This window comes from Ciconia boyciana, chromosome 7, assembly GCF_034638445.1.
Source record: "Ciconia boyciana chromosome 7, ASM3463844v1, whole genome shotgun sequence".
Classification (NCBI taxonomy): Eukaryota; Metazoa; Chordata; class Aves; order Ciconiiformes; family Ciconiidae; genus Ciconia; species Ciconia boyciana.
This window is the reverse complement of record NC_132940.1, coordinates 55,226,052-55,295,750: the sequence shown is the minus strand read 5'-3', so window position 1 is coordinate 55,295,750 and position 69,699 is coordinate 55,226,052. Positions and strand designations below refer to the sequence as shown.

Below are 69,699 nucleotides of genomic sequence, written 5' to 3'. Positions count from 1 at the left end.
GCAGCTCTGGAAGGAGCTGTGACTTACGCACGCAGAAATACGAGTGTAGGCATGCACACATACACACAGAGTCCCACATACACTCTCCCCATGTGATATTCATTTCCCACACAGAAATCTTTCCACACTTCCAAAATGATTTTTTTACCCATGCTTTTTTCTTCTTGTCCCTTTCCTTGCAGCCTTTAAGCAAATCCAGCTGAGACGTGGAGCATCCTAATGCTGTGAGCAGGCCCAGCACCGCACTGCCACCAGCATGAGCTGTGGGACAGATGTGTCAGGGGCGTTGCTGGAAACTCAGCCTTGAGCTCAGGAACTTTTGGGGCTGTTTCTGCCCTGCTGTGACTCTCCCTGTGCAGAGCGTGACAAGGGGACAGAGCAAAGGCAGGGGCAGAGCAGTGCTGAGCATGCTGGCTGGCAGGCAGGAGAAGCTGCAGACCAGGAGAGCTTTTGCAGCCAGTGGAGAATTACCTCTCCTTGGCTGCTGGTTCAAACCCACCTCAGGACAGCCTGTGTCTTCAACAGTTTTACTTGCCATGTGTCTGTAAATCTGCTCACTTCCATCACTGCATTGAGCACTTGTCAGCATCTTGGCTGGTAGACACTGGGCTCTTCTGTAGGAAAGATGCTTTTACAGGACAGGTGTAGATACATATGTTGGAGAAAGATCATGACAGTTGCCCAGGGCAAATAAGACCCATCACTTTGCTAAGTCAGAACCATGCCAGGTGCAGAGAGCTTTCAGGTCTTTGATATGCCTGTGCCTGCATCGAGCCCATTCTAACCACGGGGGCTTCACATGGCAAGCTGAGCGTTGCCTTCAGCCGCACCATGTCTGTTCGAATGCCCAGCCTGGCTGGGACCTGCCAAGCCAAGGCAAGACTGGCCCCACAGCTCTGCAGACCGGGCTAGCTGGCGAAGAGTAGGTACTAAACCTGTGATCTCTGGATCAGCACTGACCCGAATTAACACGAGCTACTTCCAAGACCATTTGTGCTGGGCAGAGGCAGATTTAGAAATTTTCTACCCTCCTCTCAATCGACCCAGTGAAGAAGAAAAGAGCCCCAGAGGATCACAAGTCTACCATTTGATTTCCCCACCAAGCCTGCTCAGCATCTTGCAGGATTGGCCCTCCTGCATCCTGCCTTTTAATTGCTGACTGATTGTAATATAGGATTTTATTTTCCCTATAATGACTCTTGGGGCCCCCAGATGTTCTCCTCAAGTGTGGTTGCGTCAGCACTAGAGACTGAATGACTGATACCAGCAATTTTTACAGCTTGAAAGAAGAGAAATATGTGAAGGGGATTTAATTTAGCTCCAATATTGTGTCTTCATCTTCAAGACTCTACATGAAAACGACACCAAAAGGTTATTTTACAACGAGAGGAGGGAGAATTAGCCCGAGAGAGGGAGAGATCACCAAGCTGGCTTTCTAATATCAGTTCATTACAGAGAACACGTTTGCACAGCCGCTTCGTTGCTGCTGTTAATTTAAACCTGGATGATTAAAAGCTGTAATTGCACCATTTTAAATAAATGTCCGCTATCTGGATTATTATATTTTTAATTAGTGTGGCTCTGTTGAATGTTTTTATCCCTCTGATTGATTTGTTTATACTGTATTTATTTATAATTCATTGATCTCCTTGACCCTGCTATCTCTTGAGCGTGCAGTTTGGTTATGATTCCAGCAAATGAAAGAGGACTAAACTGGGAAAGAGCAAAAGGTACCAGGTCAGCTCTCCCTTACGAGCTCTTTGCTGCTCTCCTTCTTCGCCTCCTGACCCAGGTGCTCTTCTGCTCTTTGCTCTTCCCCAGGGCTGTGGGGGAGGATGAAGAGCCCGGAGGACTGGCTGTCTGGGAGGCTGGATGGGGGAAAATTGAATTGCCATCCAGCAAGTGGTGCTGGCAGGAGAATCCCAGGACTCCAAGGTTTCATCCTGTGTGTTAGGACCCATTCCTTAACCATTGCTTCACAGGCAGGAACCTGCTCCTCTGTCTCTGGGGGAATCTCTTAAAATGTAAAATTTCCTTGGCAGAAGGCATGATTTCCTGGCAGGCTGGGTTACATGTGCTGGAAATAGCTCTTCCAGAGCACAGGCCTCCACTATCCAGATCTGAGTGCAAAGCATATTTCTAAGCCTTGCTCTCTTTCTTAACACCACCCAAACGTAACTGTTGGGTAAAATCCAGAAAAAGCACCTAGACCCATGCTGGACCATGCTACCCCATTGCATGCTGTTCTCTGCTAAGGGCAAGGAGGTTCAAGCAAGAATAACTTGTAGATCATCATCTTGATGTTCAGGGCACTCCTGGTTGCTGCTCGGGACTGTGCTGAGGGGCACACGTGAGAACACGCTTGAGAATATTCAGGAGGCCACTTGCTCCTGTAGGACTCCAGGGCATCTCTGCTGATGCACTTATCTCCTATCACATGTAGTATCTGCAGGACAAGGACTGTCACTTGCTCTGACTTTGTGCTGCACCAACTACAGGAGGTTTCTGACTGCTGACAAGGGCCCTGAGGAACTCTGGTAACATGATGCATCATGATGAATAGTCTGCCTGCCTGGCAAATACTGCAAGGCTTTCAAACACTTGACTTTCCTCCATTTTCTGCAGTCTCTGGAACCCTTAAGGAATGGATCAGGCCTTTGGCATTACAGAAGAGGAGTCTGCCTGTCCCCTCTGGCTACAACAGAGTGTGTGGCCTCAGCATATCAGTGCTCTCTGCTGGTTAAGAGCTTTTCCACTAGCAGCGTGCCAGATGCAGCACTGCAGCTGCAGCGTGGGTCAAGAGGACAGCCTGGTGACAGCACATTGCCAGAGAGGCTTTTGCAAGGGGAACGCTATTACTAGGCAAGTTTCAGTGTGGACTGAGTGACAGGGCAGTAGATAGAGAGGCCTCCCAGGTAACTGCGCTGGAATGATGTTTGTGCATCTGTACAGAGCATTTCCAGGACTTGGTGGAGAGGAAGCTATAAAAGCAGCTGCTTGTGGGGCACTGGCTACCAGCAGAAAGGGAGCACAGCATTGAAGGAAACCTCCTGGAACAGCATGCCGAGTCGCCTGACCTCACAGCTCAACATGGACATGAATTTACTTTTGGAAGGCCACATAAGGGGCACCCAATTGTGTTGCATGTAAGCTACACAGCTCCACTCCAGCCTCAAAGCTTATGTCCTTTAGCACAAAAAGGGAGGGCATCCCAAGGACAGAGCAGGAAGGAGTCAAAGAATAGAAACTGTAGAGCCTTCAGCCATGTTCTCGTTGTGAATGCTCCAGCTACCCAGCCAGAAAATAAGGCAGAAACTAGATATGGATGTACCACAGCCTGATTTCATGCGCACTGGAGCAGCCCCTGGGCAGGTACAGCAGTGGATGAAGGGGGTAGGTGAGGGGGTGGCCATGACTTTGTAGCAGCATTAGAGAGAATTGTAGTCTGCAGCAAACAAGTCATTTTGGCCATTCAGAAAGGGTAATTACACTTTGAGATCTCTGGGGTGTATTTTTCTTGTTGGCCAGTAATCAGACTGTGTATTCCTTTTTTCTTATTTTAATTTAAAAGATTGGTTTGCCATGTTCACCAGGTGGCTAGCACGTTCTGCCTGAGTACAAACGCTTAATAGCATTTTGTGACTGGCTGAATTGTCTATTAGTAAATAAGACCTGTAATTTAGTGAGCATCCTTGAGGTGCTTGCTGTTATACCTGACACAAAGCTGAGGACTCCTGCCTTCAGGAACTTACAGGCAAGAGGGGTGTTAAATACAAATCAAGGTGATTTTACATGATAATAGCAGTGTGCTCCTCCGAAACCTGGAAGGGATGGTCTGGGATGAGGCACTGGCATTCTGCAGTTGTCCATAGCAACTCTGCTCTCTTGAACTCTTTCAGTTTGGCAAGTGGAAGTGGGTTTGAAAGTCCATGTCTTATTGATTTTACCTAAGAGAAAAATAGAAACTTGTACAAATCACTTTCCCTAATGAATTTCCTGTTGCAACTTTTGCCTTTGATAGGCTCATTGTGCAGCTGGTGGTCATTGTGCAGAAAGGCAGAGATGTTGTTTGAAAGCCCCGATCTCTTCAGGCAGCTCCCAGCTGGGAACCAGGGCACTGTTGGTCTGATACTTTACTAACCATGAATGTTTTGACTGCTAGAAAATCCTGTGTCAGAAGGATCCCTGTGGAGGTTGTCCAGGCATGGTCAGCACCCTGACTGGTTTTCTGCCCTATGCCCTGGCCAGATTTGTGTGCTCTGGGTTCAGTTTTGCCCCAAGGCATCGGTCTCACCCACCTTATTTTTTAAAGGCTAAAAAGTTGAGCTGTGACACGGAAATATGAAGACTTTGAGCTCTGGAAGCAAGGAAACTCTATAGCTGTTCCCTGCAGCACACAGGGAACCTGGGAGACCCTCTTCCCTTTGCCTCAGTTGCACATCTCCTGGTCTTAAGACCTATCTCCTCTTTGGCTTTGGAAAGAGCAGCAATTCGCTCTTCTTTCTATTTACCTGCACCCCTTGGGGAAGGGATCAGCCTCGGCATGCTCACCCAAGGAGCCCAGCCTGAGATGGAGTGACACCTCCCTAGGTATGCGCATGCTTTTAATGCTCCCCAGCTGAGTACCTGTGCCCCAGCGCTACCTGCCTCACTCTTTGCTCTTCTGAACAACAGCAACAGAGACATCAACCAGAAACTGGGACCGGCTGCTGGGGGCTGCAGCCCCGGGGTGCCAGCACACAGATAACTCAGCTGGTATTGATGCTGGAGTTTTTTCTTTATTGGTTTGTGGTTCACACCATCTACCCATTGACGTGTGTGTGGAGGAGGGTTGCGTAGTTCTGAGGTCCTGGTGCTATTTCTGCTGGTGGTTCTTCATGCCCCCAGGGACATCACTGTTGTGCAGCTCCGGAAAGGAGGGAGAAGCATGACATTGGCATCCTTCGAGGGGAGCTGACTGGCAGGAAGCCTGCTGTGGGCTGTCGTGCTCTTAAGGCTGTGTTGCTGCTGCAGGTGAATGGCAGGTTTTCCAGGTGGCAGGATGGCATCACGTCCTTCCCCTTTATGGTCCCTCCTGGGATCCCCGTTGATCTAAGGAGAGATGCTTCCACCTCAGGGTACATCCCCAAGGGAGGAGGACGAAGATGCTCTCTGATGTCCTGTTCTGTCCGGATGATGTCCAGCCTTTGCTTCACATAGCTCTGCAAGAAGAGGGAGAGGTTTTCTAGGAAAGACTCCAGCTTTCCCTCGGGCCATTTTTTCTTACTTTTGTATAACTCCTCTAGACCCTCCCTCAAACTCTCCTTGGAGCAAATTTTCTAGAAGATGCTCTCTAAAATATCACCTGCTTTGTCCTTTACAACCCTGTGAGCTGTCCAGGGGACCTCCTCCCCTGCTCCTACGGCTGTCTTGCTTGCCCCCTGCTTGGGAGTAGGTAGGACTGACTGTCTTTCAGAGATAAGCTTCCACCTCAGATCCAGCTGCATCCTCAATCACAGTGAGGTGGTCTAGGATCCTCACTCCTTTCAGCTTGCAGAAGTTGTGCAGCAGAGTTTTCAGGGTGCACAGTGGGAGTTTGTCTGTACACTGCCTCAGTTTTTCCTTTGAGAGAGCCTTCATGAGCATGTGGGCATCCAGCAGGATTTCATCCAGCTTGATGGTGCTGATGGTGCCTGGGAGAAGCCATGTGGTCCTCCACAGATGCTTGGCCAGCAAGTCAGAAAACTCATCTGGGCTGCCCTCAGCAGTCAGGCTGCCTTGGAGCAGTTTCAGCAAGGCACAAAAAAGCCCCATCTGGTCAGATTTTTCCAAGACCCTCTTCATGAGGACATTAATAGACTGTATGAGCTTCTGATCTTCCTCTAGGTCTCCGTCCAGGAAGTCTAGCATCAGGGTAAAAAGACTATTCATTACATCCTTAAGCACTTCCACTGAGGCCACCTGAACCAGTTTCTTCTCCTGGAAGACACAGTTACAGGCCTGGATGACACAGTTACATTGCAGAATGATTTTCTCCTTCCCCCATTTCTTATCTGCTTCCTTTTGTTCGTTGATAAACTTGAGTGATTGAAAGCTGGCTACAAGGAACTCATTAATGTGCCCAGACATGGCTTCTACTTTGTTCGTCTGTCTCAGGACCTCCTCAATTTCTTTCATTGCCTGGATGCTGGTGTCAGTATCACCACTGCTAATGAGACAAGTAAGGGAATTAATGGTTGAGGTGATGTTATGACATCTGTCATCAGTGTCTGAGGAGATAGGCAGGGTTTGGAATTCAGGGATTGTTTCTAACTGAATGGTATCTTTCAGTCTAAAGAGACTGTATTTTCTGGAGGCCAGCCTGCTCACTTGCTCACCTACACATGGAGGCAGTGTCTGGGGAGCCACATACACCATATTGAAATTTCCCCCTTGAGAGTAGGTGGGCTCTAGCTTTGGGGGTGCATCTCCTGCATGCTGGTAGGTGACTTCAGATCTTGTGTTTGAATTATGCTGAGGTTTCTCACTGAAATGCTTTGCTGAAGAAACTCTTGACCTGCCAGGTTCCTGTTTTGCAATTTGTCCCAGCATCATCATATGTTCTTCAGGAAGATCCCCAACCATTTTGAACAGGGCTTCCTCATGGGTTTTGAAAGCTGTGACTATAATGTTCAGAGCCGCACCATGAACAGCACTGTCTTAGTCTCCAAGGAAGGCAGCTATCCTCTTCAATGCTTTGCTCACATACATCCAGGCTGTACGTTTCAAGGAGATAACCCAACTCCACCAGGCAGCCTTCTGACTGCTTAGCATTACTGGACTTGATGCCTTCCATGAGGAAGCCAAACACCTTCTTAGCTGGATACACCAGGCACATCCTCTTCAGGATGGCACACACCGATTTAAGAACAGTTTGCCTTGGCTCCCCCATCTTCAGCACCAGGTATGGGAGGAAGGAAAAGGCCTCATTGTCCATCAGCTGGTACTTTTCTTGGATCAGCAAGGTTAGCAGCAGATTGAGGTAATCTAGGCTCTTGATAAGCACTCATGTGTTGGTGTCAAAGAAACACAGGGTGAGCCCTTTCAGGATCAGGTTCAGGCAGCTGATAACTCCTTCCTTCTCTGTCTCTGAGTGCCTGGCCATGATGGCCAAGGCTTTGATGTGGTGCAGGAAGCTGGAGTGGAACATTTACAGCTGGAAGCTGCTGGACACACAGCTGCTCATCTGAGCTTTCAGCTGCTTGACGTACCTGTTGCTGGGAGCAGTGAAGTTCCACTGCAGGACTTTGCTGCCTTTCTTATCCTTCATTCTCTGCTCTTTCCCCTTGGGGAAAATGGTGAAGATAGGTCCCAGTTTGCTGACCCCATCCTTCAGAGTGGAATTCATTTGTGTTTTTCCCTTGGCTGCACCTGTGTCTTTCAGGACTGCTTCTCCTGACTTGGGTTCCTTGTGACCCTGCTTCTCCTCTCCGCTGGTTTTGGGTGCTGGCTCTTTAGCTCATGCTTGTGAAGACAAGGCTGTTGCTGCAGGTGGTGTGGTTAGAACAGAGGGGAAAGTGGTCATGGTGGTGACTCTAGGGTGTCTGGAAAGTGACTTAGAAGCAGCGAACTGGGCTGTCAGACTGTGATTGGCATTCTCTAGTATCGCAAGTACTTGGTCCTTTGCAGCTGCCTTCAGATCACTGGTGGCTTCAGCCATCTTCTCAAAGCCAAGGTGCATTATGAAGAAAGGCAGGGCTGCCTGTGAGGCTGTCTGCACGTCCCTGTTGCTGTCCTGCAGGAAAGGGTAGAGGTGAGGCACACACCAAAGCAGGTCCGAGGGAGCTGACTTGAGGACTGGCAGCTGTTCAGCCAGCCACTGCACCAGCTCTTGCTTCTGTAGCGGCATTTCTTCACCTAGATCTTCTGAAATGTCCTGCCCATACAGCCACTCCAATATGTTGATCTGTGCAGCCTAGGCATTCATGGCAGCCAGGGTGGCAGCTCTTATGCTGCTCTTGCTTTCCCTGAACAGAGCAATGAAGGGAAAGCCCAAGTCCTTCATGTGCTGTTTGATGTTTGAACCCATGGCTGTGGACAGTTGCTGGAGGACCCTCAGGGCCATCTGTACCAGGGTGGGATTTGCGTTGCAGAGACAAGTCCTCAGGGCTCTTTGGAGCTCTCCTATGTTTGGCTGGATGAATCTGGCATCCTGAAGGATGCCTGCAACCTCTTCCAGACCCTCCCTCTGAATGGTCTAGTTCTTCTCCTGCAGCTTTGACACCAGCTCTGGCGTGATCCTGTCACCAATGTCTATGGCTTCAGTCCTTCTGTGATCCCCTGGGTCCTCCTGGGCCCTATCACCTAGGCATGGCTTGGGGTTGGCATCACTGCGAATTGGTGGGACCTGTCCATGCAGCTTCTCCAGCATAGCATCTATCTGGGGAAGTAGGGTCAGCTCTTCGCTCTCAATTAGTGCTCTCAGTGAGTCTCCCATGTACAGGTAAATAACCCCCAGCAAGGTGATGGCTGATCTCTGCACACCTGAGTGAACAGCAGCAAGACTGATCTTCAGGGTATTGGCCAGTGCCTTGGCCTCCATCCCTGCAAAGCCAAACTCCAGAATTGCATTTGACAGCCAGTCCAAGATCTTGGAATGGATCCTGGAGTTATACAGTGAGAAGGCCAACAACATAGCTGTCTTTGCAGTCCAAGGCAATGAACATGCCTCTGCTATAGCTGTCAGGGCTCCTTGAGCATTGTTGCTGCATAACACATCTCCCACCATTTCCACCATGCTTTCCAGGACAATTTGAGCAGATGTTCTGGAGAAGTCCCCTTTCTGGGCTAGCAAGGTGATGGTGTGAACTTTCGCATCACCTGGAGCTTTGTTTCCTTGCATCGTCATGACAGCAGTCTCCCCAGGGCTTGGCATGGTATCTTGCTTTTCTTCATCTCCCCGACAGTCTTCTGAAGGGTATCCATACTGGAAATCCTCTCTTTCCAATCACTGCTTTCCAAATGCTGTATGCAGGTTTCAGGGAGAACAGCTGCCACCTTTTCCCCACACTCTTCTGCTGAGAGCTCCAGTTCAAACATGTTGCTTGAGCCCAATTTTCCTCTTTGTTGTTGGCCTCTGTCCTTCCAGGGATGGCGGGGTTTCCTTCCAAGGACCCTAAACCAGGAGCAAGAGAGTATTACTGGGCATCGCTGCTGCTAGACCATGCCAAGGGGATGTTAGGGCAGCAGCTTTGGGCCCCTCCTGGCAGGGTGCATGGAGCCCATAGACAGCCCCAGAGAGCACCAGCCGTTGGTGTGACCCTGGCTGTGCTGGAGGGACAGCCCGCGGGAAGCCACGCCGGTGTGGTAGTGTCCCATTGCCACAAGCAGCTACCGCTATTCCCACAAGGGGGTCTGAGACTCCAAGTTCCAGGACCACTTCTTGCAGCTGGGAGGAGAAGACATCTGCACAGGTAACATCACCTCCAGCCCCCATTGCCTCCAGGGTCTGTTTATTCAAGCTGTGGAAGATGCAGTGTCCTGCAGCCTGGAGCTCTCACGTCTGGGAAACAGTGACTGCCACACAGTGTGCCAAAGTGCCACCACCACTGGCCATCTGGTCCCCTGCATATAGCCCTTCCTCCCTCTGCCCCTGCCATGGCTGCTTAGACTGTGAAGTTTCAGAGGAGCTGAGTGAATAAGGAGGTGTTTTGGATGCTGAACAACAACAAAAAATGCCGGGGGAAGAAGATTTGCGTGGAAGCAATTTCTTACAGGTTGCCATTAGAACAAACCCCACTGCATTTAACCCTAGATAGAACTGTTCACTTACTTTCATGTTATTTAAATTTCTTTTAACCCGTTAAAAACTGGCAACTCTGACATGAGAAATGCCCTTTAGAAATGAAAAGCAGGCACTTTGGGGGAAATATCTTTGTCAGTGCAGTAGCACTGCCTGCATCCTCACACGGCTCTGGCTCCCAAAAGTGCTGCTCCGGGGAAAGCCCCTCTTTGTAGGACCCTTATGTCCAGCCTGCCTCTCTGCAGCGGGGCTGTATCCCGAGCTTGGACAGCCCCCGGCACAGAGGACATCCGTCCTGAGCTTCTGCTCTTACAGATACAGATCATAAATAGGACAATCTGTGCTCTTTGGCTCTCTCTGCTGGCTGCAGTGCACCCCATTCCTGGGCTTGTGCTCAGCAATGTCCCCCCACATTGCACCCTTTGGGGAACAGGCTGGCATGGGGAGCAGAGCAGCAAGGAAAGAAATACTGTGTATGAGCCTCTGGGAAGAATCACAGACCCTGAGGAGCACAAGAAGTAAAATAGGGAAGAAAAGAGGTGGCAGTGAAGTTTTACAAAAGAGCCTTGCAAATGCGACGGCCAATTTCCAGGGGGGATCCTTTTCTTCCTTAAACCTCAGTCCTGAGGAAAGGGAGAGATTTTCCTTGAAGGCAAAACACGGAGCTGTGTAAGGGAGCAAACGCTGTACCTTGGGGCACAGCAGCACCAGGCTTATTGCCGGGCTGGGAGGGATTCACCGAGTTCTGCTCTGTGCCTGGGGGAATCTCCTAACAAGGATTGAGGGATGAGCAAGGGAGGGCCCAGGAGCATCTCTTGGCTCACCTCCCGGGAATGCTTTAGCAGGGCTAGAGGCAAGGAGTGTTTCCTCCCTTTGCACCGCGGAGCACGGCAGGCTGCCGGCAGCAAGAGCCAGCTGCACGGAGGGGGAGGCAGGCAGCGGAGAGCGTCAGGAGGGACGCTGTGCCATTGTGTGCAGGACCAAGCCCCTTTCTCTCTGGTCCAGCAGCCAGCTCAGGTGATGAGCAAAGTGTGAATTTCAATGCATCATTTTATGCTTTCTCAGGGAATCTCTCCATAGGAAATACTGGGGGCCTTCATTAAATTAATTTTGTTAATTGAATGACCAGGTGGGTTTCTTTGTCAGATGATGTTGGAAATATTAGTTCATGGCACAAACTGGCATTTGTACTATACATATGAGAAAAACTGAACCTGGTGATTTTTTTGTGCGCTTGTTAATTTTTTTTTGTGTGTTCTACAAGTTGTTTATGGGGTAAGTCTCCTCAGACTGGGATCCAAAAAGTATTCTGAGGTACCCACAGCATCTGGCCAAACAGCTATTCTCAGAAGTGCGATTAGGTGTTGACAAAAAGTAAAAATTAATTCCCTAATAAAACAAAGACAAAGGAGAAGAAAATGCTCACTGTAAGTGAGTTTTATTGCATTATTCTGGTGAGAAGCTGTCAAAGAGTCAGAAGGTGTTCAGAGAGCAGAGAGTACAGTCTGTTCCTTTATCATAATAACTTTTATTGCCTAGGCGTAGCTTTTCTCACCCTGGTCAATAAACACCCTGCTGCTTTGCTTTCAGAGAATTAGGACTCAGTTGCAGCAGCGAGTGCTTCTTTCCAAATGCCTGGTGATGACCCATACCGGGGCTGGGGGTTGCTCTGGTGGTCCCCAGAGGTGCTGGGAGTTGGGCAGGATGAAAGGGAAGAAGATTCCTGTGGTGAGAGCAGAGACCTGGGAATCCGAGATGCTCCCGATGGCTGCAGATCAGAGTGATTGCTAGGAGCCACAGAGGCAGAGTAAATGCAAAGGCAGTGCAGACATCTTACAGGCTGTTCTGGGTGAAGGGTAGTTGTGCCCATGGGTCCAGGCTCTTGGTCTTTTCTACGGAGCCAAAAGGAGTTAGCTGGTGCCAGAGTGGACCCGGGCTATGGAATCTGGGTCCTACAAGTATTTCCTCTGCACCACAGCTAGGATTGCTTCAAGCTATCTGTCACCAACAAGCCTTACAGGTCAAGGAAAATTTGCCTTTTTTACCAATTTGGGCTACACATAAAAAAAATCCTGGCCTGCTTGCTACAATGAATGACCCTCCCTGGCATCGTTAGTGGAGCGTTTACTGCTGGGCACGGCTGAGAAGTTCATCACCGACTTCCCATCGGGGGAATGTGTGTTTCCAGGCCTTATACAACCTCTTCTGGTTTTCATTAAAAGCAACTCTTCTGATAGCAGTTTCAAGCCCTTTTATGTGGTTCCTCACGGACATTTCCCTGCACTGCCTCAGATGAATCACCGGGTTGAAGGTACCTGCTGGAAAGGGGATTGCTCTGGGTCTGCCTGTGACACTGAGTGCAAGAGGGGAGATGAATCAGCTGTGTGTGGATCATCACAGCCCCTCACCTCCCCCAGGCCCATGCTGAGGCTGTTCCTCCATGGAGCCTTGGCTCTGAGCTGCAGAGAACATGGCTTGAAAACCTCTCTCAAAAACTGCTCCCTCCTTCAGCAGTTCTGTCCCGTGGGAGCTGACCATATCTATGTGCTCATCCCAGATTCAGCCTTGCCCAGCAAGAGGCATCCCAGCCCAGGACACTGTTCCGTGGCCGTGTGGCCAGGGATCGAATATAGCCATTTAATCTCTTTACCCCATAATTCCCACCTATCAAAGAGAAGCAATAAATCTTTCTTTGTCTTTCTAGTCTTTTTAGCTCAGCAGGGAAAGACCATGTCTTGCGTTGTGTTTGTATGGCTCCCAGCACCTGGGATTGCTGGCACTGCCGCAGTGCAATTACATGTGGTGATACTGTATTTAATGCCCTGGGAGCCCTCTCCCCAAACTCCAGGAGCTCCTGAGTCGACAGAAGGAGCAGGTTTGTCTTTCTGCCTCTGAACTGAGGACATTCGCACGTGCCTCCACCAGTATATCTTCATTAAGCTTCGCAGAAGCTGCCATGACGTGACGCCAGCTGTATTGCTGAAACAGGCTGGTGTAGCGTGTGAATCACTGTCTTTAATTCCTGCCTGTGCTTGAGGGTCATCCGCATCCCTATTTGTGATGGGTTTCACTCCAGCAATTGGCAGGATTAAACTCCCTTCAGAAGCACTGGCTGAACATAGTGACCAAGAGGAAAAACCTCAGGCGAGTAGTCTATTTATATCCCATGAAAGATGGACTCGGTGCATAAAAATATTCAAGCCCCTGGCACCTCCACTCCCTTTCTGTTCCTGTAGCCACTGTCTTGAGGCTGTCTCAGCACTGAAGAATTAGCTGCTTTTTGAAAGGTAAGTAGAATCTCAGTCAAGACAGGAGCAAGCAGCCAGGGATGGGGGGGGTTCTGCTTTACTGAATCCCCTAAAATCTGATCCCTTGACAATACACAGCAGCAAAGGAATCAGACGTGAGCTAGGACCGTTGCTCTCTCCTCAGAGAGTCTGTCTCCACACTTTCAAACGGGGTCCTATTCTCACCCTCTTTGCTTTTAGGGATGAGAAATGATCTATGTTACCTGCGCTTCTCAAATGTCTTTTTGGAGGCTTCCCCCCCAGCAGTGCCAGCCCTGCCCCTCTCCCAGGGGTGAGTCAATCCTGCACCCTCCACAGCTGTACCAGCCACAGAAATCCAGGGGATGAAAAAGGGTGCCCTGTGTGCCAGGGCTCTCCCCCTGTGCCCCCAAAGCACCGGGAGGATCACCGTTCCCTGCCCAGTCTGCAATGTGCCCAGCTCTGGTAAAGAGGGTAAAGCCATTAACCCCACTGCACTGTGTGCGGGGCAGTAGAGGCTGAGGACCATGCATTTCCCCAGGTCACACGACAAAACCTATCCCTCTTACAAGGGAGGAGGAGAGGAAGCTCCCAGGAGCTGGGGAGATGCAGGATCATGTCACGGCAAGGCTTCTCCAGAGGGTGCAGGATTCGGCTTCCCCGGCAGCAGCCAGGCAAGGAGCAGGCAGCCCTTAACCCTGCCTGCAGCACAGGCGGCAGCCGCGGGTGCCCTGCTCCAGGGAGGGAGGGCAGCATCCGATCCTGCCTCTGGGCTCGGAGGGGCTGATGCCATCAGCCCCCCTCCCCACACACGTCCCCCGCTGCCCTCGCCTGTTGCCAGTCTGCTGTGGAGCAGCCCAGCCGAGCCCGGCGGGGAGTGAGCGTGTCAGGGCTGGGATTTCACATTGGCACTGCTGTAGTTCCCAATGACAAGGGATTCACCTGCCCCCAACTCGAATCTAACAAACCCTGCCCACAGGGAAAGGAGGCACAGACCAAGAATAAAGGCAATGGCCCACAAGCCATCAAGAACGATGCCCCACAGAGAGCTACGCTCAGCACAGACCAGAGGTGACTTAACAAGCCCTGAGCTGGGGAATCCACCTCCACCAGGGTCATGCTCAGCCCTCCCCATGAACATCTCTAAGATCCCCCATTTCCTTCACATATGAAGGCTACAAAATATTTGTTACTTTTAGTCCTGAATTATGAATTTCTCCTCAAAGTGACACCTGTCCCCCACGTAGGGTGCATGCTCTATGGCTCCAACTCACCCATGATTGCATGTCGCAAACCAGTACAGCCAGAAAGGGAAGAGACTCTGCAAAAGCACAAAGAATTTCTCTTCCATTGAGAGAAGCATGTCTTTTTCCCCGATGCTATCTCCTACCCTACTGAACCTTTTAATATTGCCTTTAATGATGATGTAGTGGGTAGAAAAACTGCTGTAACCAGTTTATTAGATGGAGAGGGGCTGACGGCATGGGGTTAACATCTCTGCTTCACAGGGATGCGAAACATTGCCCTGTGCAGCAGAACAAAGGAAAACTTTCCAAAGGAATCCCAGCAGCAGTGTTTGTCGGGGATGTTGCAAGGAGTAAAACATGGCAGGCAAGAAAACCTTTTAGGGTTTGTGGCTGAGGAGGGAATGAGATACGTGTGGGGTAAACTCGTACTGTGAACCACTTCTATGATGCCCGTTGCTTGGAATACACAGCTGTGATTTATAGTGATGTCTTTGGTGATGGGTGTAAATCCTCTAGCCTGATTGAAGTGCCAGTGCTGTGGATTTGACTCAGCCACAATTACAGGGATTTGATATCTAAAATACCACTGTGTTTCTAGGTCCCTTAGAAAGACCAGAGCAAAAAAATTCACTTTAAGAGATACTGTGTGCGTGTGTATATGCATGTACACGGATGCTGTTTGCTGTTGCCACCCTGAGACGGGCAGCATTTTGAAGACAAGCAGTCTGAGAGAGGTGACTTAGGTTTTCTCATTGACCACCAAGTCTCAGCATCACCATTTGAAACATAAACTTTATTGCAACAAAGAATTAAAAATAGTACATCTGAAAGAGTTGCAGAGTGCATGTCATTAAAGAACTAGTCAGAAATCACAACTCAAGCAAATCGTGTACAATTGGAACAGAAAGTTTTATTAAAACAACTGGAAATCAAACTCAAATTTTCCTTGTTTGTTTAATTTCACCATAACCGTGGATTGTGTATTTACAGTCTTCGCCTCTTGTGGTGAAGGTTCTGCTCAGGGCGGGGGGCTAGGAAGAAGGCAGGGATGGATGGGGAGGAGAGGTGGGTTTCAAAAGCTAACAGGATGTGAAAGTTTTCCAGAAGAAGTTCTTGCAGCCCGCTTTGCGTTCCCGGGGCGCCAGCGCGGGGTTTGAGTTAGCCGAGCGCTCCAGCTCCAGTCTCACTTCATCCTGCTCAGCCCCTCGGGACAAGTCCTCAGACTCCAGGGCTTCATTTTCTGTCTGGCTTGGCTCTGAGAGCAGTTCTGCCAAAAAGTACTTGGCCAGTTCCTTGGGGGAGAAAGAGAGAGGGAGAGAGACCACAGTTACTCTTTGGCTTTTGGGGGCTCACCACTCTGTCCCTCTAAGACACCTTTCTGCCCAGATTAGAGACATGCTCGACTCTGGAGGAGAAGGGGAGCCCCAGCTTTCCAAAGAGCCCAGCCCCACAGCTGCTACGCAGCAGCTGCGCCTACGAAATAAAGCGGAGCAGAGGAGTGCCGACATCTACCTGGAGTGGGGAAGAGACTGCTGTCCTGGCCGTGGCAGGGAATGAGCTCATCCGAGCACCACCCCACCTTCCCTTCCTTCCCTTCCCTTCCCACTGCTCCAGCACGCTGTGCTGGACTCAGCGAAGATACCACAAGGATGCTGCTAAAGTGACACGGGGAAAGGTCTTTGGGGGAGCTTGCAGGGGAAGCTGAGTTGGGGAACCTTCTAACTGGGGGTTATTTTTCCTCTTGCCCCTCCAAGCCCTGTCTGCCCCTTTGCATGGTTAAAGACATCCCCCTGCTGCACTGAGGCAGCTGCCTTGGTTCAGTGCCCCAGAGAAGCCCTGGAGAGCTTCGCCAGGGGCTCTGCCCTCTGCCCTGGCAGCGGCTGCCCCTCATTCCCCGCCGGCACCCAGCTGGGCTGGGCTGGGCTGGGCTGGGGGGTTCTCCCTTTTCTTCCCCCAGCTGCCCAGCCTGTCGCTGGCTCAGCCCCGGCAGAGAACCAGGGGATCTGCCGGGGAACTGGGATCTGCAGCAAGCAACTGGGGTTCTGAAACGGGGTCACTGGGGACGTCTAGTGAGGAACTGGAGGTCTGCACTGACGCTACTGGGGTGTCCAGTGGGGAACTGGAGGGGTCTGCAGCAGGGAAGCCGGGGGTCTGTAATGGGGGTGCCAGAGGCTCCGGTGGGGAAATGGAAGGTCTGCAGCAGAGAACTGGGGGGGTCTCCAGAGGAGAAGCGGGGGTCTGAAGCAGGGGCGTCGGGGTGCCCAGTGGGGTGCCCGAGGGGTGCCCGCAGTGGCCGCCCCGTCGCGGGGCTCTCACCTGCTTCCCGGCGGCGGCAGCCAGGGACTTCTGCAGGAACTGCCGGAGCCGCGGGTCCGAGGGGGCGGCCGAGACAGTGCCGAGGGCCAGGGCGATGGAGAGCAGGGCCAGGGCGCACTGGAGGCGGCACGACAGCATCTCGCCGGCGGGTCGGGCGCGGAGAGGCGGCGGCGGGGCGGCGCTGGCGGCTCCGCTGCGGCTCGGCTCCGGCGTTGGGGATCTCCTCGCCGCCCGCCGCCTTTATAAACCCTTCTCCTGACGTCAGGGCGGGGGCGCCCCCCTCGCCCCACGCCGCCGGGGGTGGGTCCCTGCCCGGGACCGGGGGGGGGGCCGGGGCCGGGGATGCTCCGCTCTGCCCGGGGCTGGCCAAGCGCCCACGGTGCCCCCCCGAGTACTCCCCTCCGGCCGCCCCCCGGCCGCCCCCCGGCCCCCGGTGCGTTTTCTGCCCAAACCACCGCCCCTCCGGAGCCCCCGACCCTGCTCGCCCGCTCCCTCCTCCCCAGCCACAAGCCCCCTGGAGCGGCGGTGGGGGGGTCCCGGCTGTGCACCGCCCACCCCGCGGGTCTGACGTCTATGCCGGAGGGCTAAGCCCCCCAGCAGTCCCGGTGCCAAAGCCCCTGGCCCTAGCGCGGCTTCCCGCCCCGTCGGTTAAGAAGTGGCTGCGGAGTCCGGGGAGCTGGAAAAGGTCACCTTAAGGGCGGATTTGCCCCCGGCTCCAGCAGGGAATGAGGGATGCTGAGCTGCCCCCGGGGGTCCTTTCTGCCTTCCATGGCCCCTGTGGGCTCTCCGGCACCGGTCCTTGCCCAGACCCTCCCCCGTCCCCGGCCAGCTGCCCCGGCCGTCGGGATAGCTCCGCTGGCAGCCGGCAGCCTGCCGGGAGAGTGCCCCGGCTCTGCCGTAGCTCTGCAGCTCGGGGAAGCAGTGACAAACTGGTCGAGGCGTGCAGATCCCTGGCTGAGCCTGCAGGGACCCCTGTCCCCGTCCCGGAGTCATTGGACCTGCTGGCCCATGGGGGATGTGCCTGTCCTGCTGGGATGGTCGGTCTCCCCCACTCTTCCAGCCTGTCCCCCTGAGATGGCTGATGCCCACACCAGGCAAAGCTGCTGCGAGGCCCTGCCGCCCCAGAGGACAGGCCTCTTCAGCTGTCTCCCAGCTGGCAGGAACAGAGGAGGATGTGCAAGGAAGGGGCTCTGCTACCTCCCAGGAAAGGGGTATCAGGAGCTCTCTCCTTGCTCAATTTCCAGCTGGGGAAAGTCAAAGGCTTGTGGGGACAAGGACCCAAGTACTGCACAAAGGTCTCCAGAAATCTCCAAAAGGACATTTCATTTCATGTTTAATCAATGTGCCTCCCCCCCTGCACCCCTTCAACCCTGGTGCTGCTGGCTGGGTTTGCTGAGGCTGGTCTGGGAGCATGGAGCATGAACCAAGGTGTTCCTGCTCTGCTTTACAGTCCAGCCAGAGGAATTGCTGGTCACTGGTTCAGCCTCTGGGCTGAACAGGGACTGCCTTCCCTGGATGGTGCCTCCCTTCCTCTGTGTGTATATCTGCAGCCATACATGGCCTTCGTCCTTTGCATCCTCCCCAAATCATGGTGCAAATGAATGACACCCATGAGAGAAGAAGCCTTCATTTGTAGCCCAGAAGGCCTTGTGGGGAAGGTTGACTTGTGCTGCTTTTACAGCCAGCTTTTCCCCAGCTGTCTGACTTGAAAGAGGCCAAGCTCTGTGCTCCTGGGACCCTGCCTGTCTTCTAGCACTGGTATTGCTCTGGGAGAGCTGGTAGAGAGGAGTCAGTCTCTGCTGTGGGTTCAGACACATTCCCTTGTTTTGAGCATAGGACATAGCCTCCTGCCAAGGCCAACAGGAGTGATATGGACCCAAAAAGAGCAGGCTGGCTCCAAGGGCCATGACTCCTAGAACTTCTCTCTCCACTGTGTCCCTGTGCTAGCAGCTGACCAGCATCTCTCTCGTCCTGCAGCCAAAGAAGCAAAGCCAGTCCTGGGCATGGCAAATGGCCAAGGCAGCAGATGCCAGGTCATCAAACCTATCCTGGCCCTCTTGCTGCCTTCAAGACAGATTTCCTAGGGATGGTTTCCCCCAGCAGCAGTGATTACCCCACTCCTCCCAGCTGTGCCGGTATCCCTGTTTACTTGCACTGGGAATAGGCTGCTTTTGTAACCCCTAGGCTCTCATCCTTAGCACAGCACAACCCAGCTGTGCCACGCTGCAGTGCCAGCCTGGGCCAGCTTTGCAAAGGGCCCCAACTCCCCAGCAGCTCGCCCCAGCTCCCACAGCCCAGGGCAGAGCAGCTTGCTTGAGTGCTGTATTGGGGAGGAACAGAGAATGGGGAGCAGCACTGCCTTATTTCAGACTCCCCTGTGGCTGCTGGAAGCTGTTACCTAATGTACCCTGCCACTTCACAGGCGACTGTCCAGCCTGGCATCTTTTTGCCATTCAGCTTGTCACCCCAAAGGGAAGGGGACACTGGGAGCCTCATCACTCCTGAACATGGAGGAACGGCTACCAGCTCCTTGAGCTGCCACAGCTATGGATCCGCACTGATGTGCCGCAGGGATCAGTTCAGTGTCTGATTTCTCAGGGTATAGCAATGGGCTGGAGCACAGATGTGGACTGCTGCATGGGATGGAAAGCCATGCTACATTTCGGTACCGTTAGGACCCATCTGCAAACCAGCATGGAGCTGGGAGCTGTAGGAGTTGGTACAGAGCAGGAACAACCTCCTTGATGAGTTCCCCATAGTTCTTGTTTCCTGCCAGCTTTGTGCAGGGCCAGCAGGACTCAGACACCTTTAACAGGATTTTGCAGAGGTGCAGAGCTCAGTCTGAGATGGGTGGCCTCTGGGCAGGCCAGCAGGGCTGATTTTAGGAAGCCGGTATGGTCATGCTGGTGTAAAATGGGGGAAGATATCAGACTTGAGCCCTTAAGGGGTTTTGAGAGGCCATTCTTGATGTCCTGCCCAAATCCAGACTGCTCAGTGCCCCATTCTTCTCCAGATACCTGTAGCACCTCTGTGTGCTTGAGTCCAGCCCTACAAAAGACTTTCAGCCCAGGGCTGTTCCTTTCTGGCCCCTGTCCTCACCTACCCTTTGTTTTTCATTTTAACATCTATCCACCCCAACCCTGCCCTGCCAACCCTCCCTGGCCATCTGGCAGCGCAGGCCTGCTGCAGAGCACCCTGCTGCAGAGCAATAATGCCCAACAGGGCTTTGGGCTAGGAGCAATGTCGCTGCAGTTGGAGAGATGTGCTCCCTACAGTGTAGTCCCTGGCAAGCACAGACCCTCAGTCACATTGCAGATCCCTGGTTTTGATGGTTACTCTGGCTACTGTGGCTCTTCCAGCCACATGGGGACAAGGTTTGGAAGACCAGGTTGGCTCTGACTCCACCTCTCCGTGCAGCACTGGAGCTGAGCAGCTGTGTCCCTGCTCCTGCCTCTGCCTGGGAGGCAAATGGGGAGGCTGGAGGAATTACAGCAGTGTCCTCTAGCAACAGGAAAGATATTACTGCAGGGAAATGTCTTGGATTTGTCCCACTGAACTTCAGACACTTACCTGAGGAAAGCAAAGGTGTGCTTATTTTCTGCCCTCTGGTCCTGCACCTCAACAGGAGACGACTTGGCTCCTGAGCCAGAGCAGCCTCAGGAAGGCTCTGATGCCCACCTTGGCTGGTTTTCCCTTCCTAGGATTCAGCTGAGGTTGTGAGGCTGGTGGAGGCAGAACCAGAGCTGGGCCTTTGGTAGGAAAGTTCCCCTAGAGATATCTCAGCCTGTTTAAAGGAGAGAAACTGAGTTCCCACTAGGTCTGAGCCTTGTTGCTGGATAAAATGTTGAATGAACCAAAATTCTTGGTGCCCTCAGGTAGAATTTGGGACAATTGCTCTGATCTCCAGCTGAAAAGTTTTGATATTTTATTTCAAAGGAAATCTAAAGGAAAAATACAACTTAAATGAAGATGAAAACCTGCACTTTGATTCAGAAAAAACATCCTGTGCTGACCTGAAGGAACCAGCAATGAGGAAGTGGAGAAAGGGAGTCCACCTGCTCCATATGTCCTCAGACTGTCTCCTAGGTAAGGGCAGACCTCCAGACGTCCTTACGACTCTGGTGCACGCACGGAGGAGTGAATTCAGTTGCAGATTGATTTACCAGTTCCCTCTCCACCAGCTCCTCCATGGGTTCACTGTGCTCTGAATTTTTTTACACTCATTCCCCAGCCAGATAAATCCATCATCCGCTTGGCTGCAGCAAAGGCGATTCTGTTCCTTTCTTTCTGCCGCAGCGCTGCAGGGCATGTAGCTTTTGCAGACAATTGAATTGCATTGAATTCCTGTGACTGCTTCCTTACCCCACATTTCCAGCTTGCTCCACAGATCCAGAGCAGTCCAGCAGTGCCCGGGACTGTGTGCACAGGCTGCACGCTCAGCTCCGTACCGGCAAAGCGTGCCCTCTGCCGTCACTGCAGCCGCAAGACCGGCTCCCATCGCACCTCATCTCCCTGGCTATCACCTACAAAATGCTCTCCAGACTCTCACAGCTCTGCTTTCATGAGCAGGATGTTTTGCCATGTATCACTACCTTGCCAGCAGGGAAAAACTGCTTTTTCTTATATTCTAGCACTCAACCCGGTAGGGCTGAGCTGTGATCTGGGAGGTGAGGCCATGAAATTCCTCATCCTGGCTCTGGACATGCATCCTGTGCTGTGGGGCAGTGAGGAAGCCGCCACAGCCCTGCAGCTCTTGCAGCTTGCCGAAAACCTAATGGAGCAGCTTCCTTGTGGAGGGCTGATGCTACCCCAGGAGATACAGAAGGGCAGAGGAAGAGCAGTCAGTCATGCCTGAATGATAATGAGAAACAAGAGCTCAACAAGGGAGAGAAACTCCCACTGACTGGTACCGTGTGTCTCTGGGGCGGGCCATGCAGAGAGTGGCAGAGTTGGGATCGTACATGGACTTGCAACAGCCCTGAGAGGTTTCTGGGTAAAATGCTGTTTCTATAGTAAAACTTGGGCACAAATCCAAAAGAATTGGACTTTCCATTAATTACAGTCCTCTGGCATTTCTGCTCCAAGTAGCAAAGTGGGAGAGGAGCCAGGCTGTGGAGGTTCACAGAGGAAGGATCCTGCTACCTAATTTTTCTGATGACTGTCTAAGAGCCCAAGCTGCGTTCAGGATTTCTGTTGCTGCTACCTGAGTTTCATTCCCAGTCTCAGCCTCCTAGGATGGTGCCATGGCATTTGTAGGGTTGAAAACAGCCCCCTTGAAGTCAGACAAGAGAAAGGTCAGCACAAACATGTGCAGAAGGACAGGTGAACAGGATGAGCTAAGTGCAGTATCAGGGTATTTACCTGTACCACTGTGGTGACTGCTGGGAGCCATGGATGGGGCTGTGTTACGGTCTGTACAAACAGACGCTAGCCTGTGCTGTAAGGAGTTATCAACATAAGACAAGAGATGGTGGATACAGATGGGCGAGTACATGAAATCATGAAATAATACAGGGCTCTGCTTTCTCTCTCTGTATAACTCTCCCCTATAAACACCAGCTCCACAACAAGAGCTTGGGCCTCCCTTCCCTCCAGCTGTGACACTGATCCCCTCTCAGAGAGGCCAGGCCAGGAGGCTCCAGGTGGCCATGGGCACTTGGGTCCAACCCCACAAACAGGCAGCGTGCATCCCAGTGACACAGGATCCTGCCCGTGGGATCGCAAGGGCTCTCAGGCTGCTCTGGGCTGCCTCGGGCTGCAGCTGGTCATTTCCCACAGCAGATCCACACTGGGGGGGACTGGCTGGCCCTGGGGACAAGCTGCAGGCAAGCACCTGCCTTCTGCCTGCAAACTTTCCCCCAGGTTGTAAGATTTTTACTCGCCAGCAAGAGATGTCATAGGTCGAGCTGCAATTTTTTTTTTTTTTTTTTTGGGACCGATGTCTTTATTCCAGGGACTCCTTGCTTAAAACTCCGTCTTGCCCTGCCCTCTCGTGGAGGCCCGGCAGAATACAGCGGAGCGCCCCGAACGCTCCCGCCGGGCCCGCCCGGGCGGTCGGAGCTCAGCCCCGCCGCGCCCGGGGCCGGGGCCGGGGCTGCTGCGGGCGGGGGCCGCGGGCTGTGCGGGGCAGGGGCTGCCAGGAGAAAGCGAGCGCCGGCGGTGTCCTTGCGTCCAGCTGTACGCCGATTTATCCAAACATCCACTTTTTGGAAAGTCCCAGCCTTGGTGCCTTCATTTAAGCCTTACACATTTTAGTGTCTTTTTTTTTTTTTTTATACTCAGAACAGGTTTTTCAGCACCAAAACCGGGCCCAAGGACTAGAGAATAAATTGGTGAGCGCAGCAAGTTCAGCACAGCGGTTCACAGCATCGCTGTGGGCACCCCTAGGCTCCTGCTCAGCCCCAGGAAACTTGAATCCCCATTCCCTCCTGGGCCTTCCTGAAGCCTGCGCTGAGAAGTAAAATGGGGAAGGAGCTGGCAGTGTCACAAGGTGGTTTTTTTCAGTGCAGAAGAAATCTGAAGAAAAGGAAAACTCAACCACATCCTCATCTATTGGGCAGGTCTTTATGTGGGAGGAGTGGGAGATAGATAGGTACCAAAGGAGCTGCTCAAACACATTCTGGGAAGCTTCCTGGAAACCAGCCAGTTTATCAGTTTGGTCTTGTTCTTTCTTCTGAGGCTTGGCAAGACTCAGACCCTGTATTTGCAGCTGGGTTTTCAAAGGGCAAATAACCCAGTGGTACTGACACGGGCTAGCCTGACCAGTTCAATGTCTGTGGGCTCCGCAGCCACGTTGTGCAGTCCTGTGTGTGACTGCTCCCTCCCCTCTGCAAACATTGTCCGTGCTGAGCAAAGCTCGCTGGCACGGGCTGGCTGTGCCAGATGCCTGCAGACCTCTGCCCTGCGGATAGTAAAGGAGCGATTGCTATCGCTTCAGCTGAACTGCCTGGAAAAGCCATGACATCATTGTTTTTAAAAAAAAGTCTGTCAGGAGGAGGAAACGCAGTCACGATCCAGGAAAATACAGTATTTATTTTGCAAATGCAGCTGAGCAGTCAATGGGAAACAGAGGTCGTGGCTACGCAGCCTGCTTGTGTGGGGCAAGCGGGGTTGTCAGCCTAGCCCAGCTACTTCCAAAAGTGACAACTGCAGTAACCAGAGAGGTAGTGAGCTCAAAGACAGGCAGCTCCTGACAGGGAGGGGAGAAACCTAAGTATGTGTGTCAAATGAGGACAGTATGTGTGCCAAAACCCTGTCATGAGGACAGCCAGCTTTACTAAACATTAAAAACCTACTGGGAAGAGGTGGAGAGAGGAAGTAAGTAAGGGAGCAAGGTGCGAAAGCAGGTTTTTGCTATTCCCAATGCTCAGGCAATGCCCCATTTGTTGTCATTTTTCCCCCACCCTGTGCCTAACACGAGTAAGCTGGTGAGGACTTGTGCTGGGCTCAGCCCTTCCGAGCAGTCAGTGGGGTGTGCCCAGCCTGCGGGGTGAGAAATAGGCTCCTGCCCCGGGAGGATGCATGCGAAGAGAGGTTTTTGCGGCCAAGGGGCCCTCACCCCACAGAAAGCCTGCCCTGCAGCAGGCGGGCGCTTGCTGCAGACTACCAGGCACCCGTCCTGCCCGGCCAAATCAAAGAGCAGGAGGAGGGAGAGGCTGGCTGCAGCTCAGTGCTCAGCCTTCGCTTTTTTGGGGGCTTCTTCATGTGCCAGCAGATCAGGTCCACTGGGAGACAAGCCAGAGGAGCTGGGGGTCCTGCAAAGCAGTGCTGCAAATTGGCTCCCCCTGCTTTTTGGCATTTCCCTCCCATGCAGGGGTGCTTTGGTTGTCTCCTATCCACCTCTGTCCCATGGTGTGTTACAAAGCCCATCCTCTTCTTCACTTCCAGCTCCTCCTTACTACATCCCCTCCTGTCCCTGTAAACAGTGAGGCCCTCCCCTTTCAGCTGGTGTTTCCAAGTCCCCTCACTGTGAATTACCCGCAAGCCCTGCACCAAAATTATCCATGAATTAACTAAACTAAAAATGAAACAAGCCCTGTGTGGCTTAGACCCCACCCTGGGCCATGTTGAGCAGTGGCCCTGCTCCACACCAGCGCTGGTTGCAGCCGGTCCTGCCTGTGTAATTCAGAGCAGCTTTTTGCATGAGGCTCTTTGGTTTTCTGCAACTAGTGAGCCCTCACCAGCAAAGAGCTGCTGAGTTGCTTGCAGAGAGCACAAGGCACTTACATGCACCCCTGGCATCCCCACTTCCCAAGGGCTTGGTCACCCCGTGGCTTCACCCCCCAGCTCTGCACAGCCACCCAAATGGACCAAAGCATCTCTTCTCCCTGCTGGGGGAGAGCAGGGGGACTCCCTCAAGCTGGGCTTTCTCAGCTCTGGCCCACAGCCAGGGTGCAATGGCTGGAAGCCCAGAGATGCTATGGGCCAGTGAGTTCCTGGAGGGGGTTACAGACCCTGCTCCACAGAACCATTGCACAAGGCAGCCGAACCAGCAGTTCCCCCCCCCCACCCCAGGCGCTGGAAAGCAAGAGGAGCAGCAGGCAGATTTCTGCCCTGAGCAATTCTGGCAATTGCATTGGTTTCCAGGAAATATAAATAACTACCCGGCCATCTGGAACTGGCCCTGGGCTGGGCAGCAAAAGGTCTCTCCCAGGCTTTGCCCTATTTCTGCCAGCTACTCAGTGCAAATGCAGAAAGTATCAAGGAGGTAGCACAGTGGAACAGTCCCCACCAGGATGCAGAGCAGAGAGCTCGAGTTCTACTCTGACCTCATACCAGAGACCATCTTCACTCGACCCTGGGAAAGGCTGCTTCAGCCAGCCCTGCCTTCAATGCAGGGCCAGAGCTGCACCAAGCCAAGAGCTCGTCCCGGGGCTTGGGATGCTCAGCCCCTTCCCGGGGCATCGACCAGCCTGGGAGAAGGACAGGCAAGAATAGACCCCTCACTCCATCATACTTCACTTTTCTTCATTTTATTCTTTTATTTGTACAGCTATATTTTACAGAACGCATTAATGCAGTTTAGACACAGCCCAAACCCTGTCTCCCGAGATTGTTTATAACACAAGCATGTAAAATAAGACCAAAAAACCCAAAACCAAAAAAATAAAACATTCCCCGATAGAGAGTTCCACCAAAACTCCTTTTGCAACATCAGGCTGTACCTTGAAGAAACTGAGCTCAATATAGTCCATACATTGAAAACTTCCATTGAAAAGAAAGGCACCGTGCGAAACCACATTTTACATATATACAGACTGAGAACTAGAACAAAAAAAAAATTACACTTTATTATTATTTTAAATTCCTTCTGCAGCTTTGTTGGTTTAATACACACTTTTTTGTAAATTGTAAACCTTCACTTGCAAAAAAATACAAATACACTGATGCATTTAGACAAAATATTTTCTTACTTGTACAGATGCAATACTTTAAAATATCTCGTTAAGTGCTCTATCATAATAAAGATTCTCAGAGTGGCTTCTGCCTGCAGATTCCAACTGAGCCTTTAATGCATTTTATATATTTTTAATATAGCTTTTTTAAAGGTCTATATATATTTATTTTATATATATATTTATATATTTATATCTATATATATTTACAACTCTGCCATAGATTCCTTCACCTTTGGTTAAAAAAGTTAAAGCCCTCTCTTTAATAGCATACTTTCTCTTTAAAAGAACACACATTTTGCATACAAAAGAAAAAATCTGTTCCCATAAATCAACATTACATTCCTCATCTTCAAACGGCAAAGGCTGTGAAGATTAGACTCCAGAGTTTATCAACACTCCACTGCACAGACATTTAAAATGACTATTTTTATTTTTTATGTTTTATATACAATAAGATCTGAATAATTCTATTTTTCTTTTCGTTTCACATAATTGGGAAAAATAAAACCCGTGTATTTGTAATTTTTTTGTTTTTTAATTTCTAATGTTTTTCCACCTATCTGCACTATGGGTTTAGAGGCACTCCATCATGTGATGAATTTTTTTTTCCTTTCTTTTTTTTCTTTTTCTTTTTTTTTTTTTCCTTTTTTTTTCCTCTTAAAGTGTTGCAAGTATCCTTTGGACAGCTTCTCCCCTCCACCCAAGACGACCTCCTCCTGGGAAATCCTCCGCCTTCAGCAGGCCTTGGGCAGCTCCGGAGGCACCTCGCTCGCTGAGATGCGGTACTGCACCTTGGTGTTGGTGATGGCCCCGTGCTTCTGCCGGAGGTGAAGCCGCAGCTGGCTTTTGTGGCGGAAATGCAGGTTGCATTTCTCACACTGGGGGCGAGAGACAAAGGCAGAGGGTGTGAAACGTAATGGTAGGGATGGTAGGGGACACATTCTTCCCTTCAGGGCAGGCGTCCCACAGCAAACGCCTGTCCTCCGCCAGCTACCCCAGGATGCCGTGCCCATTATACTGGTGGACGAGGGAAAAGTGGGGACGTGGTGGGAGAAGCAGCACCTGGGGACACCCCATCCCAGGCTTTGAGCAGCACATTTCGGTTTATGGGATGCACAAAGGCTGAGGTCCCCTAAGAGAGGACCCTGGTTCTGATGGACATAGTGCCAAGCTCCTTATCTAGATGTTCAAACCAGCCACACGGCTACTCCGGGAGCTGCTTTTGACCCCTGGCAAGCTGGATGGCTCCAGAGGGACGTTTGGACGATAACCCCTGCTCCGATTCCCTCTCTAGAGCATGGGGAAAGCCCAAAAAGCCCCAGCAAAGAGCTGGGAGCCCCCAGGGCTGCAAGCAAGGCAGGGCAGGCTGCTTGCTCAGCACAAGTGCCACCAGCACAGGGGACCCCAAGCCAGGCTGTCTGCTCCATTCCCCCATCCCCGCACACAGCGGGCGGCTGTAATTTAAGCCACAGCTATTTGGAGAAGTGTGACCTTCTTCCATGCAGATGGGGTGGAAGAAAAGAAGAGCAGCTAAGATATACCCAGCCTGGGCTGCACGTCAGTGTTTCCAACGCAGACGCTCACGACAAAATACCACATCGGCATCAGCTAATGCATGAGAGGGGGACAGGGCATGAGGAGCAGGGACGTGACCTTGGCGCGGGGCCTCAAGAGGCTGGCAAAGGACATTGGGGTGCTGCAACCAGCCCATGTGAATGCCCGGTGTCTTCCCAGCCCCCCAGGTTTGGCAGCATCCTCCCCCAGCCCCAGCTGAGTGCCCCCACAAAAAAAAAAATGCAGGGTCACTCACATGATACGGTTTCTCTCCCGTGTGGATTCGAAGGTGACTTTTGAGGGTCTGCAGGTGCCGGAAGCGTGTGCCGCAGATCTCGCAGGGGTATGGCTTCTCCCCGGTGTGGATGAGCACGTGAGCACGGAGGTGGGCCACCTAGAGAGAGCAGCTCGGGGTGAGGACAGTCCCAGGGATGAGGGCATCCCACCAGGAGCAAGGGCATCCCCGTGGGAGCAAGGACATCCCACCGGGAGTGAGATTGTGCCCTGCCATCTTTTTTTCATCTACTGGGTTCTAGCTGGGAGTCAGGGCCACACGTGTCTGATGTCTGATATCTCCAATCCTTAACAGCAAATGGAGGAGAGGAGCTAAAACCAGCAATCAGGCTTCCTACTAAGCCAAACTGTCCCACACAGACCTTAAGGACCCTATTTATCCCACACCACCACGGGAAGAGCTGCCCAAGGCAGCGAGCCCATCAGCCTCCTCCCTGCCACGAGGCATCACTGGTCTCGGGCAGGAGGTCCAGCCATGTCCCACCTCCCCAGGCACTGCAGGTTCCAGAGGCCACATGCACCTGGACAAATCTGGCTCCGCAGGTCTCGCACTTGTAGGGTTTCTCTCCGGAGTGGATGCGCGTGTGGGTTTTCAGGTTGGCTGGCCGGTTGAACTGTGCCCCGCAGATGTTGCAGCGGTACGGCTTTTCTCCTGCAGAGCCCAAAAGAAAGGGTGAGGGATTAAGTACAGGAGTGCTCAGCCCCCATGATCCATGGTGCTCCCCAGAGCTAAGTCCCTTCAGGTGCCAGACCCCATGGCATGAAGCACCAGCCCTGACTCCTGTCCCTTCTGGAGATGGCTGTGGACAAGCAGCATCGGTCAGGACAGCTCGGGGTGTCCCCAAAGCAGGGTGAGCTCAGGAGGTACCCGGGCACCGTGGGTACCTTTTATTTTTCAGGTTGGGAGCTGCAGCCTTCAGGGCAAGAGAGAAAGTTGGGCAGCTCTGCCAACAAGGATTAACAGCATCACTCCTCCCGGCCCCACGACAGCATCAGTAAGCCACACAGGGCCAGCTGCCTCCCTTCGGGCTCCTGGTGGTCACCAGCACATCCCACCTCAGCCATTCCCCACCTCTGTAGAGGAGCGAAAAGAGCTGATAGAGCAGAAAGCCAAGGCACACCCAGCGACCAGGCTCCCAAGTCATTATTTGGTTACAATCACCGCTGCTGACCCCTGGCAATGGGGGGAGCTGCAAAAAGGTTTTAATGAGTTTCTTTAGAATGGTTGAAGATGGGCTCGATGGGGAGTGGGAAGCAGCCATCGTCTATCCCTTCCTGCCTTTTTCTTTTGTTTCCAGGCTTTGACCCCACACACCCTCGAACCCTGCCCTGGCACTTGTGTCATCTCAGTCACCTGCACAGCCCTCCTGGAGCTCAGCTGAGACTGTGGGAATTTATGTCTAATTCAGTGCAGCAGCACCGAGTCGTCAGCATGGACTTCCCTTCCCCAGCTAGTGAACTGGCTGTTGACATGTTAAGCATTAATAAAAGCATGAAAAAAAAAATCCCTAGGTTTGTCAGCAAATGACTAAACCCTTAATATCCCCTTCCTTTCTCAGCTTTCATTGTGCTGATTCACAGAGTCCATCCATGCACAGATTTTCCCATCAGCAGAGTTTCTGCCAGGCTAGATATGATCTGGATTTCTAGGATGTAGGGGAAAAAAACCCCAGACTTCTCCCTAAATGTTCTTTTGATTTTTTTTTTTTTAAAGTCTACCACAAAGTAACCTGGAGGCCACACATCTGCTCCCAGCCACGCATTTTGCAAGGCGCCTTTAGAAACAGTGGTGCCCAGTGCTTTACAGCAAAGGAGCTTGAGCTCCATCCTTGCTGTGAGGCCAGGCAGCATCCCCCCCATTCCCAGATTTGGTGCTCTGCCCAAGGGCTCCCTGGCAGCACCAAGAAAAGCACCTTGCTCTTCCCATCAGGGACACCTTGTGACACAGAGCAGGGACACTGCACCTGGGACAAACCCAGCCATAAATGCCTGCGTGCCCAGCAACCCGCAGCCTCCCCAGTAAGTTGTCCCTGTGACCAACACTGTACCTGTGTGGACAGTTTTGTGGCTGGCAAGGTTCCCCTTGTAGCGGAAGGAGGCCTGGCAGCGGTCACACTTGTAGGGCTTGTCACTGTGGACTTGCAGAGAGTGTCTCTTGAGAGAGGCCTCCTCGGAGAACCGGCAGTCGCACTCATTGCAGAAGAAGGCTCCGTTCTCTGGGAGGGCACAGAGGTGAGCAATGAGATGGGCAATGTGTGGGCCAGCTCCTCAATGAGCCACGGGATGTGTTTGGGATGGTGGAGAGGGGCAGCCAGAGCAAGTGTTGGAACAAGAAGCTGAGTGCAAATGTTTGCGGTCAGCGGTGCTTGCACCGTGCCGTTACCTCCTGACCTCCTTGTGCACACAGCAACAACATGCATGGTTTGGGAGAGCAAAGTCATCACAAGCCATCTCTCCTTCAGCACAACACAAGCTGCTTCCAAGAAGCCAGCATCTCACCTGGACATCTTTCAGAGAGGTCCACAAAGGCACCCAAGTTATCAGGCATCCTCTGAAGGATGGATGCTCAGCTCTGGAGCAACGCCAGCACCTTTGGAGATCTTAAACCTTTACATGTATAGATGTCTTCCTTGAGCATGGGAAGACCATCATCATCTGAAGCGCGAGGCAAGTCCCCCCAGTAGGAGGGTGCCTAACTCTTAAATGCTGTGTGTAGCTTTGAGCATCACCACAGTGGGGTTCCCTCTGCAGATCTCTGCCCACACCACAGGTGACAATTCTGCATTCCCCCTCCCTGAGCTGCAGGCAGATGGGTGCACAGATACTTGTCTCTGTGCTTGTGGAGTTTTGCAACAAGATTGCAGGCCTCATTATCTGCATTTCTCCAGATGTGCACATTGGGCTCCCTGATAATGAAGATATCATGACGGATGCATGAGACACACCATCTTGCCCAATCCCCATTAGGGTCATTACATTTGCCAAGCTTGTTCTCCTGTGGTTCTGGTGGGGTGGGGTGCACTTTGTTTCCTGTCCTTAGCTGCCAAGTTTGCAGCAGGTGACTAACTCCCTGCACAAGGTATCTGGACAGTACTGGGGAAGGGGAGGAAGGAAGCAATTCCCATGTGCGTGACCCTCACTTGCATGCACACAGCTGGTCAGCCAGTCAAGAGGGGACTGTAAAGCACCCTGGGATCCACCACCATCAGGGACAGGTCTGACTGCCTGTTCAGACACAGGGCATTGGTTGGATGGGTCCCCAGACTGCACAGCCCCCTTGCCTGCTGGTTGAAAAAGGTGACCAGGCATGCAAGACTCACCGCAGCTGGAGTCAGAGTATTCAGACTGGGTTTCCCCCATCTCCTCTCCAAAGTTTGAGCCAGGGGTATGAAGGCACATCTCAGCATGTTGTGGAGACTGGCAGCCACAGGAGCTGCACTTTGACGAATGCATGTACAGTGGAGACTGCCCTTCGCTGCTCCGAGGGGACCCAGCCCGAGACCTGTGGAAGGACAGCAAAGCACACAGCTGTGAGAAGGCTCTTGCTGTGCTTGAGCTACTGGGCCCTTGTTTGCACCCTTCCGTACACAAGGGACAGCCATGTTTTATGGGGACACTTTTGTGGTGAGATGCACAGCATAGCCCTGATCAACAACAGGTCCCTGAGCCTCAATCCTTCAGGTGCCCACCACCAAACGACCTCAAAGCTCTCTAGGAACATCCAGGTCTAGAGGATAGCGTACTGTTCCCTGGTAGTTTGGCCTTTCCAACACTTACAGCCAACCAAAAGCTCAAGGCACAAGGAGTCTGGTAAAAACCAGGTTGGGCAAATCCAGGCTCCAGAAACTGTCCAGAGCTGCTGAAGTGAGCCAGGGATTCCTGAGCCAATGTTCCCAATTCCATCGCCAGGCCAGGCTAGGTGGGGACAGCTGGCACCCAGCTGATGTCACTGGCAGTGCTCCACCAAATGCAGAGGCTTCCACCTGCTCATGGCTGGACTCCCCAGCCCAACACTACAGCTATTTCACACATTTCCAAGCCCTCACCAACAACACAGGGAGTCCTGTCTCTTGTGGCAGGGGGGAAATCTTCTCACCTGTTAACGATATTGTTGAGTCTGCTTGCTTGTGGGATAGTAGAGTCTTCTCCATTCACACTCATCTTGGTGGGGGATTGCACGTTGAGATGCTCCGGCTCCATGGACTGCTGGCAAGTGGACATGGGCATGTAGGTGCGAGGAGAGAGGGTTCCCATCTCGTTCTGGTCAGCACTGTCTTGCTTGGTGCTCTGATTGAGAGAGTTGAGGACAATGAACTTGTACTTCTTCCAGTTGCAGGCTTTGGGGTCTGTGGGGCTCTTAGAGAAGAGGGAGTTGGAGCTCTGACTGATACGGGCATTCTTGCTGCTGCTGGACTCTGTTGGCGAGTTGGGCTGACAGTCTGACTTCTGGGGGCTCTGAGGGCTGATGAGACCCTTGCGGTCCAGGGGGGTGTTGGTGGGCTCAAAGTGCTGGCTGATCTCATCCTCTGAAGAGGTCCGCTCCTCCTCTTTGGCCACTTTGTCACAGGAGAAATAGGGATTGTTCCGGATTGAAGGGACAACAGGTTTGGGGCCAGAGGCTACGCTGTAGTGCATGTCGCTCCTGGCTTCTTCAGCAGCACCTTCTTTTGGAGCATAGATGGTAGCGTGGCACATGTTGGCCGAGATGTCGGTAATGGTTCTCATGTACTCAGTGGGGATTGTCCTGGAGCTGTCGCACGGCAGGATCCTCTCCTTGGGGAAGGCACCTGCCCTCGAGAGTTCGGAGAGAGGCATCCTCATCTCCCGCAACTCATCATCCACAAGGAAGCTATTCAGAGGGAGAGGGCTGTATCCATGGTAGGAAATGGGGGATCCAGACAAACTATTGATCAAGCCAGGTGCAAAGGCCCTCCCATTGCAGAGGGACCCATTTTGGAGAGGCATGCCGTTCTCCGAGACATCTCTGCTCCGATAAGCCATCACCTCTGGGTGGCTCAGCATCCGTCCAGCCAAAAACTCTTCCCTTGGGGTCTTCACAGCAGACACCATCTCCGCTTCACTGCAACCAGGCAAAAAGGAGGGAGACAGTCATTTTCAGCCCGTAAGGATAAGTTTGCAGATACTTTGTCAGTTCTCCCCCCTCCCACCCAAACACACCATCCCAGGCTCTCCAAAGTTCACTCATGGCGCTCACCTAGACTTGACAAACCTTCGACAGGTATCAACCACGTGCTCCATCTGCAGGTACAGCGCTGTGGCCATCACGGCCATGATATTGTTCTCCCTCAAGTTCAGGCGGGATGTATACATGAAGTCCAAGAGGATGCAAAACCCCTCAGGGTTAATTTCGGGGTCCAGGTTGATGACATTCAAGTTGCACTTGAGCTGGTCAGTGAAGATGCTGTAGAAGAGGCCACTGCAGAGAGGAGTTACGAGAGAAGACAAGTGTTATGACAATTCAGAGGAAGAAAGGAGAATTTCTCTGAAATCCCTTAGCACAGAGGGGTTCGTGAATGGGAAGGGAGGAGGAGGCAATTACAGAATTCCCTGAGCTTCCCCCTTATTATCAAGCTTGGTTTCTCAGCTTAGTAAGCGTCTTCTGCACTGCACTTTTCCCAACTGGAACAGCCTGCTTTTAGATCTCACCTGTTCAACAACTCCCCACTGCCTCCATTTAGAAATTCCCCCCCCTTTTTTATTGTTGTTGTTGTTCTTGCCACCACCCCCTTCCCACTGTGACTCATTTCTTTCAGAAGCCTCTTGGGGCACCCATGCTCACCCTTTAATCGGGGGTGGGGGGGGTGGGGGTTAGGGGGAGGAAGGAAATGTTGGCAAAACATTTTTCAGATGTCTTAATAGTCAAACCCTGGCTTTTTCAAATCTTTATACCTTGTCAGCAGGAGACCCTGGAAGGCATCTGCTGTAAATTCAACTGGGCAATGGTGGGATGTTAATTAGCGTTCACTAGGAAGCAATTCCAGCAATCCTAGGAGCTGGAAAGGGATTTCAGACCCCACCAGGCTTGAAAAAAAAAAATCAGCAAAGGTGGGTGCAGCCAGCAGCCTGGGAGTCAGGGAGGAATAGCTCTAAAAATAGCAGCGGCAGGGGACACTGCGGTCACAGAGGACTCGCTCACCCCAGCGAACATCCAGCCCTCCTTCCCCTCCCCTGTCGCTGCAGAGCGTTTGTGCTTTGCCTTCAGGGATGTGCCTCACCTCTGCTGTGCTCCTGTTTGTCTCCATGGGCTGCATGTGGGCAGATGTGGGCATGCAAGGAGGACAGAGGTGTGGGCATGCAAGGAGAGAGGTGTGGGCACTGCGCTGGAGGCAAAAGGTCTCAGCTCTAATCCCACTGCAGGTACAAATTTCTTTTAAGCCCCTTTCCATTCTGCTTCTCTGCCTCCATTTCCCTGTCTGTAAACCCCACGAGCCTCCCCGGGGCTGCAGCAGTGTTGCTTGTGGCCAAAGGCAGAGGGAGCAGGGAAGGGAGTCAGGGAGGGGACCCTGCTCTCACCTGCAGGCCATCAGGACCGTTTTGTGGGCTCTGAACTGCTCCCGGTTCACAATGATGACGACGTCGGTCAGGATATCCCGGCTTCTAAGGCGGTTGAGATTGAGGAGGACATCGCTCGCGTGGCGGGTGAACTGGATGCAGCTGTCTGCCGGCGAGGCCATCTCGAGTCTGCTCAAAACAGAAGCGGGAGGAGGATGGGAATGGAGAAGCAGCCAGGCAAGTGCCCTAAACCCAGCGAAGAGACAGCTGCTGCTCTCTGTGCTCAGATGTGCTCAGATGGCCAACTGCCGCTGGTAGGGACAGGACCAGCTCTTCAGTCCCAAGACAGTCCTGCACCATGCCAACTGCCTGCAAGGCTGCCTGGTGAGACACTGCCAGCAGTGAGACCTGGCATGTCTCAGTCCCACCCAGCAAGCTGGTGGGTGAAGGTGACCAGACCCTCCTGAGGATTAGCTAACCACCTCCTCTTTCTCCCTGCCTCACCCATGGCGGCTCCACCCCAGCCCACTCCTCCCCCCACCACTTGGGTTCATCTTCATGAAGCTCCCAACACAGCTTCCCTGCCTTCAGATCTTCCTCAGGAGCCATCCCCCTCATCCGTCTGCTGGCTGGCTGCAAATCCAGCCAGGGGAATCAAAACAAGCCTTGAAGGTCCCAACTGAAGCTGAAGGATTTCAACATCTGGAAAATCCAGCCCACAGTGGATTCACCCACCAGCAAACTACTTTCCTGCTCCCAAGTGGTGGCCACTCTGGAGAAGACCTGTCCACAGTTTCCCAATGAATCAGTGGTGGCAGTGAGGAGCAGAACTCATCTAACCTGCTGGGCTGCTACCCACACGGCAGCCCAGTCTCTCCCAGTGAGCAAGGCTTGGGTTAGTCGAGGAACACGAAGCCTTCCCCCAACACAACACCCATTGATCCATCTCGGAGGTGTCATCCCAACCAGTACCCAGGAAAGCCCACATCTCCCTGTGCCTGAAGTTTGGGCTGGAACGTGCACCTTCAGCATCAAATTCCTCTATGACCAACCCCCTCCCACAACCTCGACTCCTCCTCCTTCCCCAGCAGCATATGAACGTACAGTATTTTCTACAGAGCAGCTGCTCTCCTGAAAACAAATTCCAGCTGGGTCTAATGAAACATTTCATTCAACATGGTAAAGGGAAGGGGGAGGGTTAGGAGGGGAAGCACAAAATTTAAATTTACATACCCAATGCCTCAATTCACAGTCCAAAAGTTTCTTTCAAACCTACAAATAAAGCATAAGAAAACAAACGTCACATTAGCTGGTAATTATGAATTGGCCATGGCAGGACACAAGCCTGCTGTTTTGCTCAAGTATCAGTTGGATAAAAGCTAGAGATAACAAACCTTCTACTCTCCAGTAAGGTTAACATTTGTTTCTTCCGGTACAGTACGTTCTTATCACAACCACAGGCTTTGAGAATCCAATCATAGCTTCTTCCACACCCTCTAGCCCAAACCATGGGCGTATGCCAAGGAGATTTTCATTTCCATGACTCAGGAACTTAAAGGCAGGTGGGGAAGGGAAGTCAAGCGAGAATTTTCTCACCACTTCTTTCAGAGATAACTCTTCCCCTGCCAAGATCGAGTTCCCGGCTGGTGCCACATCCAAGACCAATGCCATATTCCCAGCACCTTGTTAACAGGTATGACTTACACACAAACATCTGCTGCCACTCTGCTCAGAAACCTGGAAAGCGCCTGAATCCAGTCCTCCAAAACAGCTACTGCCCTTCTCAGAATACCCACGCGCTCCAGTCACCAGTGAAAATGCCCTGGGATGGGACTGCCGAACAGACTTGGGAGGATATGGGCGTCAAGTACCAAAGTGACTTGGCCAGGATCACAGAGGAAGCCAGTGGCGGAGACGGATGAGGACCCAGAACAAACACCTTCCTCTGGCTGCTGGGAAAGCCTTCCCCCAAACCGCAAGCTTTGTCTCCAGCCACTGGCTTCATGGGCAACGTGGCTGGGGCAGCACGGCAAGGAAACCCAGGAGTTAACTTCTTTTGAGAACTCACATTATTACTCCCAAATTTACTTAAAAGCAACAAAGACAACTGACCTGGCAATAATGCAGGAAGAAGGTCCTCAGGCAGCTGACCCAGCAGGGAGAAGCGCAATAAATAAGTGAACCAATGAACCCCAAGACCTTCATCACACTATTTTGAGGACCGACCCCCCCAAAAACCCGACAGAGACAGTAAGACTGCCAGCACTTGCAGAGAGCCCATCCAGCCCTGTGAGGACAAGTGTCCCCTTCCCTTTCCCTTGCGGGAGATGCGCAGATCTGGAGCCCAAGCTCCCCTCATGTCCCCGGAGACACCGGGGTGGGATGAAGAGGTGAGATTTAAGGCAAGGTATCACACGCGAAACCCACAGGGGTATCTTACAGCCCCGTTCCAGCCATCAAATGCAAATCTTCAGAGCCACTCTGAGCCTGGCTAGCTTAAAACTTTACGCAGACACAAAAAGTGACTCATTTCCCAAATACTGCAGACTCTGACCTTTCCGTACACGCTCACTGCCAGCCGCTCGCTACCATCAATAGCAAGCCAAGGGACTCGCAGTGCTCTGCAAGGAGCCCAGCATGCATCTGTGTGTCCATACGAACGGACGTATGCATTTGGGGCAGCTGTATAGCATCCTGACCTCAGCTGTGCCAGCAGACATGCTCCGCCAGGCTCCCGGGGACTCACCCCGGTGCCACAGACACGGGGAGGTGACCCATCCGTAAACCAACAAAGTTACAAACTGCGAGATGAACTCTGCGCCCGTGAGCATCACGTGAGAAGCTGCTGCTGCTGCTGCCGCCAAATTCCCTTACCCACAGCGAGGCAGCAGCGCTGCCTGGCCAGGGAGACACCCAGCTCCCCTCCCAGAGCTGGACCCCCGCACAGTCCCCCCTCCACCCTCCCAAATTATCCCTCCCCAGCACAGTGCTGCTGCAACGCCCACAGCCCAGGGAGCCCAGCAGGTGCATCCCAAGCAGCTCCCGGCTGCAGGATGTGGGCACGCAAAAAGGAAAGGGACCTTCCTTCCCCTCGCTATGCTGAGCCGGGTTAACCCTGCCCCTCCCGGCCTCCGCACAGCACCAGCTCTGCACCCCAGCACGGGAGGATGCTCTGACCGGAGACCCGCAGAGATGCGGACAGCAACAGAGACCAGTGATGCGGAGCAGAGAAGACCACCACGAACAAGCATGGCCTTCTCCATCCCCCCCCCCTCAAAGCCCATGAGGCTTCCCCAGGCTCAGCTGGGGCCAGAACATCACCCCAAGCCCCCCGACTCCATTTTTCCTGCCCAGTACCTTGTAGGTCTGGGCTCTCTGGCAGTGTTCAGGGCTGCACACCGGGGCTCGCTGTGCCCGGAGAGGAAGGTCTGGGCCAGACGCGGGGCCCATTTCGGGGTTGGCCGCATGGGACTGTCACTGCTGCTGCCTTCCAGGAAGGCAATGGGTCTGCCCCAGCGGTTCAGGGAACGGCCCTTCCCTGCCGGCACCTCCCCGAGAAAACCCATTCCTGGAAGGGAGCCCAGGGCTGGCTCTGCCCTCCCCGCGGCCGGCTCAGTGAGCATGGGGAGGGTGCACCTGAATGTGGGGCAATGCAAAGGGGAGACCCTCATAGGTCCCCCAGCCCAGGGCAGAGGGGAGAACCAGGGACTTCCCCGTCCCACTGTCCCCACATCTATCTTTCTGCCACGCACAGGGAAACCCCTCCATCCATCCACTCTCCCATTTATAGGGAATCCCTTTTCATCCATCCTCCTCCGACCATGTACACTGGGGGGATTCCTTGCTCCCCTACCCCTCTTTGCATGGGGGATACCCCATGGTTTTTGCCCCTCTCCCACCCCCAAATGCATAGTCTGGGGGAGGGCACCGATCACTCCCGCTCCCTGGGCCCCAGTCTCCTACCCCTCCAGAGCCTGCAGCGCCGACTCCCTTGCATCACCCTGGAGAGGTGGCTGGGTGAAGTCTCCCTTCCCCACAGCCTCATCCCACACAGTGCTCCGAAACTGCCCGCCCAGGGGAAGCTCCATCCTGCCCCCTCTTCCTCCCCAGTCCCAGCACCCTGCAGAGTCCCAGCCCCATGGGAACAGCCCCCCGCCTGCAAGGGCACACTGCCAGCTGCCCCCCCCCCCATCCTGCCAAGGGATGCCTGCTTTCTCCTGAACAAAGACCAGAGGCACAACCAAGAAAATGGGGTGGTGTGGGGACCCCCCAGGCACAGTCATGGATGCTACAAGCCATGGCGAAGACTATGCTCCTGGCTGGGGATGTGCAAGCACCCGGTTCCCCTTTCCCAGTGTCTTGCAGTCAGGGGGCACTAAGCGTCCTTTAGCTATCACAGCAGAGTTTTATTAATTTAGTAGCTTCTGGTTGGCGTCTAGGCCAAAACGTGGCTGGATTAATAATAACACAAGAAGAGACCAAGAGAAGCCCTAGCGCACAGTGTCAGCGCAGATCAAAAGCAGCATCACTAGTGCAAGCCCTGTTGTTTTTTCCATCGTACCCTTCTGTGAACGGATTGCACTCGCTCTATCGAGCGGTCTCTGCTAACTTTCAATCTGATCCAATTTCCTGCCAGCAAACAAATGTTTCTAGGAAATGCAATGCATTATCTGGACGGGTTTATTATCAGCATTTGGAACCAGGAAAACTGCATATTTTCTCGAGCGCTGCAGGGAACTTTATAGTTTGTACTTCAAAAGAGGGTTTAAAAGGATTGCCCTTGAAAGCTGGCCCTGCTCAAGTCTCCACATTGTTTTGGTCTTTGCAGAAGAAAACACAGAGGAGGGGGGGAAAGCACACTAAAGCTGCCTCCAATGTTTTCCACTGAAGAGGACTCCCCTGCCCTCTACGGAGCCAAGCTCCGACTGTGAGGCAGAGGCAGTGCGTGCCCTTGGGAAGCGAGGAGTCAAGCCTTCTTCAGCATTTCAAACGACCCCAAGCAATTTGGCACATTAATTTTTCAAGGGAAGGCAGGAACCGCGTCCTGGCGGAGTCAAGGGAGCTACTCCAGAGAACAAGGGACAGACACTTTGCCCTGCCAACACCGAGCCCTGCACCGAGGTGCCAACCCAACATCAGGGTGCAGCCGGAGCCGGGCGTCCCCAGCAGCTGAGCCAGGTCCCTGGCCTGGCTGCGCTCGGAGGAGGTGTCCCATCATCCCCACCCTGTTCCGGGGCAGTAAATCACCAGCTGGCACTGACCCTCCCCTCCCTGTCTCTGTCCTCCTGGCGCTGAGGGTGGCACAGCTCATCTTGACAACAAGGAACGGCTCCGCCATCCCACCTGGATGGGACAAGACACATATGCAGCTTGGGTTCCCACAGCTGGGGAGAGGCACCCCCTCACCACTATGTTTCTTTAACCAAACATTTAAGGAGACCCTTTCAGGGGGAGCCCAGTCCTACGGGACACGTTCTTCAGGACCCACTGTCCTGCAGTGCGCTTGTTCCAAGCTCTCCCCTCCATACGCAGGGATCCCACATTCCTCATGGGTACCCAGCATACAGCCCAAAGGCAGCACACTGACCAGGAGAAAGAGGGGGAGGAAAACAATATAGTCCAAAAACTTCTCCCCTCTCCCAAGGCCCTTAGCTCTCCCTGTGTTTTAGATGGGAAGCTCCACTGAGATTGCTGGGGTTTTAAAGCAGTCCTGAAGACTACACACTTGCTCTGATTTACGGGTGTGTGTCTCTTTGGCTGCCAGCGTCCTGCAGCAATAGGAATGCATAAGATCTAGTATGGATTTAAAAAAAAAAAACAAACCAAAAAACCAAAAAGAAATGCAGGGAGGACTACATTTGCAGTCTAAATTTGCAGTCTGAAAGAGTTTACTGGTCAGATGCTGACTTTTGGATACTCATCTAACCAAACTGCAAACTGTGAACTCCTGAGGTTTGCCAATGCCTGCTGTAAACATGGAAACCAAGTGTCACTTTTTGCCAAACAGAAGAATGGTTTAAAAATAGATCTAGAAAAGAATACAGGCACTCAGCATACAGGGCTCCCGTTTATAGACTCCCATGCTACTATAAAATGGAGCAAGAGGTTGTGAGCACACAGGCAACTTTTCACCAAATTTAGATTTTACAAACTTCTCAGAGACCTGAAAACAACATTTCAGGCTCCAACTGAATGAGTAAAAGCTCTTCATGTGGAGTTTGCAGCCCAAACGTTACAGCACACGGAACAAAACAGGCATGAAACGGTTCTTCAACCTCAATGCCATAAATACGGGAAGGTACATAAGCTATACACTGTGAAATGCACCTACTGGTTAGAGCTTCATTTTATTCACCTATAGACTTTGTAACAAGATTTTCTTTTTAATGGAGTATTCATGTAAAAGGAGAGGACACCCACCCCTGCTCCTACAACACAGGACTGCCTCATGAAGTTTTACCACCCGTATTTGTAATGGGTTTTTGAGGACATTACTGTTTACTAAAAAAAACCAACCCCCAAAATCCCAAAAAACCAAACCACCAAACACCATTCCTACAAATGAACATTAGGCTGCTGCCATCAGGGGCTGAAAGCTTCCCGCCGTGCTGGTTTTGTCTGGGGTAGAGTTAATTTTCTTCATAGTAGCTAGTATGGGGCTATGTTTTGGATTTGTGCTGGAAGCAGTGTTGGCAACACAGGGATGTTTTTGTTCCTGCTGAGCAGTGCTTACACAGCGTCAAGGCCTTTTCTGCTCCTCACCCCACCCCACCAGCGAGGAGGCTGGGGGTGCACAAGAGGTTGGGAGGGGACACGGCTGGGACAGCTGACCCCAGCTGACCAAAGGGCTATTCCACACCATATGACGTCATGCTCAGTATATAAAGCTGGGGGAAGAAGGAAAGGGGGGACATTCGGAGTGATGGCGTTTGTCTTCCCAAGTAACTGATAACACATGATGGAGCCCTGCTTTCCTGGAGATGGCTGAACACCTGCCTGCCCATGGGAAGGAGCGAACGAATTTCTTGCTTTGCTCTGCTTGCGTGTGCAGCTTTTGCTTTACCTATTAAACTGTCTTTATCTCAACGCACGAGTTTTCTCATTTTTACTCTTCCGATTCTCTCCCCAGTCCCACCAGGGGGGAGTGAGCGAGCGGCTGCATGGTGCTTAGTTGCCGGCTGGGGTTACACCATGACAACCCCCCAAAAAAATAAAAAAAAAGGAAAAGAAAAGCATAGCTTTATAATACATCCTAAATTAGGCAGAAATTCAAGGGCAGATTAACACCACAACTCGGAAAGATTTTCACATGTGATTTCATGACCAGACCCAGAGAGAACTCCATATGGAAATGTCAGTGACTTTAATAAGCACTCGGTTGTTTCCAATTAGGCTCCTTAAGTAAGTTCAGTGGCATCCAGAGTTTCCTCTGCCACCTTCCTCCTAGCTGGCAAGCATTTTTTTTTTCTTTTTTTAACGAGCAGTTAATAAACATGTTCCCACTCTCCCGAGGCTGCCGGCTCCGCCAGCCGCTGCCCTGGCCGGGGAGGAGGGGAAGACATGACACTAGATGGCACCAGTTAGCTTTGCTGCAGGAGCAATTTTTCCCCTTGGAAAATAAAACACCCCAACCAAACCTGGAAAACATATAATTTTGTCGATGTAATTCTGTTTCTCTTAAAACGCGTCTGAGCAACATTATTTTTATGAGCTTTTCCAGCCTTGTTTTGAAAAACTTAATGTTTCTGCTAGGTTTATTTTTGTCTCATCAGACAGCAGGCTGAAGTCCTCCCAGCGCTGCAAACAGGGATGTCTAAAAAGTATCATAAAGACTTTTGACTGATTTTTTCTTTTTTCTTTTTTGGGGTGGGATTTGTAAGAATCACTTCTCATTCCGACTTCTTCCTTCGCAATAATAACTAACCAGTTAACCTCCACTTCCTCTCCCAATATTGACTCAGACAGTCAGAACTGAGGGGGATTGGAAATTGGAATTGAAATGCATCCCAAGAGATCTTTGATCTGTTTTGCCAGTCAAAATTGAACGCTCGGAGATGAAGTCTTTTCTTACTGGAACAATGTAATAATCCATTCTTCTGGAAAATTGCTAGACACCCTTTGAATATTTTAATGGCTTGATGATTTGTTTCATGGGGCAAAAATTGCCATCCATAATTTAAGTTTTTAAACCCATGATCCTATCGTCAGGAGAAAACAACAGAACCTCAGGTTCTGCTTCTCCATGTATATATAAAGAGAGGTTTCCCCTAAAGTATTTTTAAAGCAATTTTTGAACTGTAACCCCCCTAAGGACTGAAGGAAGAAGCCTGTATTTGCTCTTAAAGCACTTATCCTTTAAGCCTTTGAAACAATACAGCAAATAATAATTTTTAAAGCATCTAAAACCTCAGGAGAGGAATCAATAAGCATCCCCAGATCGAACGAGGGCCTGATCCCATAGCTGGCCCTGCTGACACTTCCACTGGCACAGGTACGAATTTGGCCCCAAACAGAGATGTCAGACCAACTCAGTGCTTCTTGCTGAGCCTCATCCTTCTGGCCCCAGCCTCCCTTCGCACCAATCCGGCGCCTACTTTAGTCAGTGGAAAAAACGAACCCGGGCCGGGGGTCAAAGGCAGCTTTTTAGGCACATCTGAGAGGCCGCCACAGATTTTTCTAAACAAACGCCTTGCTTTCTGTTTCCCTCCTTCCCAAGAGGCGATTTCATAACATTTCATACTGTGACTTTGCAAACTAAAGGCGGGGGGCGGGGGGAGCAGGATGGCGAGGCGGAGGGCTGGGGGGGCGGGGGGGGGGGGGCGGCCGGGAGAGGTCGCTGCCGCCCGACCACGAAAGTTTTCATAACAAAGTTGGGCTTTTTCGGTTTTGTTTTGCCTTTTTTTTTTTTTTTTTAAGGGAGGGTTAAAAAAATAATATACACACACACACAAAAACACACGCCTAACAAAAAAAAATCCTTCTCCCTTCCCCCGCTTGCTTTTTGCTTTTTTTGGGGAGCCGGAGGGAGGCTGGGGGGCGCAGCGGCGCGGGCCGGGCGCGGTGCGCGGGGGTTGCGCGGCTCTCCGCGGCCGGCCGCGCCGCTCGCTCCAGGAATAGCGTGTGGCCGGGGGCCAGCCCCGCGGCTGCCGGCGGCAGATTTACGAGCGCCTGTCGCCGCGCCAAGTCCGCCGCGGTAGTAAACACAGGGGAAGGGCTGCGATGGGGGCACCGGGGGCTCCCCCGCACCGCAGCCGGGACCCCGTCCCTCGCACGGCTGCACCCCACTTCCCCCGCCGGCCGCCCTCCTCCCGGCGGAGGACCCCCTCTCCTCCCCGCGGGGGCTGCTATTATTATTATTTTGAGCCCTGCGCGTCATATTCAGAGCCGCTCCATACACTTTTCCCCCTCTTCCCGAGCTTTGCATCGCGTTTTATTTTCCAGCCGGCAAAAGCCCGTCGCGGCCGCCCCGGCACACACCGTCGAGGCGAGCGCGGTTCCCCCCCGCCCCGGGCCGCCGCTCCGCCGTGCTCCGGGGCCGGCAGCCGGCGACGGCCGAGCCTCCCCGCGGGCTCCCCCCTTCCCCGGGCAGAGAAATGCCGCAAGTCTTCTCCATCACCGCCCGCTCTTAGCCCGGGGCTTGACAGATCACGGCGCAGCCCCGCCACAGGTTGCAAAACGCACCAGCCGTTCCGCAGTTGCATCGGGGACGGAATAACAACAATAATGTCATATTCATGTAAAAATAAAAATAGAGAGGGGGGAGGGAAAACGATGCGGAAAGGCCGGAGCGGCGGTGCCCGGTGCCGCCGAGCCCCCGCGCTGCCGCCAGCCCCGCTCCGCGGCGGCTTTGTGCGGCGGCGAAACGACAACAGCGACACAACACGCTCAAAAAAACCCCCAAAAAACCCAAAAAAGGAGAGAGAAAATGAGGAGAAGGGGGGCAAAAAAAAAAAGGGAGAAGAAAAATAACACACCCCGACCGAGGGATCCAGCCATTGGGAGCCGACCCCGAGTCACGCAAAACGCCACACGCTCGGCGGCCGGCAGCCGCGATCGCCGCCGTCCTGCGCCCGCGGGGCGGCTGCAGGTGCAGAGAGGAGCCGCCGCCGTCCTCCCCGTCCCCACCCGGCCGTCACGAGTGCGGGAAAGCCAATAATCCCAGATAACCGATAATCCCCGGGAGAGGACGGCGAGGGGAGACACCCCCCCCCCCCTTATACGCGCTCCCGGCGTTAAGACATGCAGGCACCCCTATTTTTCTCGCCTGACAGCGGGCAAGGAGAGAGGGGGGTGTGTGTATGGGGGGAATGAAATAAATAAATAAAGCAGGAAAAAAATTTTTAGATTTAGGAGATAATAAAAAAATATTAAAGGGCTGTCGGGGCACCTGCCGCGGGAAAGGGGGGGGAAGGAAAGAGGGGGGGGGGAAAAAGGGTAGAAATATATAGAGGCGGCTCCGCGCCAGGCGTCGGAGCGGGGCAGGGAGGGAAAGAGGAGGGAAAAAAAAATGGAGAGAAAAAAAAAAAAAAGAGCGAGCGAGCGAGCGAGAGAGAGAGAATTAAAGGGTAAAATCGGCCGCGGCAATAGAAGCAGCAATCACCTGGTCTCCGGGCTTTCCTAGAAACTCCTTGCATCACCACTTCTAAGAACCCCAGTTCTAAGAATCAACAGAGCCCAATTCTCGGAATTTGAGCTGCAGACTCTACCATTGCGCGAAGCATGGGGAGGGCCGCGGACCTCCCCCCGCCGCTCCGTCGCCGCCGCCGCCGCCCTCCCGGGCCGCGCGCCCCCCCCGCGCCGCCCCCTTCGGGACCGACGCGGGGGGCGCGCGGCCCGGGAGGGCGGCGGCGGCGGCGGGGGTCCCATCGAGTCGCCCTCCCTTCTTTACACTCCCCCCCCCCCCCGTTCGCAGTGGTCGCGCCCGGGCGGCGGGTCACGTGGCGGCGGGTGCTGTGTGTGACGTGGGGGCGCGGCGGGGTGGCGGCGCGCGGCCGCGGAGCAGCAGCAGCAGCGACAGCGGCGAACGGGGGGTCCCGGCTGCAACGCCGGGCGGTGCAAACACACATCCCACCCCCCACCCCCCAAGCTCTCTCGGACAGAGAGAGAGAAAAGGAAGAGATCCGGGGAAAAAAAAAATTGCGCCTTTTAATTTTTTTTTTTAAAATTATTCTTTGTTTTTATATTTGATTTTGGGGGGTCGGGTCACTTTCGCGTTTAAAAAGCAACCCTCCCCCCCAAAAAACCACCAAAACCCAGCGAGCAAAGCCAGGATGCTGCTGCATTGCACTGGATTTTTACATTTTTTAAAATTGTTTTTCCCTCAATCAGCTTTTTTCTCAATAATTTTTGCAAACAGCCACGCTCGGCTCACGGCCTCCGACGGAATTTACACTCGGGGAAAGAAGCTTCTTCCTTAAAGACCCCCCCCATGCGCTTCCCTTCCCTTGTTCCTTTTTGTTTTTAATTTTTATTTTAATTTTTAAATTATTCTTATTTCTTTGCCGGGATTCTCCAGACCTAAAAAAAAAAAAAAGATTTTTTTTCTTTTTTTATCCGTTTTCTCTTTTCCTTTCTAGGACTCTGGAGTGGTGGGTTAATTCTTTGTAGCTGTTGTTGTTATTGTTGCAAAATAACCTGTAAGTCTGTAAATACTCTGCTTGTATGGAAATTTCGGAATGTCGGGATGCAAAACCGCGTTGGCTTTTCTGGAGGGGATTTTATTTCGGCACTTTTCGCCTATTGCTGGGCAAAGGCCTTTGCTGGGAGGCGGGGGGTGGCGGGGGGGGGGAATAATGCAAAGCCTTTGCAATCCGTGTCTCGGATGGGTTTTGCAGGGGGGTGCAGAGGGAGGGGGTCTGTCACCCCAGCCTTCCCCCGGTCCTGTATGGAAATGTATCGCCCTGTATGTAAATCTGGCGAGATTTCTGCCTCTCTATCCCCCAGCCTTGCGTATTTATTTCGAGTGGGCCTGCTGCGAGGGTTTGTCTCGGGGCGGGGGTGGATCAGCAGATCGCAAGTCTCATTTTTCTTTCCCCGTCGGTTTTTTGGGCTGCGAGGTGCCGTGGCCGCTCGGTGTGGCGGGGAGCAGAGGGAGGGCGCGCTGCGGACTGCGATGGCATTCCCAGGCCGTTGCAATTAATAGAAATTTGTTTACGAGAATAACCACCGCAGGTCACGGTGCCCTCTTCCACTAATGCAATTGCTCAGAGCTACTGATTCAGCCACTGCCGAGCCCCATGGAGCGGCCACCTTGGACGCAAAGTCCCCGGGTGCTGCTTTTATTTTGATTTCTCAGCTGAGCTCTTGAACTGAAATGCTTTAAAGCAAGGAGGGGAAAAAAAAATTAGGAAGAAAGACCTTCTGCTGATCCAACTCATCATTAAAAATAGCCCGGTGGCAAGACAGGGATGGTACTCCGAGACACTTGAGATGGTTCAGATATGCTGGAGAGACGGCTTTCCTGTAGTTAAAAAGCAGTATGTAATTCCCAGTGAGTGAGTGCAGCTCGAGCTGTGCGACTCCGATCCCGGCCCCAGGCAGGGAAGGGGCTCCTCGGGTGTCTGCGGGCGGCTAGCTCGGAGGTGAAGCAGGAATGGACCCAATAATATAAACTCTGCTCCAGGATTTTGATTTTTTTTTTTTTTTCCCCAGCAATGAAATTAAAAGGAAGGGGGTTGTGGGGGTAGGCAGATCTTTTCTGTTTGTCATTTCTCTTCAGCGTGCGATGCTTTCGTTTTAGCCGGAGCGTGCACCCGGCAGAGCCCAGCGCCTGCGGGACGTTCGGGAGCAGCGAGAGGGCTGCCGCTTGGGTGTTGTTTTTTTTTGGTGGAGACCCGAGGTCGAGCATGGCTTCTGTTCAAGTAGCACTTTTACGGGGGAGATTTCTCGCTCTGCCTGGCCACTGCCAAGCTGGGCTTGCATCAGAGTTTCCATTCTAACCCCCCTTGTTACAGGGACGTAAGAGGGCAGCCACCAGCATCCCCTTCGGGCTGGGAACGGGGCGGCCTGGGCGCCTTTGCGGGGTTTTTGGCCTTTCTCCTCCAGTTTCGTACCTTCTCTTCCCCCCTCTTCATCACCCGGGGCCTGGCCGCAGCTCCCCGGGGGCTCCTGCCACCCGCCCCTGCCTCCCACCGCTTCCTTCTGCTCCCCAAAAGCAGCAGCGGTCCCCGTGGTGCCTCCCCAGGGGCTTCGGGGTGCTGGGGATGGGGTCATTTCCCTGGGACCCCTCTCCCCACATTGGCCAGGGGGGTCAGTGCCGAGCGAGGCCTTGTCATCCTCTTTCCTTGCCCGTCCCATCTGGGTGCCAGCTCCGGGGACCAGCTTGGCAGCTGGTGGCGGTGGTGGTGGCTGCCAGGCGGGCAGGGCAGCGATGCCCCGGCGGGGCGGCCTCCCTCGCCTCTGCTGGCCGACAGCAAGCGGCTTCACTTTGAGGGGGGAAGGTGGCCCTGTGGCAGGGAGGGTTGCCGGGGGGGTGGGAAGCCACCAGCAGCCCCCAGGTTGGCTGCAGGACGCTCCCCACTGGCCTCGGCCTCGGGGCGGCTCCCACACACCCACGAGGTGCCCGTGCGGCACGTGGAGGGGCAGCACCCGGCCCCGCCAGCGCGGGGCTGCAGTAACCCCGCTGTGGGGGGCCAGCCCCATGCACCCCCCTCTCGAAAACAGCCCCCCACCCTGCAGAGAGCCCCTCACCCAGGCAGGGGTTTGAACCCTGACGCGCTGCCCTGCAAAGCAGTGGCGATGCCGGGACGGGGGACGATGCTGCTGGAAAACGGTCCCCTTGGAGTTGGCAGGGGTATTTCTGGGCACACCGGAGCGGCTGCGAGGTGCGGGAGCGGAAGCAGGAGCAGCGCTGAGCATCGCTACAGGTGCCTCGCACCCCTCTGCGGGACGTCCTGCTCCAGCCTCTCCATTTCCCCCCCCGGCAAAGCTCCCCGGGTGAAAAGCAACCTCTCTGCTTGCGTGTTGGTGTGCGGGGCGCAAAGCAGTGGGAAATTATTTAGCCCTCCCTGAGAGCTGCAGTTTGATGTTGAAGGCCCTCGGAGCTGGAGGTGCTGCTCGGCAGCAATGGGAGCCCCCGGGGTTTGTGTCGTCCTCGCAGGGGACATGGAGCGGGTTTTTAAGCGGCATCGAGGCCAGCGCGTGTTTTTCCCAGGTGAACTGCACCTCTGGAAAGAAGTGCCTCGTCTTTTACAAAATAGTGCTTAAATAAACAGTGCCCCACTATAATTTTTTCTTTTGAAATTAACTCCTTCAGGCCATGAGGCTTACCCATCCCCGTGCAAAATAGCTGCCAGGACTTTTAAAGAAAAAAAAAAAAAAGTGTCTGGGAGAGAAAAGTTTAGCCTGACAGAATAGAGCCTGTAAATCTCTCCCCTTCCCCGTGGCAGTCGAGGATGGGTTGCGGGAGCAGGCTGCCCGTTTCAGAGCCGGGTGCCGCCGCACGAACTAATGCGCGTGCACCGAGGCCAGGCTGCACGCTGCGCGGGGACAGCCTATTCCCTGGCGGAATTGAACTATCTTGTTTTCTAATCTAACCTACTTTTTTTCTTTTTCTTTTTCTTTTTCTTTTTTTTTTTTGTCAGAGGTTGGTGCTTTGCAGGAACGTGTTCTCAGTGCAATCTCAGAGCTTTTTGTGGGTGTCTGATTTCTGTAACACGTTTTGGTTTCCAGTATGAATGTAACGTACAAAGAATATCATGACACTGCTCTAGGTGTATGTGATCTTATCTACCTGACATTTAGGGGTTTTTTAACCGTCCAATTCACCTGATTTGCATAAAAATCACATGATTTTTCTTTTTTTCCTTCTTTTTTTCATGCATCATCATAACAAACTACTCAGGTTTACCGGGCTGTTTTCTGCCTGTCAGCATGAACGCAGGGCCCTTCTCTCTCCCCCTCCTTCCTCCCTGATGGAGACTGGGGATGTTAAAGGTAGCACTTGGAAGGGACTTGCGATCCCAGCCAGCCACTGAAATCCTTAATAAGCAAATGTTTACGGTTTAACTTCCAGGAAAACAAAGCAGCTGAGCACGCATCCGATCTGGTTCTTAATTTAAATGGACGAGACTTTTTATTGATAAGGAAACTCCCGTGGAACAGCCCCCCAGATCCCAGAAGGCTCCCCCTGCTGCGGCCGTCCTCATTACAAAACAAGGCTGCAATTAAAATAAACTCCAAGAGCTAAACAAACTGCTGCCTCTCGCTGGTCATGTGTTAGCTTTAGCCTTTAACGCAGAACAGAATGTTTTCCTGGGTATCGGAAGAGGCATGGGAGGCTGGGAGGAGAAGAGGGAGCAGCAGCTGGGTGTATAGAAATGGCAGGGAGTGGAGTGCTGTGATGCTCTCTGGGGCTCCTTTTTCTTGCTTTCTTTTCTTTTCTTTTTTTTTTTTTGTTTTTTTTTTTTTGAATTGAAGTGTTTGTGATCTGGCTCGGTCCTTACTGTGAGGGAAAGGACTGGAAGTGGAAAAACTTGAATGTCGTGATAGAGCCTGGCTGTTGCAGCACGCCCTGGGCACACCTGACCATACCTTGCCTCCGCCCAGCCCGGCTCCGAGTCAGCCCACCGACCACTTGCCCATCTGCAAGCCCCCGGCCCAAGTTGTGTTGCTCCCATCACGCCTTGTGCAGAGGCTTTGGATGGCTGTAGGTACCACGCGGCATCTGCTGGCATCTGGATCTGGACTGGTATGGTGGGGGGGGACACGGGGCACCCCGGAGGACAGGACCAGAGGTACGGAGAGACGGATGTAGGGAGGGACAGCCAAAGGCTGCGGAGGGGCGTGTGGCTGGCCAGCCCGCAGTGCCTCTGTGCAACGACACGGCTCCCGCACCGCCCGAGAGCACGTGGTCACCTCCGTGCCACATGCAGACACCCCGTTTGGGTAACAAATCGCACTTGGACCAATACCCCGTGAGAAGAACCGCTCCAATGACAGAGGGCTGCATGTCCGCACCGTGCTCAGATAAAACCCCAGGATAATATTCCTGCAAAATTGCCCAAATAAGTGGCATATCTGCTTGGCTCTTGCTGCCAGGAGACAGTGCAGACTTGCCTGTCAAATTGGCTTTCCTCCCACATAGGCAAAGGAGCGAGCTATCTGCCTGTCTGCCTGCCTCATCTCCCAAACACTGACTATGAGTAAACATCAGTTACCAGGAGGTGCGTAAGGACCGTCCCTGTCCCGCTGAGCACCAAGAGCCCTGTGCCATCTCTGCCCCATCTTTGATTTAAAATGGAAACTTCATCCAGAGGTTTTCCAGCCACAGATAATTATCTCCCTCCCCCTGCCCCACAGTCCCAATCAATTTTTAACCAATTATGGACCAAAGCCTGGCAGTGCCTCGGTGGGGCTGTGCTGGGCGAGGAGCCTCCTGGCAGGGCATGTGGTGGGGGAGCCTTTGCCCGCCCAGCATCCCCAGCCCACTCCCTTGCTTGTCCCCAAATCTTGTCATCCTGGCACCCTCGAAAATATGAAGCGTGTAACCCGTGGAAGCTGAAAATCCCTGGCCCGTGGCTGAGTGGCACTACTGACCTCTTTCCTTTTCAGCAGATCTGTCAACTTTCAGCTGTCAAGATTAAAAAAACCTCACTAACCCCGACAGATACTTTCCTGATAAGGAGTTATGCTGAGGCAGTTCAAACCTAACACAAAAGTGGTTGCTTTGTTGGGAAGAAAAAATAAAAAGAATAAAGGCAGTGCTTGCTTTGGATGGTTAATAGCATTATTTATTACTCTTATGCCTCGGAGAATCTTGCAGATCCCTGATATTAAAAAGCAGAAGAGAGCTTAAGAAGAAGGACGATGCCTCGAAGTTTTATGGGCACAAGCACATTGAAATTAAAAGAGGGATTTGCATCGATCCTGATCATTTTGAAACAGGCCTCTAAAGTTCAAGCTAAACCAGCCTGTTATTTTTTTTAATAACTTCTCGGATGTCTCAGCCAGTAGAGTGCTACATGAATTTCGATTTCTCTCTTCAAATAAAACATCAACATAATTTTTATATACTTTGAAATGATCTGTACAATTTTATTCACTGAAACCCTTTGATTTAGACTTAAAGGATTTTGTGACGGGATGGGAGGGTATCTGGAAGTAATGGTGAAAATGGTAATTATTTGTTTTACTGCCTCCTGAAATTCTTTTATTTCTCTGTACTATCTCTAAAAGCATATCTGGCGATAACAAGCTGTCTCTGAAAAGAATTCAATTAAATGTATTGCCAACAGAGTATTTTATAATTTTTTATACCAGTAGTTAGAGTGTTAAATAATATATTAGTAGATTTATAGACTACATTTAGGCACAACTATGAATAGCTACAGTAAAAAACCAGAATATTCATGTGTAAGCTAGGGGGAAGTTTGGTTTCTGGGTTTTAAGATTTTTTCTCCTCGTCCTTCTTATTTGAGTTTCAGTTTTAGGACTTAAAAAGAATTCGATTTTCTCATCTTTTTCTGTTACTCTCAAATGACAAGAGTAAGTCAGCTATTTTTTGAGACAAAAATTCCCCATGGGCTTTCTCCTTGTTTTAAATAATTAAATATTAAAGGAGTAAGAAAGAAGCAGGCAGATTCTACGATATGGACATGAATCGAATGGGATATTTATTTGCATAGGTACATGGCAAATAGGGAAGGATCGATCTCAAAACTGTATGAACTGGCCAGTTACTCCATTACAGTGTTACAAATAGATTATTACCCATAAGAATGTAACTCTTAATGTCCTAAAAATAATTTAACTCTAGGATTATTTTTATTTAATCTGGTAAATGACAAATGTATTTTTAATTCCTATAAAGCAGAAATAAAACGTCTCCTAGGAGCTGGAAAGTAAACCCAGCTGCTCCCCCCCAACTCCTCCCTTTTTTTAAGACATTTCTTTCTTTTTTTTCCTTCTTTTCTTTTTTCTTTCCAAAGTCTCATCAGCTCTTCTGAATTTTGCAATTTATTTCTCCTTCCTTCTCCCTCAAGAAAAACACTTTTCATCAGAAAACATGATATGTTTTTTCTTCCGAGCCTCCCTGCAAATTGCCTCGCTCTCTCCAGACAAGTTTCTAGGATCAACAAGTTAACCTTCAGAAAGATTACAAAGGTACAAGTGGGCTGCTTAAGAGGTGAATCATTAAACATAAGGTGAAGTATACGACTGCAGAAGGTTTCAATTAAAGTGACAGTTCAGGCAGCCTTTGCCTGCCCGGGAAAGGTATGCTTTTATTGTCAGTGCCACCTTGGGAGCTGCATCCATCCCGGGCAGAGAGGGTTGGTTCCCCCTGGCTGCGTTCTGCATTGCCAGGGCTGCTGCTGCTGCCATCCTCGCTCCTGCAAACAGCTCCACTGGTTTCAGCGTGATAAATTCAACTGTGACAGCATTAAATATTGGAAAGGGGCCAGATCTCCTTTCTGTCCCACCCAGGCTGGAATGAAGGAGCCCGCATTGGACCTGCCTTCCCAGAGGCTTCACCCAGTGCTCCTCATTACCCCGGCCTGAGGGAGGGCAGGATCAGGCCCACAACCTTCCCCACTACTTCCCCGACTCCTGCTGGCTTCTGCTTATTATTATTTTTTAAAGTAGTTTTGTTTTAATATGACAGCATATTTAATAAGCAGCCCCGGGGTGGAGAGAGGAATGCAAAATCCTTGCTGAGTCGTGGAAATCCTGCACTCGTGCTGCCTCGTCCCCGTGTCCCCGCGGCTGCTCAGGGTGGGGCCGGCACATTGGTGCTTCTGGCCCCCTTGCCAAATTTCCCGTGGGTGCCCAGGGACCGTCTGCCCCGATGCAGAGCCTATGTCTACGCATAGAGGACAACGCATGGACGACTAGCCCACAGGCAGCTGCTGCTGCTCCATCTGCCCTGCACGGAGGTCCCGCATGCTTGGAAGGGGTACGTGCAAACTTGGGCTTGTTTTTCCTGGCTTTGGGGAGTACAGGCAGCATGGTGGTGAGGCAGGAGACAGAGAGGGGTCAGGTCAGCTGTCCCCCTGACCTGGAACAATGCTGGGACATTTTCTGGCACTTCTCTGATTTAAATTTTAAGTATTTCTGGGTTTTATATTTCGCTCCGGCATGTTGCCCTACGGCAGCCCTGAGTGTAGATGAAATCCTCTCCACAAGGATGCTCCAGCGACTGGGTTAATTCCCTCCTGCTAATTCCTTACATAATCATGTGGGCTCAGATCCTCAAAAGTATTTGTGTGCCTGCCTCCCTTGGAAATCAGGGAGTTTAATTGTCTGCTAAAATTATTGTGTTTTGTTTTGAAAGCAGAGCAGGAAATAACAAACTTGGGTTTTATGAGATCTGTTTGCCTCTCTGTGGTCACAGAGCATTTTGTCTACCTTAGCAAATAAATTCATGGTTAAATAGTGTAGTGCCCAGGTTACAGATGGATTTTTAGACTGTGACCAGTCAGAACTGGGTTCCAATGTAGGCTAGGGGAGCTGGGTCTTGGCCTGTTGGTGCTTCTGGTCCCAGTTGGTAAAACGCGCATAGGACAATGGCATGGTCTCACGAAGATGCTGGAGGGAAGAATCCATTAAAGACTGCGAGATGCTGAGATAGGAGGATAATAGAGATCACATCAGTGAGAGATGCCATCTATTACAGATAACTATTGCACAGCTGACTGCATCTCCCTCTCTGGAAATGGCTCCTTTCTTAGTTTCATTTTTGGCTATACGACCCGAAAAAATTCCTCTCGCTTCTTGGCGTTTGTCCCCTTCAGATATTTCACGCAATACGGAAGAAAGAGGAATCAAGATACCATGACATTGAAGTTTATTGCCGATTCTGCTCACGTCGGTTGAAATCAGTCACTAAAACCTCAGCCTGCAGGACCCCGTGCTCTGTATTTTTCTTGTCTAGGTAATCGCAATGGCAGCAGGGGGAGGTAAGTAGAAGGGAAAAGGACTGATTTTATTAGGTGTTAGAAGACCTTATTAGAAAACAAGGGGAAAAAAAGCAATAAAATTATAAAGACGTGAATTAAAACAAGTGATGAAATCCAGTCCCTGCTGACTGCAAGGGGACACTTCTCTCCACATGCACCCTTTCTGGGTTTGGAAGATGCACATGCATTGATAAAAATTTTACAAGAGCCTGGCTCCACAGCAGCAAGCGGTGCGAATACCAGGAGAAAAAATACTCGGGTGCCAGGATCAGCCCAGCAGCTTCAGAGGCAGCGTGTAACCTGCTGCCTTGCGGCCTGTGGGCCCTGTTTGGGTTTGTTGTCAGTGAGCAATCTGGATCTGCAGTATACCTGGGTTATATTTAGGCCAATTAAATTAATTGCTGGAACAGACAACCCTTTTTAGACCCAAGGCACTTTTTGCCCCCCTTCTCAATACTGTAGGGCTGATGTAGTGATTCTGGGGCTTTGGTTTGGCAGTCAGAGCATGTGTGTATTTTACGTAAGAAACAGCAGCAGGGATGGATGCTGCTAGAGAAATATTTGGTTAATTTTTGTAATTATTAGTAATAACAATACTCTGCTCTCTCAAGCACCTTTCATCTCTGAGCATTTCTGAAACACAAGTAAAGCCAAGCCATGCAGCTCCGCTCTAGGGGCTGTAATTAGCTTTAGCTCCATGTTGTAGATGTGGAAAGTGAGGCGGAGGGAGGTGGGAGGTTCGGAGGTGCAGCAGAGCTGGGGATCGGTGTCCTCAGAAGCAGCCAGCAAGGCCTGCCTGAAGCAAAGCTCCAGCCATTGCCAGGCTCTTTGTGGACCTGTCCTGCCAGGCAAGCTCATCTCACCATGCTGTGCTGATATTCGAGCCAGATCCTGAGCCAGGAGCCTGAACTTTCCCTCCTGGGAGGTTCAAACGCACCCTGGCCAGGAGAGTATCCCTTGGTCACCAGCCTATGTCATCTCCCCTCAGCGTCAGAAGTGTTGGGACAAGGCAGTTTCATGTGGCTCCCCTTCCCAGCCTTCCTGGTGCCTGGGCTCCACACGCCAGAATCCCATGAGATGAGGACAGTCCCTCAGTGACCAGAACACGAGGGACCTGGTGGGCTTTGGAGCCCGGTCCCCACAGCTCTGAGCCACCACATCCTCTTTGGCAGCTACAAACTCGCTAGGTTGGCTTTTTGCCTCTGGCTGCCTGTTGCAGAACCTCTTTCCCCACATGGTTAGGATGCTTCTTCTAATTTCCACTCTATGTTTGTTCATAAACTGTTGGTCCCCCACCATGCTTAGGTCAACTCTGTACTAGCTTTGCCCTCTTGCTCTTGTATGCTCTAGGTCTCTTGGACATCTGTGTCCAGGCTGTGTTTGTCTTGCTTCAAAATGGGTAGAAAACTCAAGAATTAGGGATTATGCCTTAGGAAATTGAGCATCTCATTCCAAAGTGATTTAATAGATCTCTGCCCATTGCTGACTGACTGATCCCTGCCTCTATTTTTGGCCCTAGCGCAGAGGTAGCGGAATGCACCCTGTGTCCTGCAACCTGGCCACCAGCCTGGCAGCCTGCCCCATGCCCTTATCACCACCTCCTTCTGCAGTTAGTACGTGGGGCTTCGGTTCATGATCCTTGCTGGATACAGCTGTGGCGGCTGAAGAGGTTGCCATTCCACGCTGTGACTCATGGATGTATGCGGAGGACACAGATCCCTAAGGAGTGAACCCTTGGAGATTTCAGGACATGGATAAAGTGATTCGCATGGGCTCTTCCAGTCTGCACCTTCCTTTAGTAGGGTCATGCCATGTTAACCAGTATCTAGGCCTAAAACTAATATGGGTAAGTAAGTTCTAGTTCTAATTTTGAAAAAAATAAAAAAAAGAAAAAAAAGACTTAATAATCTACTATGTCTATTCTATTCTATTCTATTCTATTCTATTCTATTCTATTCTATTCTATTCTATTCTATTCTATTCTATTCCATTCCATTCCATTCCATTCCATTCCATTCTGATGCATCATGAATGTGTGTTCCCAGCAAGTTTCCTGATTTAGGCCCTAAGTGCCAGCACAGGGATCCTAGCTGTAATGCTGAAATTAGTTGAGCCCAGCAGATCATCAGAGCTTCAACCCGACACAAGGATTCAATCACCTAAGTATATTTCAGATCCCAATTGACCCAGTACTTTTCTCTTTTATTATCCGTGCGCAATCTCTCCTGCTGTGCCAAGATTTCTGTGTTCTTCATTTCTCTTCCGTCTCTGATGCCACAAAGTCAAGTGAATGTCTTCAAGGAAATCTCGGTAATAAAACCTATTTCCTCCTCCCTGCTGCAAAGAGAAAGCAGAGTAATAGTTTCTTTATCCATCAGGGACCGGTTAATGCCTCACTCCTCATCATCACCAAATGCAACTAATAAAGGAGTAAAGGAGATTTGGCAGTTTAATGCAGCAGCTAATTTTGTGCCTGCTGCTCTGCCAGAAAGTATTTTCACTTTTGGGTGATGCCAGAATAGCAGAGCTGATTAATTAGCCTTCTCTTGAGCAGGAAGAGCTCAGCTAAGATGTTTGCAGCCCCCAGACATCCCAGGCATTGGCCAACCTTGTTAGTAGCTGGCGTTCCCCGTATCTCAGAGGTTCATTGGTCTGTCTGTCTGGGTAAGGCAAAAAGACGATGGTGCAGAGCTTTCCCTCGGGAGGGAGCAGATCTATTACACAGATCAGGTCTAGCTCTGCCATTGAGAGAACTGGCTAGAGAAAGCTCCTAGCATGTAGACGCTGGCCAGGCACCACCGACGTGGTGGCTCACAGTGGGTCACTACAGAGCTCAGCTCTGCGTTTGAGGGAGGCGGTGCACAGACTTTCAAGTCCCTCTGCAGATCCTGCTTTGGAGTGGTCAGCACTGCAGCCGTTGCACGCAGATGTGGAGGTCTATGGAAGACGGCTCTCAGGAATAGTAAATATGCTTGTGCAATGAGCAGAAATGCGAAACAAGGAAACTGCAGCCTCATGGGAGAGCGTCTCGGAAGAGACATTCAGACTCATTCATTGACTACAAACAGTCAAATACACGGGAGACACCAGCCACACACGAGGGCAGCCCCCCAGAACAGCACGTGCCCACAGGACCACGACAAGCGGAGCCCCCGTGCCGGCTCAGTAGTGCTCTCTGTGGGTCATTAACTCCTCCCGAGCTCTCCCTGCCCTGCCTTTGTCTTCCACAAGGTGTTTCAGAATAGCTTAAGCCTGTGGACAGATTAATTAAACTCAGGGACAGGAATAGACAGCTTCAGTAGGGCCTGGTCATCTTCCTTTCCATGTAATTTCTCAGAGGTTTTATGGTAATGTCTGTAAGAGTTTGTGAGACCAGGAACTTAGTATGTTTGTAGGCAGAGAAACTCCCTCCAAGAATGTGATGTGTAGGATCCAGCCAAACAAGTCCCTTGGTCTCGGATGGGTCCCTCTACATGCTGTGACAGTAATGATAATACTGAGAATTTCAGTCTGGAGACTCGAACAACTTCTGCTGTCTGAGAGCTGGTGGAGACGAGTGGCTGTGAAGAGGGAAGCAGTCAGATGGTATGATTCGGTTCTCCTCTGGACCTGCTGCTGGGCTGCAGTGTGAACCTGGGCAGGTACCCCAACATGAGCAACTTCACTGGGGCTGGCTAGCTGCCCTGCTCTTGTAACGGGTGCAGAAAACCAAAGAGGCCCTTCGTCTCATCCTGATGGAGCCGTCCATGGTAAGCTGGTTGTGCCCTACAAGTACCTTTGTGGACCATCCACGTGGCTACCTCAGATGCGAGCACGGCCTTGCAGGTGTTCAGGCACAACCCCTGCTTGATGTTCCCTGCTTGTTCCCAGCGGCTGGTCCTGCTGGTCTGGCGCTGAGCAGGTCAGAGCACTGGCTGTGCCCTGGCTCGGAGCCAGGCTGTGCCCACGCTGTTCCTGTATGGCCAGGGTTAAAACAGAGGACGGAAAGTCAAGGGAGGCTTTGGGAAATATGGGCGTCCATCTCTTCTCCTTGGTGACCCTACAGCAGAAGGTGGATGACTGTTTTTTATGATCTAGGGAGGACAGACGGGTTAATTAATGTCACAAAGCCCTCCAGATGGAGGCCACTACAAGTGCACAGTGTTGTTGTTATGTTGCTTTACTATCCCTACACAGTGTCATTACTCTATTAGAGATGTTGCTGTGGAGAGCAGCGCCTGCACCGTACCATCTAGCAGCAGAGGGGAAGGACCCTCTGATCCCACCTCCCCAGATCAGTTTTCCCGGGAGCTGCACTCAGGCACTGCTGCGCTTTGCCGGGCTCTCTCTGCCTGACCTGGTTTGCAGTTTGCTGGTGATTGCAGCACTCCAGCTCACCAGGAGTGGGGTGCCAGGGCTTGCTGTCCATCCTGCTCAGCCTTCACCTCTCAGACACCGCTGTGTTGTTCAGGCTGTTGTTCAGGCACCCAACCTCACCTGTGTGCCCCTCTGGTTCCAGAGCAAAGGGATTTCTGCCCCAAAAAGTGGAAATCACCCCCATCCTGAAGGTAGCGTGGGGCTCACAGGCTATTCCTGCCTCCTTGGGCTTTCTGAGGATCACTTCTGCCAGCCCCATGTGTCAAGCTGAATTTCCTCAGTTGGGCGTTTATTTAGGGAAACACAGGCTTAACTCCATCCTTATCCATCAGAGAGCTTGAATGCACCCTTAGCAGGAAGGAAGAGCTTATACCATATTGCAGGTAGGTGAGGTTTAAGCCAGTATGTGAAGTGATCAGGTCAGAGAGAAATGTGGTGTCTTGCACAGAGACCCAAAGCAGCTGGTGATAGCTGAAACTTGCAATTTTAACATGCTGGACTGCTAAACTGCAACACAGAGAAGGGAGACCTTGATCCAGCAAAGGAGATAAGATGTTTCAACCGGTACAAAGTAGCCTGTACGAAACTGGACTGAAAACAAGAGAAGGTTGCATCTATGAGGCGGTGCAGCCTGGTGATGGGGCGGCAGGCTTCAGGCACAGCGCGATGCGATGTAATGCAGAGATAAGGGAGAACAAGCACGCAGACAGAAAATGGAAGCAGGATAAGTTTTGCATTTTCCTGGAGTGAAACACTTTTCTATGTAAAACATATTGTGCAGGCATTTCCATCACACTGTATCCGCCTTCACGGTGAGGGGAAAGAAGTTGTTTTTCTTCCACAATCCAGCTTTGATATGGCTACTCCAGTTGGTACAAGACCCTTGGGATTGCTCAGGGGATGCAAAGGCAAGGCAGTTAGGAAGGATGCCCTTGGCCTTTCCCGTGCATGGTGGTGTGTGTGCATGAGAGCTGGATGAGGCTGTAGCATCCCCCTGACCTTGCAGAGCAGACCCCTGTTCCCTGCTAGCGGCATGCCCAGGTCCGGCTGTGCAGGGGTGGGTGGGTGGCCCATCGTGCTGCGAAGGTGCTGTTAGCACACGGTGCAGACGGAGCTGTGGGGGCAATGCACCGGCTGCGTGCTTTACAGTGTGCGGCAGAGATTGACAAATCAACTCACCTTGATTTATCTTGCTCTCCCAGATGATATCTTGAAATGTCTCAATCCCATTGCTCCATCCTGACCTGCCAGATAAGAGACAGCTTGTGCATCGCTGGGACAGGGCTTAGGCAGCGAGCGAGTCCAGCTGGCAGGAAGCGCATTGCCTGGCTGCAAGGGGACAGATCTTTCTACTGTGGCAGTCACAAGATCAAGAAATGCTTTTTCTTCAGAAGAACTTGTTGATTTTAAAAATAAAGCTGCCACGGCCTATGCTCCCAGGAATGTCTGGGATCAGGAAAACGGAAAGACATTTTTCCGTTCCTAGTGCAATTTGCACTGTAAAATCTAAACAGTGCTTGTCCTTCTGGACCTCCTCAGCTCCACGCTTCTGTGGCATTTATCAACACAGTATTTTGGTGAGTTACCTTCCTCCAGATCACTAACATGGCTGAAGTGAGGCAGCGATAGTGCCAAATTCCTGGTATCTGACAGCTTCCCTCACAGCCAAGTGGATCTGGGGAGTGCTCTGCTCATGGAGCAAACAGCTTGATCTGAAGGTATCTTTGGATCAAATCAAGGCCCAAACCTGTAAAAGCTTGTGCACCTGCTCAGCTCTGAGAGCATGAGTAACCGCAGAGACTGAACATATTATTTCTATCATTTATTCGTACATGCTATTTCTATGGCTCTCTTCCCCTATTATCTCAGTGTCTCGTAAACATTAATGAATGGTTCTCAGGTCCCAGCACACTGCTTCATTGTTTGGGTTGCAGGTCACAGGGAATGATTAAAGCAACAGGAAAAAATGGGGGGTTGGATGAAAAAATGTCTGATTTTATTAACGTTTCTTTGCCTAGCTTCTGGAGCATAGGAAATTCAGGCTACCCTAATGGTGCCTTTTTGAGCCATTTCAGAAAATATGAACCATTTCCAAAGCTGCTCTGTTTCATCCTGCTCTGAAAGAGTCATGAAAGCCATTAGAGGTGTCTCCAGACCTTGCTGCCACTGAAGAGTTAATGCACATGGCTATAAAATGGACTTTCAGGTCATTTTGGATGAAAAACTATTTCCTCTCACTTAACTTACCTCTGAGAAAACTGTTACTCGTAACCTTGGCTGCCTGATTTTATTAACCACTGTCATTTTCACTGGGACCTCAGAAAGCCAGGGCTGGCTGAGGTCCACCTGGGCTGGGCTGTGTGACCGCCTGCCCTTGTCCCCTGGGAGGGTGCTCGTCCCCTCCAGCCCTGGGTGCTGGTGCAGGAGACGAATTTCATCAGAGAGCAAAGCCCCGAAGGGTCGGTTTTTCTGCAGCCACACAGCCGAGGCAGGAACCTCGTGTTGGGTGCTTGGGAGTGATGTTTTTGTCTCTGGATCCAACCTGGTTGCTATAGGGTCAGGACAGAAGTTGTCTCAGCATGGGACCAGGACTTGGGGTGCGTTCCCTGGCCTTCAGACTGGAGACTGGCCTCATGTCCTCTGCCATCGTGGGAAGGAGGGTGACCCACACAAACTCAGCCAGGAGCTGGAGGACCTCTGTGTGCCACTCGATCGCTCTCTGTGTGACACCACATCGGGGGCAAACCTTGCCAAAATGTTAAAAGGGCAGAGCTGCCCAAATACAATATGCAAAGCCTGGTCTGGAGATGTACCCTCAGCAGTGAGATGCTGGGTGCAAGCATCTGGTTGAGTTAATTCACACAATGGCAAAGGGCTGGGAGGTATCCTCAATTCCCAGGCTCAGAGCGGGGGATGGGTGAAATTCTTTCACCTGAAACTTCCCTTATGTGAAAAATGCAAATTTGGTGACAAATAGTTTTGAGCATTAGTTCTGGTTGTACTAAATTGTTTGTCCTGAGAAAAAAATTCCAAGAAAGTACATTTGCAATGTTTATTTCAGTTTGAATTTCCCCTCCATTTTACTTGTAAATTGCTCCAAATCAAAGTGCAGCATTTTCTCCTCACCTTTTACGTTTGCTGTAATTTAAATAAATAGTCCTAGTTGCAATCTGAACTAATTCCCTCCTTCCTGACTTTTCAGAACTATTCATGAAGCCAAACAACTCCAAATTCATTTTGTCAGACAGCTCTCCTTAGAACCATTAGACGCATTAACATCCACCACATAAATGAAACCACAGGCTATCAATGTTTTGAGACAGCTGTATTTCCCACCAGAAATTTGCATAGCACCACCTTTGTAGCACTCTGAATTACTCTACCAATATTTTTTTTGGGGAAAATGTAAGTTACTGGTACCAGATCTAGAATTAGGAGACTAAAAGTCCCCAAGCAAAACCTCAGCCATGCTCTTACCCACCAGGCACAGGTCACTCCTCCTGCCTATGTGCTAGCACCGGGCGACCTTCATTCCTTACCCCGTCTCTTCTCGCTACATTTGTCCCCAGGAAAGTGGCGTCATCCCATTTTCCTAAACCATTTCTTTCTTCTCTGGCAAAGCCATCCTGCTGAAAGATCTGGTCCAAAGGAAGGTTTAAAATTACTTTTCAGCAACAAAGCGTGACCTTTCTGAGGGTTCCAGCAGCTATCTCTGCAAAATTTCCATTTTTGCCACCACTTAAGGTTTTCATCAAACTCACATCTAACAAAGTGTAGTTCTCAGCAACTGGAAGCAGAAGCAATTCAGCCCTCTGGGCAGTGATATTTGTCTGCATCAAGAAAATTCTCCTGATTAGACAGAAAATGGTTATTTTTTCCCCTGTAATATATACTTTTAGTGAAATCCCCCAGCTCAATTCCCCTCCCCCCTCCAAAATATAATAAGAGCAGAAAGAGAAAATAATGAAACCAAAAAATGCTTTTCCTGCAGAAAGCACCGTTTCCTGGCGAGCTCTGTCACCAGCGCACTCCCGCTCTGTCTCTTGGGAGGTGTGTGCTGAGAAGGTGCAGGAAGGCAGCAGCGTGCCCCGGTAGCTGGGTGCAGTTCCTGCCCACTTTCTGCCTCACCCACCCCCAGGTGACCAGCCCCGTGGAAACGCAGGGTTTTGCGTTTCCCACAGTGGGGAACACGAGAAGATGAGCCTTTTTGGAAGGGGTTGGTTTTGCATAGTTGAGTGGAGATGAGGACCGTGGTGGGGCTGACCCTTTTCTTCGCTCTCCAGTGAGCTGTGTCTTCTCATCAGAGACGCTGATGGAAGTGGCCCAGCTCCCTCCACCCGATGTCGTGATGGGATGTGCAGCAGGGCCAGCAGCTGAGGATTGTGTCTGTGGGTGGAGGGGCTCGGTGTGGACCCCGCAGCCCCCGTGCCTCCAGCGGGATGGAGGAGGCTGGCTCTGCATGGCTCCCGGGCTGGCACGCAGCACTCGGCACAGCGAGCTCACCCCACCACCTGCACCTGTGTGGAAATTAGGCAATATTTAAGGAAAAGAGATGGGGGTGGCAAAAGGGAAATGAGAAAGAAAAAGAAACATGAAGGAGATGATGAAATGTTTGCCCTGCCTAGAAAACTGCCCTAGCAGGGCAGGGGCCATGTGAGCAGTACTAGCAAAACACGCTGCCGCTGCCCCAGAAACAGCCTGCGGAAAGATGTGGGTCAGTTAAGACGGGCATACTCAGGAGGCCCGTGCCCAGAAATGCCAGTGGTAGGAGCCCTGCTAGGTAAATGCTGGGGTGCTGTTGATATGTGGCCATTGCAGAGAGGTGCTGCCAGGGCCGGAGAGGAGGAGGAGGAGGAAGAGGGAAGTTTGGGGAGTTTCTCTCATGTCAATGCCATGGGTCCTGGCAGCCCAGCTCAACTCCTCTTGCCCTGCGAATTTTGAGTCTTTTCTTGCCAGGTTGTGCTGGAGCAACTTGACTAAGTGAGGAAGGTCCTGAACAAGAATGCCCAGTCTGGGCATCCTCCCCTGCTCCATCCCTTCCTCTTGCATGTGAGTTTGGGGGCTAGAGCTGTTCAGCAGTTCAACAGTTAACCTCTGACCTGTCCCTCCGGGCTTCCCTGCAGGGAGTTTGGGCCTTTTTCAGCCCGTGCACTCTGAAGTGTTGCGCAGGAGAGGCTGGTCCTTGCAGAGCTCATTTACAAACCCTCATGACAGGTTACTTTGCAAAGTAATCCTCTGCAGAGCTTTTTTGTCTGGGAACAAAACTCTTCCAGAGGACAAGTCTCCTGAGAGGAGCCTTGGGCTGGTACCAGATTGTCGTGCTCAAGCAGGGACAACATTTTGCATGGCAAAATTTCTTCTAAGAGGACTCAGACTCTCTCTGTGTGCGGCAGCATCTCCCAAAGGTGTGCAGGCTCTGGTTTACCACATCTCCTGTGCCAGATGCTTCCAGGGTAGGAACCTCCATCCAGTCCTACGTGCAGCATCATAGCAAATCCAGCATGAATAGCTAGGGAGGGTGTTCGGAAATGTGTTTGTCTCTCTTACAGCAGCAGAGCAGGGAGCTGGCGATGGTTCGGCTGGCCCTGCCAGGCACCGCTTGATCCCTCCACAGCTGGCAAATGCTTTGGCACCTGCAGCTCCTCCCCGAGAGACGTCTAGGAACGGAGGAGCCGTTGCCCGTGTGCAAAGCCTGGCGTGGCAGATTTCTGGAACAAATCAGGATGAAAGTGCTGCATATGGGTTTTAGAGATGCAGCTAAAGAAACCGTGTACCCACCGTTGGGTACTACCTGTTATTGGTTTCCCCAGGCCGTTTGTTTGGGCTCCACAGAGATGTGCTGGATACTTAGAAACTCTCAAGTTCTGAAACTTTCCATGCATGTCAAGGGAATAATGAAAACCCAGCTCTAGTTATCAGGTTCTCAAATTTAATCACTCTAAAAAATGTCAGCTTTAATCCTAGCCCCCATGAATACTTTATGACATCAACTATGTGTTGACACTCCGAAGTCAGGTGTTTTTTAAGGGATTGTTCAGATCTTTTATAATTAAAAGGATTCAAAAATATAGAAATGTATTAGTTTTTCTTCCTCTAGTTTCTGTCTCCTCCTCTTCTACACAAGCCAATGAAGTCATAAAAAGCAGGTGTAATGGAAAACAAACCCAGAAATCTCCCTGCTGAGAAATGTTGTCTAGCAATGGAGGTTTTTTTTTATTTCAGCAGGAGGAAATGGTGACATCAAAATGATATTGTAACATAGTTGGCACTAAACAAGTATAAAGTGCCCTAGGTGACAGCCCATCATCTCACTTACCTTCTATGCTCTAGGTGTTGAAAATAAACCACTTGTCACATAGACCATAAATGTATTTCAGAGGCTGAGTGAGATCCAGGAACATCAGATATCGCAGCTATCCTGGATGACTGGTTGCACCTAACTTCCCTCTCACCATGAGGCATTTCAGAAGCATCCTGGTGGCCCCAGTGGTCCTGGTGGTCAAGAACCACATCCCAGTCATGTGTAGTCCACAGCCCAGGATAGGGCACCAAGCCTGCATGCAAAATGTTCTTGGCCTTGTCCTGTCATCTACACCAGGGTTTGGCCTTGGCAATCACACTACAGCTAGTCTGCTGGCCATCCTCACCAGGAGGCAAAGGATGAGCCTGTGGGCTTGGTGGGCAACTGTCTCACTTGTCTGACATCCAAAAGTGTCCCACCTATTGCCCAGGGCATCTCCACCTGCCTCTCAGCTACACCCAAGGGAGCTGTATCTCCCTCGCTTTCCAGAGCCAGGCCTTGGGCAGAACAGGCATCGTCCTTTGCATTCAGGGCCCATGGCCTTGGAACAGATTTTGTGAGGCTGTACCATCCCCATGGGCCACGGGGAACAAGAAGGAAAAGAGGAGCAAGACTTGGACTCTGTCCTTTGGAAAAGGTTTGGCCAAACATCTCTGCACTTCCCAGAGCCTCCATGTGGTGCCAGCAGCCTGGTTCCCAGGGCACGAAACAGTTGCCTCTGACCACCTCCCCGTGCCAGCAGCTGAGAGTGGCCACACCAACATCAACAGCAGCATCCCACCACTCAGGTGCTGTGTTTTGCTCCACCATGTGCACTTTACCCACCCATTCTCTGAGCCTTGCTGTAGGTATAAACTCTCCCTGCCGGGAAGCCTATTCAGCATGGCCAAGTATTTGTCTGGCTCTTGCAGGGCTCCCAGAGAGACCAGCGAAAGCCATTTCAGCCAGAGGTGGGCATGCAGCGATGACAGGGTCTGGCAGCAGCGTGGAGAGAAGATTCAGCAGTGGGGGAGGCCAGCTGAAGAATTTACCTTGCATCATGACTGGAAGCTGCTTGAAATACCCAGGTGGTTTGAGGTTACCCTTCTTCATCCCTCTGACCCTGACCCTCACCTCATTCCTTCCCACGTCAGAGCTCACCCCGTCCTCATCAATCTCGTGTTCATCTTTTCACCACTGGGCCCCTGCTCCCGCTCGCTGTCCTGCAGGTCTTCCTTGCTGGGTTACCGCTCGGTTCCTCCTGCTTTGCATGGCAAGGACACGGGCTAGGCACACTTTCCTCTCCTTCCCCCGCCCTTAGCAGGTTGGAGGGAACCAGTTGAGAAGGAACTGGGTGACTCCTTCTTCAGCCTAGCAGAGCCAGCTGACCTCCTGCAATGTCTCTCTTTTAGGAAGGGACAGAGGAGTCATCCTTGCTATGTTTTGCCAGTTCCTAGGATAATGTGTATCATGATGAAGAGGAAAGAAACCCAGCCGCTTATTTGAAGACTCCAGGACCTTCAGGACTGACTCAATTTGGTCTTCATGTTCAAGTGGGGAATGATTGAGCAAGAACTTGATTTTATCAGAAGGAGGTTGTCCATTCTCTATTCCAGCAGGGATTTCTTTGGTTATTATCTATTCACGCATTTAATTTCTTTAGAAACAGCATCTGCCCAAAAGCTCTGGGCAGCCTGCCATTCCTCTGATGTACAAAGTGTACTTGTTATTGAACCTGGGAATGCATTAGCTACTGATCAGGCCTTGGTCTTGCAAAGTCTTTTCCATATGCTTAATGCTATACGTATATGAGATATTCAGAGGAACAAAGCTAAGTTTGCCATTTCTCTTTGTGTTGCTGGAGTTAGTGAGTCACATTCTGACCACTTTTAGATGTTGTATCATTTTTCCCCTTCCCTGAAAGACACAAAATCCCACCCCACCCGGACATGTGGAAGGCAATGATTCTTTCCTACTTGTGAAATTATGTCAAGTAACTAGTGTTTTCAGTAGAAGTTATTCGCTATTTGATTCTCTAGAAAGAGCTCAAGTAGGGCAGTTCTGCTTAGTTGCAGTCATATGGTGTTGTTGTCGCTGTCAGGAGGACTGGACAAGTCCACCAAGTGTCCCAGGCTTGCATCTGGGGACTGATTTAAAACAAGCACCTGCCTCTGACTGTGCACAGATTGCAGGTCAGTAGAGCAATTCAAGCACTTTAGGCAGCTCAAATGTAGTGACGTACAACCTCCTTCTACTGTTTCCCGTGCAAAAGCAAACATTCCCCTTTGCACAAGGGTTTCTGACAGCAAAAGTATCCAGAAGAAAGAGGATCCCAGAAGACCCTAAATCTAGAAAAGGACAAGTTCCTTGTAAAATATGCACAGATGCCTCTGGAAAAATTTCCAGCTGTGGTAACTACCAATAAAGCCTATTTTATACCTTTGAGACCAACTGAACTTACGCAATCACTCTGCTTCTTACATAACACTGGCAAAATGCCACCCCCTCCCTGTTCTGGAAGAACCAATCTGACGTGTTAGAAGAACATGATTGGAAAGGCTGGCCTGGGCCATTACTTTGCTGGAGCACTTAAAGGACATGTGGAATATACTCAAGATGCCATGAAATAATAGCCCATGTCAAACAAGTTCTAGGTCTCCTAACATGCCTTGATCTGGCCACTGAACACACCTATTTCCAAACTGGGGTGACATGTCGCTCCTTCTTCGGGAGTGCATGGGTGGACCCAGTAGTGGTCTCCTCTGCCCCACCCAGCTCAAGGCGGTGGGTGAATCCAGGAAGGCATCACGGCAGAAATTAACCAGGTGGGGAAACCCGTGCTGTTCCCATCCTCCACCACCCTCACCAGTAGCTCGTTTGCAATCAGTCCCTGACGAGGAGGTGAGCACAGGCCAGTTCCCTGGGCAGTGCCAGTTTCCCCTCCTTGGTTGAAAGGAGATTCCCACTCCTGGTTAATGATGGACCAGATTTGGGCCCTTCATCCCACTGCTGCAAGGAGCCTGCTTGAAGTCACTGCTGCTGAGGATGTTCTCACTCAGCTCATGTGGTTGAGTGCAAATGTGGTGGGAAGGGATAGCCAAGCTGCTGGGAACACTTGTGTTTGATGGGCGAGGGGAATTGCTTTCCTGTGGGCAATGTTCCTTCTAGCCCTGCTGGGGAAGCGTAAAGGAATAGTGGAAGTTGAGAAATAAATGAGAAAGTGCAAAAGCTGCTAAGAACCTTCAATGCATTTTGTGGACATTAAAAAAAAACAATCCTAAACCAGCTTCTGTGGGCTCCAGAAGTGAAGAGGAGTTGTGAACACGTGCAGCCAGGGACCTCCATCCTCTCCATCTGCACTGCAGCTCTTTGCCTCGTGGTCATTTGGATCCAGCACTGGCACGGGAAGGACCATGCAAGGTCTGTGGAGGGGTGGGCAGCACCGAGGGGTGCCAGGCCTTGCCGCTGCCCACGCCGCCAGGAAGCAGAGTGTGCCAGGGCCCTGCTGGGTGCAGGAGCCAGGGGTGCAGATTCAGCCTGTGCCGGAGTGAGTGCTTCGGTGTAAACACCGGGGTGGGGAAGGCGTCTGGGCTGGGGCAGGCTCAGACCTGCGCGGTGCTGGCAGCCCGGCTTTCTCCGTGAGGTTTCTGATTTCAGGAGCAAAGGCGTTCCGAGAAAGCGCCCGCGCTGGGCACGCCAAGCCATCACCAGACACCGCTTAGACCGTGGTCTTCTTCAGCTGCTTTCCTTGCGTCTCTGCAGCAGCTCTTCTGTTGTACGGATGGAGTTATGGGCACGGGCTTTTAATAGAATAAATAGTTTGTGTAAAAAAAAATTATTGCATGGTTATTGCCCTCTTAAATCTGCTCATAAAGGGCTATAATGGGTGAGGGAGGAAATTATTGCTGACCTGCAGCTGGTCAGCTTCTGTGAGGGCTCTGTCCAAGCTCAGCGTTTCACACTTAGCTTTTCAAGATGTCATCTCATGAAATTTTACAAGCTCAGTGGGAGCAGGCGAGATCAGTGCCTTAAAGGGAGAGGAGTGAGGCAACGCCAGCAGCGGGTGCGCTGGTTCGGCAGGCTGTGCTCTTGCCCATGCCTGCTGTGCTGTGCCACGCCATGCCGTGCTGTGGGAGCCACGCTCCGGAGCAGGGCCCTGACCACTTCAGTCACTGCAGATCTCATGGCGTTGGTTATCAGGAGCACTCAGGTGGCAGCCCCAGTGGCCAGGCCAAATTACTAGTGGGCTGGAGACAGAAGGCCACCGAACAGGTTTGAAGGGATGAGGAAACATTTAGGTCATTTTTATCCAGAGCGCGTCTGCTATCTCTAAATCTTGCCAAGTGGGCATGACACAAGGAACAGGAGGTAAAGTGCAAGAAAAAACAGTGCCAGGCTTTTTTCTGTCTGTTTTGGTGGGGTTTTTTTTCCACCTCCTTCTCCTCTCCCACCGTTTTCAGTGAGATTACACCAAATGCAACACATCTGAATGCACATAGCACGATGGAGATGCAGGCGGTTTTAGGGGAAGGGAGCCAAACTGGTGACCCAACTAGTTTGGTGAAAACTAAACTCTACTGTTTGGAGATCAACTTGTCTGCACGGAGCGAATGGGTCGTCTCCACCATCTCCCCATGCGGGGTCTGCCCAGCCATGCTAACAGAGAAGACCACAGGGATGAGGGAAAGATCTGAGCTGGTCTTCATGGGCTAGAGCAAGGGCTGCACACAGGGTATGAAGGGAAAGAGATCCAATTAAGCTCCTAGATCCTCCAAAACACTGTGGTTTTGAGCATAGGGTGGGGGTATTTATTTTTACCC

At 51.7% G+C, this 69,699-nt stretch overlaps 2 protein-coding genes and 1 pseudogene across 2 annotated transcripts; all 3 read right to left on the bottom strand.

Moving 5' to 3' along the window:
* Positions 1-4,892: 4,892 nt before the first annotated feature.
* LOC140654784 (cytoskeleton-associated protein 5-like) lies at positions 4,893-9,057 on the bottom strand (annotated as a pseudogene).
* A 6,295-nt stretch (positions 9,058-15,352) lies between these two features.
* SST (somatostatin) lies at positions 15,353-16,727 on the bottom strand. Its single transcript, XM_072868664.1, has 2 exons — positions 16,590-16,727; positions 15,353-15,565 (listed from the first exon to the last, which is right to left on the bottom strand). The coding sequence occupies exons 1-2, from the start codon at positions 16,725-16,727 to the stop codon at positions 15,353-15,355; spliced, it is 351 nt and encodes a 116-aa protein (XP_072724765.1).
* An 8,828-nt stretch (positions 16,728-25,555) lies between these two features.
* On the bottom strand, positions 25,556-45,018 carry BCL6 (BCL6 transcription repressor). The gene is made up of 10 exons (XM_072868160.1): positions 44,949-45,018; positions 35,582-35,620; positions 34,370-34,537; positions 33,051-33,272; positions 31,932-32,915; positions 31,156-31,337; positions 29,884-30,051; positions 28,357-28,487; positions 27,798-27,935; positions 25,556-26,865 (listed from the first exon to the last, which is right to left on the bottom strand). Exons 3-10 carry the CDS (start codon positions 34,528-34,530, stop codon positions 26,722-26,724), a joined length of 2,130 nt encoding a protein of 709 aa, XP_072724261.1. The 5' UTR covers positions 34,531-34,537; positions 35,582-35,620; positions 44,949-45,018; the 3' UTR covers positions 25,556-26,721.
* Positions 45,019-69,699: the final 24,681 nt, after the last annotated feature.

Excerpts from the sequence above, each read along its gene's own strand:
- BCL6 (XM_072868160.1), bottom strand. The coding sequence starts at position 34,530 with ATGGCCTCGCCGGCAGACAGCTGCATCCAGTTCACCCGCCACGCGAGC. Across the intron at positions 31,338-31,931 it reads CTCAACAATATCGTTAACAG|GTCTCGGGCTGGGTCCCCTC; the intron begins GTGAGAAGATTT and ends GTCCTTCCACAG. Across the intron at positions 27,936-28,356 it reads GCGGAGCCAGATTTGTCCAG|GTGGCCCACCTCCGTGCTCA; the intron begins GTGCATGTGGCC and ends TGCTCTCTCTAG.
- SST (XM_072868664.1), bottom strand. The coding sequence starts at position 16,727 with ATGCTGTCGTGCCGCCTCCAGTGCGCCCTGGCCCTGCTCTCCATCGCC. Across the intron at positions 15,566-16,589 it reads CTGCCGCCGCCGGGAAGCAG|GAACTGGCCAAGTACTTTTT; the intron begins GTGAGAGCCCCG and ends TTCTCCCCCAAG.